This window comes from Coffea eugenioides, chromosome 9, assembly GCF_003713205.1.
Source record: "Coffea eugenioides isolate CCC68of chromosome 9, Ceug_1.0, whole genome shotgun sequence".
Classification (NCBI taxonomy): domain Eukaryota; kingdom Viridiplantae; phylum Streptophyta; class Magnoliopsida; order Gentianales; family Rubiaceae; genus Coffea; species Coffea eugenioides.
This window is the reverse complement of record NC_040043.1, coordinates 35,683,354-35,749,883: the sequence shown is the minus strand read 5'-3', so window position 1 is coordinate 35,749,883 and position 66,530 is coordinate 35,683,354. Positions and strand designations below refer to the sequence as shown.

At 36.5% G+C, this 66,530-nt stretch overlaps 3 protein-coding genes across 5 annotated transcripts; 2 read left to right on the top strand and 1 right to left on the bottom strand.

Moving 5' to 3' along the window:
• Positions 1–11,777: 11,777 nt before the first annotated feature.
• On the top strand, positions 11,778–29,190 carry LOC113782838 (probable starch synthase 4, chloroplastic/amyloplastic). 3 transcript variants are annotated; one of them, XM_027328767.1, is made up of 16 exons: positions 11,778–12,022; positions 13,144–13,768; positions 14,126–14,225; positions 14,319–15,366; positions 15,479–15,530; positions 20,187–20,309; positions 20,428–20,503; positions 20,591–20,775; positions 20,866–21,060; positions 21,218–21,289; positions 23,045–23,254; positions 24,532–24,657; positions 26,856–27,005; positions 27,089–27,150; positions 27,247–27,322; positions 28,604–29,190. In XM_027328767.1, exons 1-16 carry the CDS (start codon positions 11,865–11,867, stop codon positions 28,778–28,780), a joined length of 3,435 nt encoding a protein of 1,144 aa, XP_027184568.1. In that variant the 5' UTR covers positions 11,778–11,864; the 3' UTR covers positions 28,781–29,190. The 3 variants fall into 3 exon arrangements, with proteins under 3 accessions (XP_027184568.1, XP_027184569.1, XP_027184571.1); XM_027328768.1 differs by having other exon boundaries at positions 11,828–12,022; positions 13,197–13,768; XM_027328770.1 differs by having other exon boundaries at positions 11,953–12,022; positions 13,126–13,768.
• A 458-nt stretch (positions 29,191–29,648) lies between these two features.
• Positions 29,649–30,612, bottom strand: LOC113782839 (chlorophyll a-b binding protein of LHCII type 1). The gene has a single exon (XM_027328771.1). It carries the CDS (start codon positions 30,530–30,532, stop codon positions 29,738–29,740), a length of 795 nt encoding a protein of 264 aa, XP_027184572.1. The 5' UTR covers positions 30,533–30,612; the 3' UTR covers positions 29,649–29,737.
• A 2,790-nt stretch (positions 30,613–33,402) lies between these two features.
• On the top strand, positions 33,403–41,726 carry LOC113748436 (chlorophyll a-b binding protein of LHCII type 1-like). Its single transcript, XM_027291990.1, has 3 exons — positions 33,403–34,280; positions 37,256–37,262; positions 41,164–41,726. Exons 1-3 carry the CDS (start codon positions 33,490–33,492, stop codon positions 41,563–41,565), a joined length of 1,200 nt encoding a protein of 399 aa, XP_027147791.1. The 5' UTR covers positions 33,403–33,489; the 3' UTR covers positions 41,566–41,726.
• The last annotated feature ends 24,804 nt before the right edge of the window (positions 41,727–66,530 follow it).

The following is a 66,530-nucleotide window of genomic DNA, read 5'->3' as shown; positions in this document are numbered from 1 at the left end:
CTTCTTCACTGTCTAGTGGATCTGAAAATAGCATCTCTTCCTTTGATGGAGAAGTCTCCAAAAAAATAAATAATAAATATAGAATTGAGTTCAAGAAAAGAAAAGTTGAACTTGGAGGAAAGAATGCTAAATCTGAACTTGACAAATATTTGAGTGAGGATTGTGAGGATGAGGATCCCCAGTTCAATATCTTGAATTGGTAGAAAGGTAATAGTCTTCGGTTGCCAATACTTTCGCAAATGGCTCGTGATGTGTTGGCTGTCCCGGTCTCTACCAGTTGCTTCCGAATCTGACTTTAGTACCGGAGGACGTGTTCTTGACCCATTCAGAAGCTCTTTAACTCCAAGAATTGTGCAAGCCTTGATTTCTGCTCAAGACTGGTTGCAGGCATCGGACAAGGAGTTGAATGTAGAAGAAAAATTGGAGGAACTTGAGGAATTTGAATCTGGTAAATTATCTTCTTTCTTATTTACAAACTTGAAATATTTTTTCTATTCATAAATGCAATTGAGTTACTTCATTCTTTTTTCCTTTCTTGAATAATAGGTTTGATCAAAGGAGGTGCAGGCGCCATAATTGTTGATGTTTGAATTCTCTAATGGTGATTTGGAGTACATAAATTGAAGTCTGAGTAGTCAAGCCTATCCCTCAACCCCTCGGAAGTTGCAAATTGAAATGTTGTTTTACATTTATGATTTATTTGAAATACTTGTTGTCTTATTTGTGTGAAATTTGGACTGAAATTGTTGCTTACATTTGTATTATTTGATAATAGTTGTTTTGTATTATTTACTGGAATTGTTTTGTATTTGAAATTTGGACTGGAATGGTTGTATAAGTATTCACTGGAATGATGTTTTGTATTCTCGTATGAAGTGGTAGAGTTCTTGTAAGAAGTCATTAAATTCAAACAGGTTGTTGAACAAGGAAACCAAAAAAAAGGGAACAGGTTTTGAATTCAATTCGGAATCAAATTCGAAATCGGAATAGGCCATTTCGAATTCGAAATCGGTCGGAAAAATTCATGTCAAAATTTCAAAAAATTCTGATTTCAAACTTCCGATTTATCGATTTCGATTTCGATGCACAACCCTAGAGATAGCTTTTGGTCAGCATCAGGGAAAAAGAATTTTCCTCCTCAGAGTTCCTTTGCAAGTATCTGATGATGACAAAAATGGCTTGCCATTTATAAGGACACAATTCCTGTTCGTGTTTGTTTTGCCTTAACCATCAACAAATATCAAGGCCAGACTTTAGATTATGTTGGAATCTACCTTCGTGAACCGGTTTTTTCTCATGGTCAGCTATATATTGCTCTATCTAGAGTTAAAAACATCTGTAGTGCTTAAAATTCTTATTGTGCCTGGAACTTTTGATGAAATGAAAGTAGATTGCAAGACTAGAAATATTGTCTTTCAAGAAATATTTCAGTTGACTGAACACGAAAACTGAACATTAAAGCTATTTCACCATTAGATTTGTTTACCATGATTATTATTCTTTTTTGTGATAACAATAATAGCACTGTTTATTATGCTAATGCTTCTTACATATTTCTTTTTTTCTGTTCTGTTTAGAATGGATAACCTTTTATCCATTAAAGAAATTGTACCTGATATGCGCAACTGGGCATGCAACATTATTGTTCAAGAAAAACAGCAAGTTACCCAGTCATTGTTCACGCCAACAAAGAAACAAAAGTTTATTTTTGTTGATGCAGAGGCGCACAAGCATAATTTTCCCTTATAAAAATTCTCTTTCATGTTGTATTCGTATTTACATATAACTAACAACCTGATACTTTCTTTTATATAATAAGGATCAAAGGTTGAAGGTATTATTTTCAACTATAACATTCTTAGAATGGGACCAATCTTACAAGTGTACAAGAAATACAAGACATCAAATGTTGTGGTTAGACAGATCGACCCCAAATATCAAACAAGTGAACTAACAATGCAGTAGATGATCACTAGCAAAACTATCATTAAAGAGGTTGCTGATGCTGAAGATATAATGCCTATCAAATTCAATTGCGCTAAATTCATAGACTTGACACAATACATGGATCGCAAGGATAAGTCTGTGGGTATGTACACTATATATTAAACATATGTTATATATCAATACCTTATAATATCTTGTATAAGAACATCTTATTTTGCAGACGTACTCGACATAGTTATTGAAGCATTGGACAAAAGAATTATTACTAAGGATTTTAAAGAATCCGTTGTTCAAAAATTTGTTCTCGTCAATGAGTGAGAATTTTGTTTCTTCTCCCATTTCCAGTTTTCCCTCTCTATTTCTACCTTCTAAATATATCTCATACTTTTTAACTCATAATTGATGTTCTGCTGTTAGATCACAAGCTGTACTACTTTCGATGTGGGATGATTTCATCAAGAATGAACCCCAGCAAATATTGACAAACATGCATACCTATCCTATCGTTATATGCTGTAGGATGAAAGTTACCAATTATAATGGTAACTCTGCATTCTCTTTTTTTGTATTTTGAAATGTCTTTACATGCAAATCTGATACACTAAATTTGTTGATATAATATAGTTGTCTATATACTAGGAGTTGCATTATCCACATGGTTTGATTCTGCAATCCAGGTTGATCCTCCTGTACAGGAAGCAAGAGACTTGAAGAACTGGTGCTGGTTAATTAGATGTATTATACTCAGCAATAGTTAAACTGCAGCCAATTGTTACTTTTACTTTTTCCTTTCACTCTGTTATAAGGCAATGAGAAATGCCAAGCTGCTTGCAACAATTGTCAATGAAAAGAGTTATAGTAAGTATAACCCTGAAATATCGTTCAAAACAGATCAGAAGATTACCTTAATTTCAAATGTCAGTCCATCACAAAAGGTTAAAAAAAAATTTTCCTTCTCTGTCATTAGTCCCTCCATATGAATATTAATGTATAGATTCAATCACTACCATTTATTGTTGTTCTTTAGAGTGCATGGGTGAAGGCAAAGTTCTCTTTTCAATACATATTTCAAAAATATTGGTATATGAGCTACAAAAAATGCTGTCGCGGCATAGCAGTAGCTTACGGAGTTATTTTTATGTCTAATACATGCAAAGAAAAGCATCCTGGTCAGTCTAGGTAGTTGTTTTAAAATTCATTACAATATAAACCTTCTTTCATAATCATTTAAGAATTCCTTTTTTGAAATTATTGACTAAAAATTATGTACATTTATAGGTGTCGGTTTGATCTGGATTTATCTGATGATTCTAGAATTATCACAGCCTCTATCTTTGGAGAACAAGCAGAAAAACTTCTGACATTCACTGCTCTTGAGATAATGGAACATTTTAAGCAGGCTTGTTATCATTAACATAAAAAAAGTGTTAAAATATTATTATTTCATTTTAGTTCTTACCACAAGTCATGCCTAGATTGCAAATACAACATCCGCGTCTTTACTGATTTTTCTATTCCTTTTATTTTTTCATAGAACATTGAACTTCCTCTTGAAACTGTCCACAAGGATCTAGAGTCAAAGTGGTCTCTGGTGCATATAAAACCAGTGCAGACTCAGTTAGATGATGCAAAACAGCGTTATACAGTTATTTACTATTTTGAAATTGTAGATACTACTGATGCTATTCAGCCAACGAGAGAGTCAAAAACTGATTCTTTATTAATCGACCTCCAAGCTGATAGTGGCCAAATGATCACTGCAGGTGTTTCTACTTAATCAGAATTTAACTTCCATTCTTGACACAAATGGCTGACACCTCCTAAAATTCAAACAAACTTTTGCCTCTCTAATTAATTCTTTTACATAGTTAAATAGATATTAATTCAACACAATACAATACAATGTCTATGTAGATAAATTAATGTTCTGCTTTTGTAAACTAAGTTGCTGATGGTACAGGAATTAAAACTGTTGAAGAAAACAAAGCACCTTCAAAGACTCGCATTTGCCTTGCTGGAAAATTTGACTTCGCAGATGAAACAGACAGATGTGTCTCTCAGACTGCAGGCGAAAGTTCCAGGAAGAAGCCAAAAATTAATTAGACTGTTGCCATACCCTTTTGTATTAAAAAAGCTGAGATGCCTAAGTCACCAGTGTGCTGCTACTAATTATTTTTGTAGAGCAGCTTATTCTACTACAAAAACTATGCTGACAATAGCTAATTCAGCAGCTTATTTTTTGGAAAACACTGTGCAATGAACACTGCTTTTGTTCATTTTGTAACTTTTCTGGCTAAACATTTTACAGCCATTTAACCTTGTTCAATTATTTCTTCATTACGTGTCAATCAGATTGAGCTCATTTTGCCATTAAACCAACTGTTCTCACTAACATTTCAATTCCAATCAAGTTTATCATCTTTTATACAATCTTATAATTAAGTCATTTCCTGGATCTCCTTCTACTGATGAATCATATTTACTCTCAACTAATGCACTTCTAAAATAAATATTCACTCAATAGAAAAACCAATCTTATCAATTGCAGCGAATACTCTTGTATACCTGGGGTTACTAATATATATAAACTACTCTTCATTCACTGTACAAGTTATATTAGCTATAAAATTATTAACTATTATTCATTAATGGTATTGATAAGATACCTTTCCTATTGCATTCATTCTTTATATATAGATATCTTTGTTTCTTTGACCCAGCACATGATATGGTAAGCTCGTCCATAACATCACAAAAAGATCTTCTCTATCCGCTGCTTTCATTATATATTGATAACTTTTCAAAGCCAGCTTCACCACCTATTGACATTCATATATTCATCATTTTCCTTTTCCAAGCTATTACTTCGACATTACCTTATCAACAATTTCTCATCACCTAAAGTTAAAACTTTAATGGCAACAGAAAGTGTTATCCCTACAGCTTACTCTCATATGACAAACAATGGTCCCCAAACATATTGCTTTCTTATCAGTTGCAAAGACAGAGGACAGGTAGTATTATTTTTTCTCCAAACACACTACTCCACTATTTTTATTATACAGGTAACATTTACGCATGAGCTTCCTTTTTATACAATGCACAGATTCTACCTATGGAATTTGAAATATTGCTAACACAACACCATCGCAATGCCATCACCTTCAGGCATGGGATCCACTAATGGACTATCACAGTTGCTAATCGCTGTTTTGGAGAAAGTTGGCAACAATATTGAGTTCCAAACGTTACTAAACAGCATGATATGCTGTTACTTCGACACTCTAGAGATCTAATTTTTTATGTTATTCATTTCTGTGAGCTCAAAAAACAAGTCTATCTTCAATGGATAGTTCCTCTGCCAAATCTTTTGCATGAACACAGCATTATAACTTCTCAAGGTATACCTAACCCTCTAATTCTATATTCTTATCCGTATTACTTATTATATGTTATCACATGATTCTTTTTCATCACCAGAAGCTACATTCTCATCAGTTCAATCGCAAACAATTTCCTCATCACTGAAACTAGATTTCTCTCAAGATTTGTGTAATTCAACCTGCTTTTATCAAATCTTTGACTCAGCATATCCACGCAGTTTGGTAATGAATTTATTCCACCTGTTTCTCAAAAAGGTTCATGAACAAAGTTATTTCATACCAGTTAATAACCTAACCATTATTATTTTATTGTTAGAAAATTCCTCGCTTTGTTGATTACTTTTTGAACGGTGACAAAACTCCAGTTATAGTTCTCAAAACTGGACACAACGGTGTTGAAGTTGGCATGAAACACAACCACCTCCAAAGAAACTGGAGAAACTTTGTTTTGCAACATCATCTCCAACATAACGATATCCTTGTGTTCATTCCAGAATCAGAGACAACCTTTACCATATTAATTTTTGATAGTAATGGAGTTGAGAAAATTTTTCCTTGGTACTATACATTTCCATTGTATTTTTGTGCTTAAGTAATCTCAATTAGATATGTAACATTATTTACAAGTTAACGCAGCAGACTTGTTACTTTCATCCATTGTATAATGAGCATTTGTTACCCACAATAGAGATTTGTTTACTCATAAATTTAATTTGCTAATGATTCTCAATATATATCCGTATCTTCCTTATAATCTACTTGACCCTTTCATCCAGTTAAGTATCAAATGTTTTATCATGCTACTGAAAAGCTAAACTACTTTCACCCATTTCTATGAGAAACCACATACGACATCTGTGACAGCTATATAGACTACTTTAAATTTTTGGTCAGGAATATATTCCACTCTTGCAAAAGCCAACAAGATTCTTGACACTGAATTATCTCATCTCAATCAAATCTTCCAGCTGACTCAATACTAATCAAACAAAATTTTCTTTCCCCTACAGATTATTCCTATTCATTCTACTTCATTCTCGCTAATCCACCAGAGCTACATAAAAAATGCAGCTTTAAGCCTTTCTAATCACTATTTTTCCGCAATTATAGATTTTACCTTGTATTCCTTAACTTTTTATCCTCAAACAAAGAATATCCATAACATTCACGGACAACTCAATCATAACACAGCTATCTTGTCCTTCCACTTTAGCTGTAATCGAATCTGTCTCTCTCTAACCATTATTTCTTTTACGATCTAAGTTTACTGTTTCCCTATATAATACACTGGTGCTCTTACCATCTATCTCAGATTTCTCACAGCTTTTTTTTAATATTAACTGCATTATACTTCTTTCTTCAGCATCAAAAATCTGAAGACCTTTTTGAGCTCTCAAATAGGTAAGCATTCTTTGATAGTTAAATTGTTTCCAGGCTCTTTTTTCACACCAATTTAGTTCACCTCTATACAAAAATAAGCAATCGCATTCACAACACATCTGCAAAAAAAAATGGCAAGAAATTAAAAACTATAATTTGCAGCCATGCAAGCGAAAAAACTATTGTTGCCAATATGGATACAACTATCCAGAAATACCTATTTATGAATACCAAAAAGCCTCTCTAGTTTATGAATACCAAAAAACCTCTCCAGTTTATAAACATCTTTCCACCATCTTCTTCTTTACTTCTAAAATTTTTCTAATTACTTCTTATACCACTCTTCAAGTTATTGAAGCAACTCATGTAAATAGCTCAAATCTTCAACAATGTTATCGAACCTTTCTGCTAGCCGACACGCAGGTACTATGTATCTCGTTCTTCATTTTTCCTTCTCATCATCAAACACAAATCTGATGTAGCCTAATAATAATTAATGACAGGGTACTAAAGTCAAAATGCATGTTACAGAAGACATGTTTGATCTGACACCTGGATTGCTTGTACCATTTAAAAAATATTACATTTCCAAAGCATCTGTTTGTCATCAAAATGCACATGCTTCCATCGCCGAATATCCATTTTACTGGATTGCTGCTGAAGATACCTTTATTCAGGAGATTCAAGAACATAATCCACCTTTTCTTCCTTTTCACTTTCAACTGTACCCATTCACTATGTTGGATGTAATTGCTGACACTAATCAGCTTATAAGTACGTTTATACTTATCCTATACAACATTTTTTAAACTTCCCGCAAATAGCTTGAATGTTGATATTCTTTCTTAATTTGGACAATCTTAGATGTCATGGGCTATATTACATGCTTTACCTGCCAAGACTATCACTCTTCATGGAAAAACGTCTATTGCTCGAGACTATGTGATTGTCAATCAAGAGTAACCATCTTAATTATTAACCTCATTCACTTTAGCATTCTTTACACACACAACTAAACTTCTAATAGAAGCATTTATTCTTCCTTTGTTCTTAGCATGAAACCATTGATCTTAACTTTATGGAATGAGTTTGAAGACAATGACGGTCCTGCCATTGCGACTGCTTAACAATACTTTCCAATCATCATTGCCACAAGAGTACAAGTCACGACACAAAATTGTAGCCAAACACTATTACTTATTATCTAGAACACATAAACATATTTATTAGAAGACAGACTCTTTCATTCTTTTCATACATAACATTATCTTTTTTTTTCTCCTTAAAACTAGATCTTAGTCTTTCAACTCAAGATTCATCTGTTATTTTGACAAGTTCAATTGTGCAACAGGCAATAGACCTACATCATTGGTAAGAATTTTTTTTATTACTCTATGTAACATCATCCTTCTTCCTCCTATTCATGACTTCTCTATTTTTTTTTAGGTATCATAACAATGCAATTCAACTAGCACAAATGGTCCATGAACACAGTTATAGTAATCCACGAATCCTTCTTCCTCCTGTTCATGACAATCGATCCTTGATATAGCCACTCTACTTCATTCAGTAAAACTCTAACTCTACAACTTAACTACACAAATAAACCTCTTTATATTTACTAAATACTCTTTTCTAACTTGTTCTTTTATTGCTTTTATTTTATAGAAACCAAAAACTGCATGGATTAGAGATGTTATAGAACTCCCTGTAAACCTCAAAAACTCACCTATATAGCTTGTCCAAATTGTAATCATCCAAACAATTCTATAGAAGAATGAAAAATTATCTGCACCTACCGTCAATCCAATGTCAATCTCCAACCTAGGTACTTATAAATAACATATTGTGTTTACTAATTCCATATATATTTCCTTACTAATTCAGGAGCTTGCATTTCAATTTTGATAATGGATTCAACCGGAACCTTGTGTGCAACTGCTATGTCATCTGAAGTTGAGAGACTAACTCAGTTTTCAACCGCTGAGCTCTACTATTTATATACAGAGGTAATAATCATTTCTTTTTATGTAACAACTGTTTCCTTTAGTTTTTCAACAACTTATGTTACTTTCTTTCTCTGTCTCTGCTAGAATATATATTTAACTCAGCATCTCATAACTGCTCTGCATGGAAGGATGATTACATGTTACATCAAGCCTTTTCCTTCCACATTTAGGCTTATCAGATATGCAACTCACGAAATAATCACTTCCTATACTATGGATGAAGCTCTCAACATTCACAACCTCAACATCAACAATCTCAACATTAATGACTAGCACTATATTTATTATTTTTTTAAACTTGCACTTTGCTACAACTGTTATGTCCTTTAATAGAAGTTATGTCTTTTATTATAATAGATTATAACGTCCTTTCTTATAATTTTTAGTTTCATTTTTTCCCATTTTCTCCATTTTTGTTAGGTTAATCACCAAAATTGGGCATACCAGCCTTTGTATTCTACACTGCGCATATGCATAGTTAACCCCTCCTAGTGATAATAAAAAAGGATAAAAGAAGCATGAAGCACTTGAATTCTAAAAGTAGGTAATTTGCGATTTGTCTTTTCTATTTTGTTGCCTTTGGTTTTTTGCAATTGGGGTATGAGAGTGGTTAAGCTAATTTTAATTTTTTTTTTGTTGACAAGGAGACCTACAATCGTTATCTAAGAGTGCGTATTAGGTAAATTCCACCCCGTGTAATAGCACGGCAACCACACGGAGGGGTAAGACGCACTAGACAAGCCCTGTGCGACGGGCAGATGTCCCCAGAGAGGTTCGAACCCTGTCAACCACACGGAGGGATAAGACGTATTAGGCAAACCCTGTGCGATGGGCAGATGTCCCAGGAGAGGTTCGAATCCGGATTGGTAGGAAGGTATGACACCAATTTTACCATCTCGACCAATTTAAGGGACACTAATTTTTAAAGTTGTGGCTCAAATTGTAGATATTTTAATTTTAAATTAAGTTGTGGCTCACAATTTTAATTTTAAAGGTGTGGCTCAATTATTTAATTTTAAATTATGACTCAAGTTGTAGATATTTACGAAGTCAACTTATAGAATATACCAAGTTGAATTTCCCATATCGTTGGTTATTCTTCATAAAAAAAGGTAATTTTTGGTAACTTTTTTTTTGGTAACTTTTGTTTCCGTTTCCGTTTCCATTTCCCTGAGGAAAAACCCATGATCTAAACCAAAAAAAATAAAATACTTTCTTTGGATTTCTTTTTCATTTCCCTAGCACTTTCCACTGACAACCAAACAAGAGAATGAATTAAGGTTTTCAAGGAATTCATTTTCGATTTCCTTTCTTTCTTTCCGTAGTGCTTTCCTGGAACCAAGCATGGCCTAAATGATTTGCAAAGTATTTCCTACCAATAGAAAACTAAAATGATAATCAATTGCTGCAATTTAATTAAGGTGATCTAAATTTTAGGCATAAGTTACGGTGACATTAGGATATTTATTCCAACATAAGAATTAATGATTACTCAAATGAGTCCATTCTATTATTATTAATTTACAAATATGCCAAAATATAAAGATTGACATTTTTTATGACCATGTGCACATGAATATTGAGTAAACAAATTAGGTGGGTACTAATTTTTTTCTGTTTTTTTTGATGCAAAATATTTCCTACCAATAGAAAATTAAAATGATAATCAATTGCTGCAATTTAATTAAGGTGATCTAAATTTTAGGCATAAGTTACGGTGACATTAGGATATTTATTCCAACATAAGAATTAATGATTACTCAAATGAGTCCATTCTATTATTATTAGTTTACAAATATGCCAAAACATAAAGATTGACATTTTTTTATGACCATGTGCACATAAATATTGAGTAAACAAATTGGGTGGTGTACTACTATTTTTCTTTTTTTTTTGAACCATATAATGAACTATCAAAGGTGTTACAATTCGATATGAGTGCATATATGAAGAAAAAAAAGTTTGGGAAACATAATAAGACCAATCAATTGCTAGAATTGCATTAATTTATACTCGTGATTGCATAATTTACATCACAATATGAAACATAATAGTTTGGGAAAGGAGATTGGTCCGGTGGTTTATTAAATCACTTAAACGGATTCCTTATCCTTCGTGCCATGATTCTGACAAGTTGGCTAGCACGGGCATACTATGACTGTGCTTGGTGATGTGATTTTTCACTGTTTACCGACCCCAATTAATAGACTTCCCCTTTTATTTTATTTTTTTTAAGAGGCAAAAAGATAGATCCGCTTATAATTAAACAAATAATTCAATTTATTTTTATTTTTATCTCTAAAAATGCATGATTTGATCCAAACTATATTCATTTTTTTCCTAAAAATGTAAATTTGATTTAATCTATGTCTATTTTTGCATCTAAAAAAAGTGGGATCTAATCGTTTTATACACAAATATGATCACATGTGAATTTCGTAATGATTTCAAGTTAAAAAATAGTCACAAATTTAAGTTGAGATCAAATTTTACTAATTGAAATTTGCAATGGGAGTAAAGTTAATACTAATTTTAGTTTATAATGGACATAAAGTTAATATTTAATAATAAAAGATGAAAAAATTTATTTAACAAAATATGAGAAATATTTTAAGCAATTTTCTCTTAAGTACTAGATTCCTTCCTTGAAGTAATCAACATACATATGATAGATTTGGTAGGACTTGCTTGCAGTAAATAAATAGTTCAAGAAAGGCACATTTTGAGATTCGAGCAGCAATGATAAAAAAAAAATCCCAATTTCCAACTTCACGCATCAATATAATCACTATTCTTCCTTCATCCTCAACCATTCACCTCTCAACCCTCAAATCATCCCATCACTCTCAACTCAAGATAAACATGCTTAATCATCTGCCACGTGTCAATTCAGTACAAAATCAATTTTCCTTTCAGTACACCATCACGTAGCCAATTTTTCCTCTCCCCTAAAATCTCCCGGAAGAAAGAAGAAGATATAATATACTTTTACCATTAAGCACTAGTCGTTGGTCCTAAGTAACCGTTTGTTCTCTCCCTCTCAACTTTCACGCGCACACACACACACACACACTTCCACAACACCATTTTCACACCATGACTGTGTGAAGAAGTTTTGCACCAAATTTGAAGGAAGAAGTAATCAATGGAAGCCAAGTTGGCATCAAGCTTTCTAGGGCAAAGATGGTGGTGCTATGGAGGAGGAGGGCTCGACTACTGTAAGCAGGGGAATGTACGGTTCTGCCCTTCAGTTTCTCATCGTTTCCTCCCAGCTTCTTGCAAAATGCGCCAGCGGAATCACAGGTACTTGGACTTTATTGTTTTTTCACTTTTTTGGAACCTTCTTCAGTGCTCAGTATTCATTTCTTATTTCTACTTGAATAATCCCACATGGGTTGCCAATTTTTTGCATCGATAACTTGAATTTGTTGAAACAAGATTGAAACTTAGATTCTGGATAATCTGGGGCATTTTTTTTATGTCCTGTTTTTATGGGATTTTATTGATTTTCTTTGGTTACGTTATTGTATTGCCTTGAGAGGTGTAAAGCAGCCAATTGGTGATGAAACTAGAGAAAATTTGAGAACGAATAAGAGGTTTTTTTTATGATTAAATTGTAGGTCTGTTGCCTATGTAGACTAGACAGTGTTGTTGGGAGTGTGAATTTTGGAATTTAATTTGGTTAAGTAATATGATACAATTGGACTCTGTAATGTTATTTATTTTTGTGATTGAAGAAATAGGATAGGATAGGAGCACACAAGTTTCTTGAGAAGTCGGCATATGGCTTTCTATGGTATCACTCGAGCTCATTGATATTGATTTTGGGGCCTTTTTTGATGTGATGTTAAATTGCTTATCCCCCATCTTTATACTGGTTTCAATAAAGTAGTAAACATAACTCAAATACTTGTCCTATTTTAGGATTAGGATGTTACACCATTGTCCCTCACATCTATGTGACGTCCTAGCCGGATAATATAACCTGTCCTGTCTCTCAGACCTGGAAATGTGTTTGTTTCCTCCATTTTTTTTTTACCTTGGGTAAAATGTCACTACTAATACTTGCAATGATCTGTAGATCGTGACAAGGGGACTCTGGTGCCATATGCAATATAATTTTAGGCTCAGTTTGCAGCCTATTTATTGTGAAAGACTGATTAACTGTCAGAACTGAAATGTTCAAGCTATTGTTTGATTCTAAAGCCTAGGAGGGTAGACCAACATGCCTTGGTACTCTTACATAAATGTTGAGGTTTTCAAATCATTCCTGAAAGTTCTCTATTCTTTCTATGACATCAATTATCTGAGTTTTCATCCGTATGCACTTCTGCTATTTGCAAAGCTAACATTGCCTTCTCTTTTCTATTCCGTTTTCATGTATTTCTGATTTCATTAAGTAGTAGGCCTTGAAATATGTACAGTTCCCAAAATAAAAGACAGCAAGCGAAGAAGTTATATCCTGATCGTCCCACAGGTGTGAATTTCCCTGTAACCAGTGACGAAGATTCTGATATGGAAAACTTCTCCAATGATGGCATCACAAGCTTAAAAGATACAGCAGATGACCTTGATGCTGCTGTAAAAGCTGAGCAAACTGATCATCCCACCAGTGATGATTTGCTGGCAACCAGTGGTGAAGATTCTGACACAGAGAAGTTCTCCAAAAATGGCATCACAATCTTGAAAGATACAGCAGATGACCTTGATGCTGAGCAAACTGAAATACTTCCCAACAACATCACACGTTTGAAAGATACAGCAGATGACCTTGATGCTGCTGTAAAAGCTGAGCAAACCGATCATCCCACCAGTGATGATTTGCTGGCAACCAGTGGTGAAGATTCTGACACAGAGAAGTTCTCCAAAAATGGCATCACAATCTTGAAAGATACAGCAGATGACCTTGATGCTGAGCAAACTGAAATACTTCCCAACAACAACATCACACGTTTGAAAGGTGATGCCAATGGTATGGATTTTGCATCAGAAGCTGAGCTGTCAAATGAGAATATGAGCTTGACTCTGCTCAATGAGATTAGACCTGTGGTATGTATTCTTTTGCTGACATTAGTATGTTATCATCAATTTATTGTTAATATAGCTGATGTGGTAGCGCCTTACTTATGATGCTCAGTTTTCAAACCAAAAAATTCACATTTTTTTAAAATCAATTCTTGGGGTGCTGAACCTTTGATATGATACATCTGATGACTTGTTCTTGACCTCTATTAAGAAAATTCTTATTGTGCACAGATAGTAATTTTGTTCTATTAAATCAGTTGATTCTCGATTAAGATTATATTTGTCTATAATGTTATTGACTTGCTTTTGTATTTATTCTTCCATACGAGAGGATGGATAATTTATTAAGAATATAATGAACTCATGTTCTATCGAAAACAGTCAATTGCTGCTAATGGTGAGGATGAGGCTAATGGTGAGGATGAGCTTTCAAATGTTCATCTTTCAGGTTTAATTGGGATGATTAGAAATGCTGAAAAAAGTAAGCACTTTTCTTTCCTTAAAGCAATACTTGCACAGTTTTTGGCTTACGTAATGTCTGGAAAAGTTTAATTTCAGTTTCCTTTTGAGATAGATATCCATCTACTCAACCATGCTCGGATTACCGCTCTTGAAGATCTTGAAAAAATTCTTAGTGAGAAAGAGGCTTTACAGGGGAAGATGAATGTTTTGGAGATGAAACTTGCAGAAACTGATGAGAAGCTCAGAGTTGCTGCACAACAAAAGATGCATGTGGAACTCCTTGAAGATCAGTTGGAACAATTACGAAATGAGTTGCTTGCTAGGGGTGATAATGAAGGCAGTATGCATGACAAGCATGTCTCCCTGCCTTTTTCTCTTAGTGAGGAGCTTGATGTACTGAGAACTGAGAACTTGTCCCTAAAGAATGATCTTCAAGCACTAAAAGCAGATCTTGGAGATATTAAGGGAACAGATGAACGTGTTCAGATGTTAGAGAGAGAAAAATCGTTTTTGGAGTCTTCATTGAAAGGGTTGGATAATAAACTTGCTGCATCTCAGGTAGAAGTTTCAAAATTATCTATGTTGAAGTTTGAATGCAAAAATTTGTATGAAAAGGTAGAGCACTTGCAAACATTACTTGATAAGGCAGCCAAACAGGCAGACCAAGCTATTTTTGTCCTGCAAGAAAACCAAGAACTACGAAAGAAGGTTGACAAGCTTGAAGAATCTCTTGAAGAGGCTAATGTCTACAAGCTATCATCAGAGAGATTACAACATTATAATGATCTAATGCAGCAAAAACTAAGAATTCTTGATGAACGGCTTCAAAAGTCTGACGAAGAGATTCATGGTTATGTTCAGTTGTATCAAGATTCTGTAAAAGAATTTCAGGATACACTCAGTAATCTAAAAGAAGAAAGCAAAAGAAGAGCAGAGGATGAACCTGTGAATGATATGCCTTGGGAATTCTGGAGTCAGTTATTGCTTATGATTGATGCTTGGTTGCTTGAAAAGAAGATATCAACCGACGATGCCGGGCTCTTGAGAGAAATGGTATGGAAGAGAGATGGACATATTTGCAATGCATACATGTCATGCAAGGAAAAGAAACAACATGAAATAATCTCTACGTTTCTACGGCTAATTTCATCCCCTAAAAGGTATAATCCTTTTGCATCTTTTATTCTAGTTTGTGTATTTTGCTCGTGTTCTTGTCATGCTACAGTGTTCATGCTTGCTTGTCTCTAACATTCACTGGTTGTCAATGTTTAGTTCAGAGTTGCATGTCATTCACATTGCAGCTGAGATAGCACCTGTTGCAAAGGTATAACTTTTTATTTCCTTTTCAGAATTATAAACAGTCTAACTTTTGATTCTGTGGATAGAAAATTTCCTTCTTAAATGTGAGAATCATTCTCCTGGTCATAAATAGGGTTGAAAACAAGTCTCAACGAGTCGGACAGAGGTATGTTCAGGATTGGTTTGAAAATTAAAAGGAACGTTTGAACTTGACTTGCGTTTGAAAATTTTTTGAAAGAAACTGATCGAGCTTGGCTTGAAATTTCAAACGTATGTTCACAGAAAACTTGGCTTGGCTTGGCTTGTTAAAGTATTGAGTTCAAGTACATACAATCAAAGCTTGGCTTGATTTGAAATTTCATGTTTTATTATATGGAGATTTTCACTCTAATATTGCTTTTTTCTCTTAATTTTTGCTTTCTGATTTTCAAGAAATCTGTTACGATGAATTAGGGATGTGATTAAAATCAATTATGTCTATTCAAGAGACGAGTATTATGTGCTTCTATTTAGAAGATAAGCAATATACACAAAGGAAAAAAGCGGAGTTAAGAAAGGAAACTATAGGTATATTTTTATGAAATTTACTTGTTTCATATGTTCCTGAATACATTGACTCAGACAACATGAAGATCATGATTGGTTCATTAATATTTTCGAGTTTGAAATCATGTTCGGGCTTGGATTGATACCTAAACAAACAAGTTTGAACGAGCCTGGTTTGAGTCAAATTCAAGCTGAGTACCGCGTTGTTTGGTTTGATTTACAACCCCAGTCATAAAGCACCATCAAACTAATGTTTTCCCTCTTACTTTCTAGCCAGCCTTTCTTGTGTGGTTGAGTGTTTTTTTTTTTTTTGGGTTGTGACGTTATCTCAATCAGAGCTATCAAAGGGTAAGTTGGGTCAATTCTCAACGGGTTGATATAGGAGCACTCAGGAGGATCCTTTGATGCTGAGACTTTTTAGTTAGTCTACATGGTTCTCTGTTGACATCTACTCAACATCTTTCTTTTAAATAAATGAATGGTATTTAGGATACTTCTAGGTTGCTGAAAAGAAATTATGCCTACATGGAGAATTTTCTATGAGCTTTTAGGTCTTGCTTAAGGAAAACATCTCATGCCGGAATAATATGGCAGGTGTTAGGAGTTTTTTGGATGCTCTAGAGTGTGGTAGTTATTCAGTTGAATTTTTTTTCCCCAAATATGACTTGTTTGAAGTGGTTCTTACGCCTCCTTGTTTCGATTGTTATGCTCACATTGAACCCCTCGTTTCATACGCAGGAATGCTCAGAATGGAAAGGTTTTTTCACCTAGAACACATTTACACCCAGAATTGCAAGGGAAAAATTTTATCATTAGACAAGTCAAAATGGAAAGTTTACTCAGTTTTCGATATTTGGTATAATCAATATTTAGATGTTAGAATGAAATATAGTAAATGCAAAATTGACTTAATTGCCCTGGATTAGTTTATAGGACGTAACATGCCTTATTACTTCTTTTATTTGTTCCATAATAGTATTTGTCTATTTATGTGAAATTTTGATATTTTTACTTAAAAAATAAATGAGGATTGATATCAAAACTCTTCAATTGTAATTCTTGATTTATTTTAATATATAGATTTTTAAGTTATAATTTTGTAGCAATATAATTAGCAACATAAAATACAAATTAAATGAAGCCAAACAATTATAATTTATTTTAATCTATTTCAATTTTGATAAGATTCACAAAAAATTCTTGCACAGTTGTTCAAAAGTCAAAGAATAAAGTATTTTAAAACATTTGTTTCCTAGTATAAAAGAAAAAAAAATTATTTTAAATACAAGAAAAATTAATTATTATGAAAAATTACATTCAAAAATGAATTGACCTTACAAGTTACAAAGAGGCTAAGATATCATGGTCTAGTGTAAAAATTTATAAGGATAAATTTGACGTCCTACCATTTAGGCATTCTAGGATGAAGGTGGAAAGGGCTTTTCCCAAATTTTTTTAAGGAATGGGATTCTAGGAAAATGTTGGAATGAACATTTCAGTGGGAAAGCCATACTAAACGCTGAAATGGAATGGACAAGTTGGAAAGGCCTTTTCTTTCCAGGCCATTCCTACGTATCAAACAAGGGGTGAATTTCTTTAGATGATGATGGTTGATGAAAGGCATCTATTTCTACTCGTTAGTGTTTTATTTTCTTCTGTTCTCATCGGTTTATGTTGAAGAAGGATCTTAGGCTGTTCCTTTTCTGCTTTTGTCAGAAACCTTTGACCACAGCTTCATTGGTTTTCAAGTAGATTGTTGTCTTGCATTACATTTCTCTGACATTGTAATTAAAGTGTTTAAATAATGTCATTCTGTTATGTGTTACTGGTTTCCCTGGTCTGATTTTTGGATGATGCTTAAATTCATGTTTGGTCATATCTTTATTTGTGGTTATTGGTTTGTCAAGTCTGTTGGCTTCTTTAAAGCTGCACAATAGAAAGTTTATGTGATAAATGTGTAGATAGGGGCTTTCAAGATTACCAAATATCAATGGATTGCTTGACTTTCTAGCTGTTTATAGGGTAAGTTTTGATGCCCTTTAGGTTATCCTAGTGTTATAGTGTTATTATTGGGTTTGCGAGGTTTGAATGGTATTTTTGTCATTTCAAAAATGCTTGACTGTTACTGCTCTAAGTACGCGCTTTCTAAATTTAAGTTGTCAAGTCCAACTAGAATTGCCGAATCCTAGGCCTAACAGCTGCAGACACGTAGCAATTTTTACGAGTTCAAGTTGAACTTGGTTTCCTAGATCAGTTGCATTCAGCATATGTAATTGTTGAGTTCCAGTAGGTGTAAAGTATAATGAGTAACTAAGAATGCTTGGGCTCCATGTGCTGTTTTCTACAGAAGGAATTGATCTAATGTAACGGAAAAATTGATGTATGCTTAGTTGAATTAATGAAAATTTGTCACATTTGGGGCACACAAACAGTGTAAGCTGCGCCATTGCACGCGTCTTGTGGGGTAATCCATGTTCTCAGAGGCAGCCGAGCAAATTGGGACATGCCCATCCATTAACAAAAATAACAATAATAAAAACTAAATAAAAAAATAAATAAAAGTTTTATCACCTTTCTTGAAGAATTGAAGCAGACAAACTGTTTTGTTTGGTCAATCTATAAAAAAATGTGGTTGGGATTCCTAAAATTTCTACTGTTCTTTCCACTCTTCTTATTCTTTCACCCCTTCTTATAAATTCCATATCTTTCCCTTTCTTTCCTCAGATTCATAAATTTTCTTAGGCTGAGAATGCTAATATCAATATTATCCGCTTGTTGCATTTTTTTGCACTGTATCACAATGCAGGACAAATTCTGTTAGCATAGTTTAAAGTTCAAATAGGTTACAATTCTTGTAACCCTACATATGTCCAAATCCTGACGTTTGGCTTTTTGTTCTATTTTGATTATATATGAAATTCAAACTTCATAATTTCCTTCCTTTAGAACTGCAGTGTATGATAGATCAGCTTGCTGTTCAGGGGAAAACCCTAAATTTTAGTAATGAACAAAGGTGTTTTGATGGAGTAGCTCCGTATTTAGGGTTATCTCTGGTATTTTCTTTAAACTGATATCGTCAAGCATTAATTGTGTGTTGTACGCTTTCTTTGCACTTCAGTCTGCCTGTTCAAGAAAAGACTATTCACTTAAAATCCACTGAATGTGTCAGCTTGGTGGGGTAAAATAAACAAGTATGCCTCTATGATTGCCTTTGTTTCAACTTTGAATGAGCTATTAAGATGCCAAGGACACCTAAGAAGCCAGAAAGAATGTCTTACTTGGAGGCTAGACCCCCCCCTCTCTCTCTCCCTCAACCCATCTTGTATAGAGAAATAATAAATTGCTAAAATTTTCCCATCAAAGGCACAGAGCAGGGGTCTTCCAAAAGTTGATTGATCTTTGTTGAATCTGATAATGTTGTTGGCTGATAGTGTTGGCCTTTTGAAACCTACGCTGACGTTACATATTATTAGAAAGTACTTCCTTTTTAATGTGAATAACAATGAGCCCAATATTTCTTCTCCTCCTAGATTGGCAAATTTTATGTTTCTCACTGCTATAATAAAGTAAAAAGTCTTCTTATGTTTCATATATATTATTCATTTTGCTTCTGTGCACCATCTTCTTTTCTGCTTGTAATATGATATATGAGAGCTAATATCTATGAGTTTTTTATTGATGAAATGCTCCACTAGGTAGAAATAACTCTTCAGACTATTAGAATATCTCTGGCCATCTGACACTTGACAATCATTGTATTTTATTAATTAATATTAATATTATTATTATTATTATTATGATGATGATGATGATGATGATGATGATGTTGGTGGGGGAAAGTAACAATTTTGCATATTCCTCCTTCAAGAACATCTAGTTTTCTGATTGACAATCTCTGCCCGTGGTTTTGATAAGAACATGTAGTTTGTAAGGACTCTTATTGTATTGAGAACTTAACATTTAGTATATGAACTTTCTGCATAGGGATCTTATACAAAATTTCATGCATTTTTGCATTTATCCTTGAGGAATTGATATTGCTGGGGGAGTTTTTATCAATACTGCTGCACCATCTTCTGAATTACTTTCATTTTGATGAAATTTACGTGATATAACTATACCTGTCTATATGAAGGTTGGTGGTCTTGGTGATGTGGTGACTGGGCTCGGTAAAGCTTTACAAAGGAGAGGGCATCTTGTGGAGATTATTCTTCCTAAATATGATTGCATGCAGTATGAGCTTATTCATGATTTAAGAGTAAGTTCACTGCTTGGACTTGATTCTTGTTTTGTGGTCTTGCTTATGGAGGATTCTGCAGGAAGATAATTCTTAATATGGTGAATTTCATTACAAATATATGGCTTATGCTTTACAGGCTTTAGATGCAGTGGTTGAGTCATACTTTGATGGTCAGCTACACAAAAACAAGATCTGGACTGGCACCGTTGAAGGTTAAGAATGTTTACTTACTCCTTAAGGAAATGTTTTAGTGCTTTATTGTGTTAATACAGCAGTTCACTTTGATTGCAAAATCTCAGGTCTTCCTGTCTATTTTATTGAGCCTCATCATCCAGGAAATTTCTTCTGGAGAGGACAATTTTATGGTGAACATGATGATTTTAAGCGGTTCTCATTCTTCAGTAGGGCAGCACTTGAGTTACTTATTCAGGCTGGCAAGAAACCAGATATAATCCATTGCCATGATTGGCAGACAGCTTTTGTGGTATGGGAGATTTTAGTTTGATAATACAAATGTTAATTCTTTTTGTCTTGATATTATATTTCAGCTAAAAGTTTTTCATGCTATTCAAAGGCTCCGCTATATTGGGATATTTATGCACCAAAAGGTTTGAATTCAGCTCGGCTATGTTTTACATGCCACAATTTTGAGTATCAAGGGACTGCGCCAGCTTCAGAACTAGCGTCATGTGGTCTTGATGTTCACCATTTAAATAGACCAGATAGAATACAAGACAATTCCGCACATGACAGGGTCAATCCCATTAAGGTAATGTGGCTCTAGCTGGTTTTGTTTTCTTCTATTATTGACAGCTGTGTCTATTACTTGTTTGTGCTAGTTCCTTTCAGTTTAAGTCTCATGTACATCTAGTGACTTTACGTACATGTATTTTTATCACATTAAAAGCTCAGGTGTTGTTTCTCAGGGAGGAATTGTGTTCTCTAACATTGTAACAACTGTTTCACCGACCTATGCCCAAGAGGTGCGGACTGCTGAGGTATGGGTACTGCTGATATTGTAAGAGATCTAATCTGTACATTTTTGTAAACTCAACATGCGTTTTGCTTCTGTGCAACATCTTACCATGTCTGCTTTTAAGCACTTGTTAGTGATTATTTTATTGGCAGCCCTATGATACAGGTTGTTGTCTTCACTGTGCTTTCTTTTTGGTATTTTGTTCTTATTTCTTTCCCAAAATCTTTTGTGCATCGAGTATTGAGGTGTACTTTCCACGAATATTTGGTCTTCATACTATTGAAGATGGTTGAGCATTGAGAAAGACCGAGTGCTAGACTTGAGGTACCCGCTTGCTGAATGCACTAGCTTGGATGCTGGATCAACAAATATTGATTTTATATACTATTAACAACTAGTAAATCTGTTTATGTGTAAACAAGGGAAATGTACAACCAGCATATGACATCCTTAAGGGACAAGCAGAATTTGTTCAACTTGGCATTCATGGTTGTTGACATTTGTGACCCGGTGAAGTAGTGCAACACATCAAAAGAACATGGTCCCAATAAAGTGGAAGTACCCTAAGTCATTGGGTTTTGGACTGCTTTACATAAATAAACATATTTGGAAGGATATATTCCATTGAAGATTTTGAGATGAAGTTTGAGCTCCATTGCTTTAGTTTATAAATATCATGATTAGTGCTGGTTATCTTTTTTAATGATTTCCATGTTTACCGAGGTTTTAGTACAGATCATCTGAGAATTGATGAATTGACTTTAGAGCTTTTGGTCCAAAACGATAGTGCTTTCCAATGCAATGGTGAGAAAATGAAGTTTTACTTCCAACCCTTGGATCAGCTGCTTATTATCTGAAGCTTTATTAGTAGAAAATTCTTTGTGTACTGCAAAGATTTTATTGCATGTAGTTTAGTAATTTTGTAACTTAAAGCAGCTGCAGAGATGGAAACTTGAGCAAGATTAGAATTTGCTTGTGGGGAGAATTTTGTATATGTAAGTGCATGTCTGTTAGATATCAGGCAAAAATAGCTATGACTTATCATTCTGAGGGTCTTGGAGAGCATGAGATGACGAGAAAAGAATAGAAGGGACAAATTTTGTAAAAAAAGGGGTTATGGAGCCAGAATGACTGCGAAGAACCTCTAGTGCAGTTAGATGCATTTGCTTTAATCTTTACTGTGGAAGCTTCAGAATCAACTTAAAGCTGTTTATATATAGTATCTTTTATCCACTTTTTGGTTCCATGTGGCTATAATTAGAGTGATTCTTGTTTAAAAGCTCTTGTTGTTTTGTTAGCATAGTGGCTTCTGTAGTGGAACTTACCTCTACAACAGTTTGTACACTACGGGTCCAATTGAAACTCTCTTTCAAAATAAAGTTCAGTGATGGGTTTTGGCTAGGGATAAAATGAAAGCTTAGGAAAAGGCATTTGAGTTGCTTGTCTGGCACTCCTGTCGTACTAACTAAGAAGCTTTTGTCATGTTGTCCTCATGGGAATCACCAATAGTTTCCTAGGTCTGGCGTTTTTTCGGATAAAGAGACTAATAACATTTATGTATTCAAGAAAGGAACTTTTCTTCAACTGGATGGCTTTCTGTTGGGACTCAGGTTTTTTATTTTACACCAATCTTATTCATACAGTTCAAGTTCATATGGATTTTGAGTCCATCTTAATTAAATCAGCTATATAAAGTTAATAACCATGCACAACAGGATATATGGTGTTTCCTATTATTTCTCATTTTGTTAGTGATATTTTTGGGTGTTTCATTCAGGGAGGACGAGGCCTTCATGCTACACTGAACTCTCATGCTAAAAAATTTGTGGGAATTCTCAATGGAATAGATACTGATGCATGGAATCCCACTCGTGACACTTTTCTCAAAGTACAGTACAGTGCCTTTGATACTCAAGGGAAAGCTGAAAATAAAGAAGCTTTAAGAAGAAAGCTAGGTCTTTCTTCTGCCAATATTGGACAGCCTTTGGTAATTATTATAAGCTTTTTCTCCTTTCAGTAAAAATAGCACATGTTGATGAACATGATATTTTACATAAATCATGCATCATCGATTATGAGAGTATAACTTTTGATGGGGGTGTGATATTGTTAGCATGGCATAAATTAAGAGTATACGTATGTATGAGCTTATACCAGAAATACATTTCAGCATTGAGATGTATTATGTACCATCTATTGTTTTTTCAATTTTTATTTTATTTTATTATTTATTTTTTTTGTGTCAAAGTCGAGAGTTTGTTTTGTGTACTTATTGATTTCTTACTAAATTAATCATCATCTGTGGCAAAAGATAGTTTTGCATTAAATTGTGCGTACATATTTGCATAAGTAGCAAATTATGAACATAGCCTAAGGGAATTTTGTCAATGAGCATGAATGGGCCATGAATATGATCATCAAATTGGTCATAGCATGATAGAAAACGTAATAATTTGTCGGGTGGTGGACGGGATAGGGTTGTTTTTGAACAACTCTACACTTGCACAGCATACCTATTGCCAGCCCCTAGATTTTATGACGAACACTGTGTTGTCTAATATCTATTGGGTTATTTCATGTCCAGTCCGTTTGATATTGTCCAACCATCTTAACATATTAATTGTTATTTTAATGATCAGCATCAAACTAGGTAAAAAGTCTTTTAAACAATTGAGTAATGGTACAATGTGCTCTTGGGCAAATGTAGCATGGTTTTTTCCTTTGCCTTGAACATTCATAAGGAATTATTTTTGAGTATATTTGATTGTTATCCTCTGTAAGGGATTCTTTGATGTAAGTTGTGCCACTGAATCTCAATTGGTGTTGACTTCTGAAATTTGTTTTCTGTTCTTTCTACCCCTAGTTGCCAAACAAACAAATACACACATGCACCCAAAAAAAAAAGAAAAAAGAAAAATGAATGGACAGAAGATGAACAACATGAGGACAGTAAAATACTACACACAACATTTTCGGGAAAGTAATCTTGTACTTTATGATGAAAAATTTTTGGTTGCAAGGAAGATTACCTGTTTGAATCTCTTATGAAGATGGCAGTTCCAATATTATTGGATTACCATAGCAGTGCAACATTTTACTCTCAGTGCTGGTAATCGGTTGTTTGCTGCATGGCATTGATGTTATGACTTTGTCGTGTTCAATGGAATAAAGGTTTTTCCATGAGCATAATGCATCTTATGTGGGTCCATGCTCCTAAATGAAGCTAATTTGCTTACTAGACCTTCCTTGTCTGTTGTTGAGCAGGTTGGATGCATCACAAGGTTGGTTCCTCAAAAAGGTGTGCATCTTATTAGGCATGCACTGTATCGAACGCTGGAACTAGGAGGCCAATTTATCCTTCTTGGATCAAGCCCTGTGTCACATATTCAGGTAATAGATTATGACTCCTGTTTCATTTATGAGCCTTTATTAACCTTGAATAGATTTAAGCAAACGTTAATTGTGACCAAGCCACATCAGTTGACAAATCAAGGTTTTATATTTTCCTTTTAACTAAACATTTAGTTTTAATTTTAGCGGTTAATTATTGCTCCTAGAATCTTTCATTGAAAATTTTATATGAGGGGTAAAATAGAAAATTACTTTATATTTTTTTTACTTTTCAAATCACAAATGATATAGGCTGAGTAGAAAATAGTTACTCTGACACATAACATGGAATGGAGGGATTACTTTATCTCCAGATTAGGATTTTTCTGTCTTTTAGTTTTACTAACACAAAAGATAAATTAGATGTTATAAATAATTCATATCTATTCTTATTGTATTAAAATCCACCTTGAACCATTAAGATATTTGTCATGGATACTACTGGTTTGTTAAAATGCTTCAAATGGAATGATATCCTACAGATAAGATGAATGCAGGAGGGACTTAAAGTTGATCTCCAGCTAAAATAACAGATTGAAAATCTACAAAGACTATATGCAGTTATTTCCTAAACCTTTTATGTTGACTGCTTTCCTAACAAAAATTGGCAACTCATTTGCTTGTTCATAGATCTGATCTAGTTTTTTCTGAAAGCTTGCATTGGTAGAATGTCAGCTAGTAGATTCTCTTCCAGCTTACAATTTATTGGAAATCATTAGGCTATCCTTGTAAATTGTGTACGTAGTTACTCTTATCAAAAATTGATGCACAACCTACCAATGATGAATCTTGAATCTCTTAAAAATATGTTGACTTGGTATCATGCATCCATATTAGATGATTTTCTTCTTGGAGGTAAGGATATCATTTGATCTACCATGCAAGTACACTTTAGAGTCTAATTCTTTGTATAAAATTTTCCGAGATTTGTGAATCTGTTAACTATGATTTAACAGTGTACATAGCGTTCTCTTCACTGAACTATTCATTCAATCTTCTTCATTGAAGCATTTCCACAATTTTTGCAATGTAATCACTGAATCAACATCCCTAAGGAAAATGAACTAGCTTCTGACCCTCTGATAACTTTAATCAATGAAGAAGAGCAGCTTTATTTCATACCTTATTCTTCTTTCTTATCTTCCAAATAGACCACAGTAAATAGCAGTGGCTTACAGTGCTGAAGATCTATGCATTGTATTCTAGATCTTAACTTTTTTGTAAGTCAGGTTTTTTCTTGGTTATTTTTTAAGTTTCATTTCAAGTAACAATTTTGGATGTAGGCCTGGGGTATTTGAACTCCCATGTTTATACTCTTCTCTTGTTGATTAACAATTAAGGGCTTCTAGTGTTATTATGCATGTCTTGAAATCTTGGACGTAATTCTAATTCCATGTATGGTATCTATTTCATCCTAGAAGTGGTTACTAGAACAACCTCCTCTTTTTTCCTAATTGCAGCTCACATCAAATCGCTTTCTCCTTGATTTTCTAAGCACAAAACCGCCAAAGAGTCCCGAAAACCTTGAAATTACTTTTAACGTTCGTCGAACATCTCCTTGTTCCTCTCCATCTGGGGCTCGAATATTCCATCCAGGCCAAACTTACTCCACAAATTGTTGGCCCAAATGATATTAGAGCTTGGCCGCATCTACCACCTTTTTTCCTTCATATTTTCCTTGTACTGGTTTTAGTTCTACTCTTCAAGTGGCTAGCACAATTTGGAAGTCTTAATTGCTTGGCTCATAATTGCTCACCTAACAACGTAAGTATTGTTTATCTTAGAGTTGAAGTGTTCAATTTTATTTTTGGTAGTACTTCAACAAAATACGTAGTACAAGACCTTAGGGATCTTTGGATTCATAAGATGCCTAGTTAATCTTTTCAATTGGAAGGTGGTGTCATTTGGAACTCTCACACATTCTTGGCTGTGTGTGTATATTCATAACTGTCAAACACCAGAATTAGTGCACAAGGTTATGTCCTAATTTATTCAATCAATTCCTAGGTTACCTCATTATAGATATTTAATGGATCTTCAGGTTTTTTTACATTTTGGAATATCCTCATGTTTATCTTATTTTCTGAAGTAAATTACAAGCAACGGAGTTTAGGTTATCTTTCTTCAGTAGCTCTGTTGAAGGTTTATGTTTTCATATGCTTTGCTTTCGAACTATTGTCTCTAACGTTTTTATACAGAGGGAATTTGAAGACATAGCCAACCAGTTTCAGAGTCATGAAAATGCAAGATTGTTATTGAAGTATGATGAGTCTCTAGCTCGTTTTATATATGCTGCATCTGACATGGTTGTCATCCCCTCCATCTTTGAACCTTGTGGCCTTACACAGGTAAATTGATGTCTCAATAACACTGACAAAGATAGCTGCATTAGAAACACTCTTCTCTTCTCATACTGGGTTAGAATGTGCAGATGATTGCAATGAGATATGGATCCATCCCAATTGTGAGGAAAACTGGAGGTCTAAATGACAGGTGGGGAGTAATCACTACATGATATTTTAACTGTGAATATTTGACTGGTCAAATAACACTTGGAGAATTGCCTTGTGTTTTTTATTGCTCTTACAGTGTTTTTGATGTTGATGATGACACAATACCTGAAGAGTTCAGAAATGGATTCACATTTTTGACGGCTGATGAGCAGGTCATTCCTAATTCATGGATGTATAAACTGTCTATTCATTTCCCTCTTTAAGCACTAAATCAAAAGCTTCGAGTGTTTCTCTGCTTCGCATGTTGGATAACAAGGTTTATCCACAATTACATGGATTAAGTTAGCTCCACTTCTTTTGTTATGGAATTTTTATTTTCAAAGCTAGCTCCACTTGATAAAGGGTTCAGTCTCTGCAGATAAAAGTCACTTGAGGCAAAAGCTAAACCTAAAATGCTTCTGGTTTAGTTACTGATGAAGCCTTGGAAGTCTCTCTCTCTCGCTCTCTCACATAAATATACACACACACACGACAAAGACTGACAAGTACCCAAACATGTTACACACATTTTGCTCAATCTTTCTTCTGTAAAATTGCGGATTCCCTCCAACTTGCGGACACACTCTCTCTCTCTCTCAAGATGCACACATCATACATTAAAAAAATCCTTTTCAAATCCTTTTCACATTCTCTCTCTCTCTCTCTCTCTCTCTCTCTCTCTCAAGATGCACACATCTATCAGTTACCAAGATAAGAAAGAAGAAATGCTGTGAGAATCAAGTTCAATCAAAATACATGACAACTACCGAAGTGAAATGATGTCAAAGAAAGTCTGATTTGGATATTTACTGGTAGAAAATTAGTTCTAATTTTGTTTTTAAACCATGATATTTATGAAAAGACACTTGATTTATTGCACTAATTTCCCTTGATTTAGTAGCACCACCTGCCTTTTTGAGTTACATACTTGAAATTTAGGTTCAATATTCTGATGATCAACATTTTTTAAATTCATGACGGTGTGATTATTCTCTTCTGGCTCCTTCTTTGATGATTTTTTCGAAGACAATAAAACTCCTTTTCCTCACATTTAAGTTTTATGGTATGCTTGTCTTAACAATCTATTATTGGTAAAGTTTCTCTTAGATATTATAGACTTAAGATCAGAATTATTATGCTACTTGCCATTGCTGTGTAACGCCAAGGTGTTTTCTGCTTCCTTTGCGTGGTTGTTGCTTTATGTAATGCTACTTCTTGATACTTTATGCACCGAAGGACGTAGTACCTCACATTTCAACACTTATATTTATTTACATTAAAAAAGCTTCAACAGATTAATACTATACTAGATGTTTGTCACCTTTTCCTCATTATACTAGATTTTTCTAGCACTTTCTTTGTTGGCGTTGCTATTCTAAGTATGAATTCTGTTTCTGAATAGAGATGCGTTTTCTTTGTATTCTCAACTTGTGCTGAATTCGGGTCATCTGCAGGCGTTTAACAATGCCTTGGAACGTGCCTTTTTCCACTATAAGAACAATAGTGAATTTTGGCAAAAACTTGTTCAAAAGGTTATGAGGATTGACTTTAGCTGGGACTCGTCAGCTTCTCTATATGAGGAGCTTTATGAAAAGTCTGTGGCAAGAGCTAGGGCTGCAAATCGTGCCTGAACTTTAATACTGGCATGAACCCTTTTCTTTTCATCTGCTGCCACTGATATCCAGACTAGCTGTGCACTGGTAATTTTTTGCTTGACCAGCATACGTATTACTCAGAAGGCATACCTGACATGCCTACCTACAATGGGAGCTGATAGAACTACATTGGCATCCTGCCTCTGGATCACATCAGCAGTATGAGTGGGACCAGATCGAATCTCCATTTTCTAAAATTCTTTTGTTGACACAATCTTTGCTCTGTAGATGAATTACATCATGTTAGTATATACTTGGATTACTTTTTTAGTTTGTAAAACCTATATAATGCTAGGTTTAAAGTTTGAGAATGTACAGATAACTGATTTACAGAGGCACATCAAGTGAAATCCGAAGATCAAATACTTGTAAAGAGCTTTTATCTACTCCCACAATTGAAAGGTTTCTTGTGCATGTTTCTTTTCTGAATCATGTCTCATTGCTGTCGTCTCATGCATCTGGAAGTGTAAGCCGGCTAGGCAAGGAATGAAGTAATTTCTTGTTATTTCTGAGAAGAATTTGGGAGCCATAAAGATTTGGTGACGTGGAGAAGTGGAAATCTTTGTTTTCTGGATCACCTAAATCAGTGTATCTATTCAAAGTTCACTCAATTCCTCTTTACTTATTTCGAGTTCTTGTTTCACCATGAAACAAAAGTACCGACATATTTTAGTCCAAATTGTAAGGTGCCTTTTATTCCAGAGTAAAATTTCTCCGGCAGATTTCATGATGACAATCTGCAACAGCGAGGCTTTTCTCTAAAACTACATCTGATAATATTGCGCGAAAAACAAAAGCAAAAAAATGCATGCTACAAAAGAGAGAATCAGAAAACGAGACTCAATTGAAGCACACCAAAATTCACTTTACATTCTCCATTAATTCACAAGAATGTTACAGATCCATCGATCAGATTGGTCCTAGTAAGAAATTTCATTTTCCGGGAACAAAGTTGGTGGCATATGCCCAAGCATTGTTGTTAACAGGGTCTGCAAGGTGGTCAGCAAGATTTTCCAAAGGGCCCTTGCCTGTGACGATAGCCTGGACAAAGAATCCGAACATGGAGAACATGGCCAATCTACCATTCTTGATCTCCTTTACCTTGAGCTCAGCAAAGGCTTCAGGGTCGTCAGCAAGTCCTAATGGGTCAAAGCTGCCACCGGGGTAGATTGGGTCGGTCACGTCACCAAGTGGTCCGCCGGCGATACGGTAACCCTCGACGGCTCCCATCAAGACAACTTGGCAAGCCCAGATAGCCAAGATGCTTTGGGCGTGGATCAAGCTTGGGTTACCCAAGTAGTTGAGTCCACCCTCTTGGAAGATTTGGGATCCAGCCTTGAACCACACAGCTTCCCCGAACTTGACTCCGTTGCGAGACAAGAGCTCGGGGAAGACGCATCCAAGGGCTCCAAGCATGGCCCATCTGCAGTGGATCACCTCAAGCTCACGGTTCTTGGCAAAAGTCTCGGGATCAGCTGACAGCCCAGCAGTGTCCCAACCGTAGTCACCAGGGAATTCGCCGGTGAGGTAGCTTGGGGGATCACCGGAGAATGGGCCCAAGTACTTAACACGGTCTGGGCCGTACCATGGGCTCCCAGATGGGGCAGGCCTGGAAGTTCTCTTCATTGAGATCCTTCCATTTCCCATCAGCTCAGGGGCGGAGGGGTTGAGTTTCACCGCCGTTCCGGCAAAGGACGGGGAGGAGAGAGCCATAGTTGAGGCAGCCATGATTCTGAGCAATGGAGGATCGCTTGATTCTTTTCAAAGTCAGTGAAGTTTTTTTGTTCTTGGTGATGGTGGACAAGTTGGCTTATTGGTAGTTATTTATAGGAACTAAGGCAACGGTCCTCCTTATCTTAGCATATCAGTATCTTGATTTTCATTGGCCTCCAAGATTCTTGGTTTTGTATCTCCATGACTTCACTTGTCCACGTAGCACTCAAGCATCCATCTACTCGTATATTTTTCTGGTAGACGTCAACCACTAGATTTGTTACACGTCTGCCGCTGAGGATTGCATCAAGCTATTGCATGGAGACCTACAGATTTCAGATATTTTTTCACCTTCATCATGCAATGTAGGAGATTGCTTTTCTGATGGCAGTAGGGGTTGAACTAATTTAACTTATATGTGGTATGCCTTCATCATTTTGGCTTTGATAATTGATTATCAGATTCCGAACCTTACACTTGGAGGTAAAAATACTGAAAACTTGGATATTATGTGGCTATGTGTGCATCCACAAATGTGTTGCATGGCTCAAGTACAGACTGAGATTTTTTGCAATCACATAGCAGAAAAGTTAAGCTAAAGCATTTTAGTTTGGTCATAACAAAAGTTCTGATTTGAAGAGATTTTCCAAGTTCTGTGCTGATGGAATAAGTAAATTACATAAGCCGGGGGAAAACAAAACGCTTATTGCCCTTTCTTTTTATGATTGGTATACAGATAGTGTGTCTTTTAGGAAAAAAAGGAATTTTGAGGGGAAAAATAGCAAGAGAACCATAAATTTTTTTTTGTCAATGTGCAAAATGCTGAATTGATGTGGTATGCGACACTCCATTGTAGGAATGGGCGCGGGTCGGGTATTTGCCCTGTCCACCATTTGGCTGATCCGATCTGCACCTTACACGTCAGCTATTTTCTGACTCTTACCCCCCTCACATATCAACAGGTATCCGGCCCACTTATTATTTAATTTTTTAAAAAATAATTTATACTAATTTAATTTTATATTTTACACATTCATCTAAAATTTAATAAAATTTTTTTCTCAAAAAAAAGTCTCCTATCAAGAAACAAGCATGTAAAGAGAATATAAAATAAAGAAAAAAATTAAAAGAATTCAAAATCAATAAAATGTTGAAATAAGTAGCACATTTTTTTAAATATATGTTCCACATTAATTAAACTATTTTCTATAAAACATAAGATCACGACCTCTATAAATGAATCTTGTAAATAAACTATAGTCTCTGATATTTGAATTGCAATTTGTTCATTGAAATTATTTATTTAGCTCTAAATTATTATTTTATGGTATGTATATAAAAATAAAAAATATATATATGCGGAGCGGATTGGGTACCCACGGATTGGGTACCCACGGATTTTTAATTATGTGATCCTAACTCGCAACGCATCAGTACCCAACCCTCTTTTGACCTGATCAAATAATATAAATCGAATATCCTAATTTTCGGATAAAATCGGATTGAATATAGCGGATTTTCGGATAGGATCGGATTGAATATAGCGGATTTTAGGGTTAGCGAATAATTTTGCTCACCCCTACTCCACAGGTTGTCAAGTTCAGTTCAAGGTTTTTGAAGGAAAACCTCCCTGATCCAGTTCTCTTATATCATCTCATGCTGTACATTTGGGGCAAAAACCAACAACTTTGCTATTACTTCAACAATTGGCTAGCATATGAGACTTCAGATATAGTGCAATATTTGAATTCACTTCAAAGATTGACAAGAGCTGAATTTGAGATACTTTGGCTATATTACCTTCTACAAAGTGCAAACAAAAATGTATATCTATACAACCAAATGATCTTGTCTTTTTCCTTTTTTTTTTTCTTTTAATGGAGTTTTGGGCATTTTATGGTTCTATCACAATGTGGCGTGAAATTCTCGTCCTTGTCAAATTTCATATTAGTTGATACTTTGTATTCTAAGACAAAATCGCAATGCCATGATACAGTAGTCGTAAGGTACTTTTGACATTGCATGGATGAAATAATGTCAAATAAATTTCTGAAAATTACAGGCATTAAAACTTTAGGTTTTTCTTTTGCAAAAAGAAAACATTGATGTATGAAATGTCCAGACTAAATTTTGACATCATTATTAGAGGCAAAAATGTGAAATGAAGGTATGCGTGTTAACTCAAATTTCCTTGTATAGCATTAAAAAGGTTTTGTAGCTTTTAGTGAATTACCAGGAATAAATTAATGTGCAATTAATTTCTATAAATCTGTCTTTTTTTATTGATTAATTTCCATGTGAATCAATCTCTCCGAAAGGCATGATAATAAACATGGAATCCACTTAAAGGTTCTCCTTAGCCATTAGACACATAATTCAAGTGATGATGATCAATTCCTGAGATTTTCATAGAATTTTAGTGGTCATAAACTTACATTCTCAGCCAACCACACAACACAAGTGGTCCAAATGAAAACATGACCTGTCAAACTGAAGAATTTGTCCCTTATTATTTTCTTTTTTTTTTCCTGTTTGTGTGTGTTAGAAGACAAAGAGCCAAGTCATTCTTTTTCACAAGATTTTTTCTTGCAGCTCTTCATAATTGGATAATCCACTATCCCCGGGTACAACTGGCAGTCCTTGATTGGTTAGAAGGTTAAACATCTGCAGTGGGTGAGATTTTTGGGACATGACACAGAAAAACTCAATGAGAAAGAAAATGGAAAATGAAGATCCAAATGTAGTGGTCGTGGTTTAAGCCATTGCCAAATGGGCATTCAATATCAAGCCCTCAAAATGTCAGCAACCAATGAAAATGCAGATAATGATATTCAAAGATAAGGACCTGGGCCGACCCTTCTCATATTTATACGTTCTATTGTGCAATGGCCATCAAACTCAAGCCACAAGCAACATTGTATAATTCCTACTGCCTTCAATAGTTCCATTCAGGTGCTAATCTCAATCATACAATGGCTGCCTCAACTATGGCTCTCTCCTCCCCCTCCTTTGCCGGAAAGGCGGTGAAACTCAACCCCTCCGCCCCTGAGCTGATGGGAAATGGAAGGATCTCAATGAAGAGAACTTCCAGGCCTGCCCCATCTGGCAGCCCGTGGTACGGCCGAGACCGTGTTAAGTACTTGGGCCCATTTTCCGGTGAGCCCCCAAGCTACCTCACCGGCGAATTCCCTGGTGACTACGGTTGGGACACTGCTGGGCTGTCAGCTGATCCCGAGACCTTTGCCAAGAATCGTGAGCTCGAGGTGATCCACTGCAGATGGGCCATGCTTGGAGCCCTTGGATGCGTCTTCCCCGAGCTCTTGTCTCGGAATGGAGTCCAGTTCGGTGAGGCTGTGTGGTTCAAGGCTGGATCCCAAATCTTCCAGGAGGGTGGACTCAACTACCTGGGCAACCCAAACTTGATCCACGCCCAAAGCATCTTGGCTATCTGGGCTTGCCAAGTTGTCTTGATGGGAGCTGTTGAGGGTTACCGTATTGCCGGCGGACCACTCGGTGACGTGACCGACCCAATCTACCCCGGTGGCAGCTTTGACCCATTAGGCCTTGCTGACGACCCTGAAGCCTTTGCTGAGCTCAAGGTAAAGGAGATCAAGAATGGTAGATTGGCCATGTTCTCCATGTTCGGATTCTTTGTCCAGGCTATCGTCACAGGCAAGGGCCCTTTGGAAAATCTGGCTGACCACCTTGCAGACCCTGTTAACAACAATGCTTGGGCATATGCCACCAACTTTGTTCCCGGAAAATGAAATTTCTTACTAGGACCAGTCTGATCGATGGATCTGTAACATTCTTGTGAATTAATGAAGAATATAAAGTGAATTTTTGTGTGCTTCAATTGAGTCTCGTTTTCTGATTCTCTCTTTTGTAGCATGCATTTTTTTGCTTTTGTTTTTGGCACAATATTATCAGATGGAGTTTTAGAGAAAAGCCTCGCTGTTGCAAATTGTCATCATGAAATCTGCCGGAGAAGTTTTACCCTGGAATAAGAGGCACCTTACAATTTGGATTATAATATGTCGGTACTTTTGTTTCATGGTGAAACAAGAACTCGAAATAAGTAAGAGGAATTGAGTGAACTTTGAATAAAAACACTGATTTAGGTGATCCAGAAAACAAAGACTTCCACTTCTCCCCGTCACCAAATCTTTATGGCTCCTAAATTCTTCTCAGAAATAGCAAGAAATTACTTCATTTCTTGCCTAGCCGGCTTACACTTCCAGATGTATGAGACGACAGCAATGAGACATGATTCAGAAAAGAGACATGCACAAGAAACCCTTCAATTGTGGGAGTAGATAAAAGCTCTTTACAAGTATTTGATCTTCAGATTTCACTTGATGTGCCTCTGTATCTGTACATTCTCAAACTTTAAACCTAGCAAAGGCAAGTAGCATAATAATTCTGATCTGAAGTCTATAATATCTAAGAGAAACTTTACCAAAAATAGATTGTTAAGACAAGCATACCATAAAACTTAAATGTGAGAAAAAGGAGTTTTATTGTCTTCGAAAAAATCATCAAAGAAGGAGCCAGAAGAGAATAATCACACCGTCATGAAATTAAAAAAAGTTGATCATCGGAATATTGAACCTAAATTTCAAGTATGGAACTCAAAAAGGCAGGTGGTGCTACTAAATCAATGGAAATTAGTGCAATAAATCAAGTATCTTTTCATAAGTATCATGGTTTAAAAACAAAATTAGAACTAATTTTCTACCAGTAAATATCCAAATCAGACTCTTTCTTTGACATCATTTCACTTTGGTAGTTGTCATGTATTTTGTTTGAACTTGATTCTCACAGTGTATCTTCTTCTTATCTTGGTAACTGATAGATGCTTCAATACAATTTGAAAAGGATTTTTTTTTTAATGTATGATGTGTGCATTTTGAGAGAGAGAGAGAGAGAGAGACAGATGGACAGACAGACAGAGAGAATGTGTACATGAGTTGGAGGGAATCCGTAATTTTAGAGATCGAGCAAAATGTGTGTAACATGTTTGGGTACTTGCAGTCTTTGTTAATGTTTGCGTGTGTGTGTGTATATATTTATGAGAGAGAGAGAGACATTTCCAAGGCTGCATCAGTAACTAAACCAGAAGCATTTCAGGTTTAGCTTTTGCCTCAAGTGACTTTTATCTGCAGAGACTGAACCCTTTATCAAGTGGAGCTAGCTTTGAAAATAAAAATTCCATAACAAAAGAAGTGGAGCTAACTTAACGCATGTAATTGTGGGTAAATCTTGTTATCCAACATGCGAAGCAGAGAAACACTCGAAGCTTTTGATTTAGTGCTTAAAGAGGGAAATGAATAGACAGTTTATACATCTATGAATTAGGAATGACCTGCTCATCAGCCGTCAAAAATGTGAATCCATTTCTGAACTCTTCAGGAATTGTATCATCGTCAACATCAAAAACACTGTAAGAGCAATAAAAAACATAACGCAATTCTCCAAGTGTTATTTGACCAGTCAAATATTCACAGTTAAAATATCATGTAGTGATTACTCCACCTGTCATTTAGACCTCCATATATAAAACGAGCTAGAGACTCATCATACTTCAATAACAATCTTGCATTTCATGACTCTGAAACTGGTTGGCTCTGTCTTCAAATTCCCTCTGTATAAAAACGTTAGAGACAATAGTTTGAAAGCAAAGCACATGAAAACATAAACCTTCAACAGGGCTGTTGGTTTTTTGGGGCATAAACTAAGAAACAACACCTTAGTGTTGCAAAAAAAAACTTATAAGAAACTTGTATTGAAGATAGAAAATGAGCTCATGTTATTCATTCATTAACTCACTATTTATAGTGATTACATGAAAGAAACTAGCAAAATATTCAACTAACAATTGTCCTAAAAATCTCAACAAAATATAATCTTCTTCTACTAGCAAATCCTAGCTAAAATATTTGTTAACAAATCAACATGATCTTTGGTTAACAAATATCTTTATTCTTCTAATAACTAAATTATTTTGATATCAAACATAATCTAACAAAATTTGTAGGAAAAGTTGGCATATCTCAACACTCCTCTTTGCCACTTTTGCTGCAGATTTTGAATTGTTTTCTCAAATCTTTGAATCTTGTTTTGGACAAGACTTTTGTAAGAAGTTCTGCAACTGATGATTAACCTTGCAATGAACTTCTTCTTTTAGATTTTTATGCAAGCTAAATATTAATCTTGCAACAAACCACTTCTTTTGTCTTCTCATGTCATACTCCAAATAGAAGATGATCATTTTTTATGTTTCCAAATAACCTTCTCATAGGTTCAAAGTAAAACACCTTTCAACAATATTTGAAATTGCATAGAAATATGAAATTCTGCATGGTTCTTCATTTTGTTATCACCATCAAAATCTGTAGACTCAAAAACAGCAATATTATAATCTTGATAAACATTAGGAATCAATTTGTTATCTCCTGACTTATCAATGATCTCCTTCTGAATTTTTTCAGGATCTGAATTCTTGATTTCATCATCATGTTCCACTTTAGAATTGTCAAAATCTGACTAATTCATAATGAAACTTTTTCTTTTTATTTTAATTGAGAATAATTTATTCTGAATCAAATCATTAGCCATTATCCTTGTGAAAACAGCATCAAAAACTGATATGTGAATGCTAGCCTTGAATCTCTATCTAACTGCAACTCTGTGGTCTCTAATTTGTATATCCATCAGCTCTTCAAATGCTGGCGAAACCAAATTTGTCTCCACCATATCCCGTAGATCATTGACTACCAAATAAGTCCAAAATATTATGGCCCAAATTTTGTAAGTTTCACAACTAAAAGTTGAAATAATTGACAAAAAGTTCATTCCTGTCATGACTTTGAACTTATGAAGGATCTTCACCAATGCACTCACTCTAAAAAAAAAAAAAAAGACTTAGACCCTTAAGATATAGGCTCTTGATACCACTTTGTTGGTTTTTTGGGGCATAAACTAAGAAACAACACCTTAGTATTGCAAAAAAAACTTATAAGAAACTTGTATTGAAGGTGAAAATGAGTTTATGTTATTCATTCATTAACTCACTATTTATAGTGATTACATGAAAGAAACTAGCAAAATATCCAACTAACAATTATCCTAAAAATCTCAACAAAATATAATCTTCTTCTACTAGCAAATCTTAGCTAAAATATTTGTTAACAAACCAACTTAATATTTGGTTAACATATATCCTTATTCTTCTAATAACTAAATTATTTTGATATCAAACATAATCTAACAAAATTTATAGGAAAAGTTGGCATATCTCAACAAGAGCTACTGAAGAAAGATAACCTAAACTCCGTTGCTTGTAATTTACTTCAGAAAATAAGTTAAACATGAGGATATTCCAAAATGTAAAAAAACCTGAAGATCCATTAAATATCTATAATGAGGTAACCTAGGAATTGATTGAATAAATTAGGGCATGACCTTGTGCACTAATTCTGGTGTTTGACAGTTATGAATAAACACACACAGCCAAGAATGTGTGAGAGTTCCAAATGACACCACCTTCCAATTAAATAGATTAACTAGGCATCTTATGAATCCAAAGATCCCTGAGGTCCTGTACTACATATTGTGTTGAAGTACTACCAAAAATAAAATTGAACACTTCAACTCTAAGATAAACAATACTTACGTTGTTAGGTGAGCAATTATGAGCCAAGCAATTAAGACTTCCAAATTGTGCTAGCCACTAGAAGAGTAGAACTAAAACCAGTACAAGGAAAATATGAAGGAAAAAAGGTGGTAGATGCGGCCAAGCTCTAATATCATTTGGGCCAACAATTTGTGGAGTAAGTTTGGCCTGGATGGAATATTCGAGCCCCCAGATGGAGAGGAACAAGGAGATGTTCGACGAACGTTAAAAGTAATTTCAAGGTTTTCGGGACTCTTTGGCGGTTTTGTGCTTAGAAAATCAAGGAGAAAGCGATTTGATGTGAGCTGCAATTAGGAAAAAAGAGGAGGTTGTTCTAGTAACCACTTCTAGGATGAAATAGACACCATACATGGAATTAGAATTACGTCCAATTTCATGCATAATAACACTAGAAGCCCTTAGTTAATCAACAAGCCAAATACAGGCCTACATCAAAATTGTTACTTGAAATGAAACATAAAAAATAACCAAGAAAAAACCTGACTTACAAAAAAGTTAAGATCTAGAATACAATGCATTGATCTTCTGCACTGTAAGCCACTGCTATTTACTGTGGTCTATTTGGAAGATAAGAAAGAAGAATAAGGTATTAAACAAAGCTCTTCTTCATTGATTAAATTTATCAGAGGGTCAGAAGCTAGTTCATTTTCCTTGGGGATGTCGATTCAGTGATTACTTTGCAAAAATTGTGGAAATGCTTCAATGGAGAAGATTGAATGAATAGATCGGTGAAGAGAATGCTACCGTACACCATGGTTCACCGTCGCGGGTTGCGGTCGTGTCGCGGTTTCAGTTGTTTCACATTCGTTGCGACATATCGGTTGAATATCGGGTGATACGCACATTATAGCACATAGAAATTTCAAAAAAATCTGAAAAAATTACTAAAATTAGAAAATACCAAAAAAGACACAATTTAAAAAAATATCTGAGTCGACTCTAAGTTGACTCGAATATATCGGCTGATACCATGCATCACGAATTCGAATCGACTAATATCGGTCGAGTATCATATTCGCGATTTGGGGATCGGCATTGTACCGGTCCCTTTGTTCCGGTTACGACTCAGCCGATTCGTATCGGAATCGATCGATATTGCTAATCATGCCGTACACTGTTAAGATACGAATCGGCCAATATTGCTAACCATGCCGTACACTGTTAAATCATAGTTAACAGATTCATAAATCTCAGAAAGTTTTATACAAAGAATTAGACTCTAAAGTGTACTTGCATGGTAGATCAAATGATATCCTTACCTCCGAGAAGAAAATCATCTACTATGGATGCATGATACCAAGTCAACATATTTTTAAGAGATTCAAGATACATCATTGGTAGGTTGTGCATCAATTTTTTGATAGAGTAACTACATACGCAAATTTCAAGGATAGCCTAATAATTTCCAACAAATTGTAAGCTGGAAGAGAATCTACCAGCTGACATTCTACCAATGCAAGCTTTCAGAATAAACTAGATCAGATCTATGAACAAGCAAATGAGTTACCAATTTTTGTTAGGAAAGCTGTCAACATAAAAAGGTTTAGGAAATAACCGCATACAGTCTTTGTAGATTTTCAATGTGTTATTTTAGTTGGAGATCAACTTTAAGTCCCTCCTGCATTCATCTTATCTGTAGGATATCATTCCATTTGAAGCACTTTAACAAACCAGTAGTGTCCATGACAAAAATCTTAATGGTTCAAGGTGGATTTTAATACAATAAGAAAAGAGACGAATTATTTATGACATCTAATTTATCTTTTGTGTTAGTGAAACTACAAGGCAGAAAAATTCTAATCTGCAGATAAAGTAATCCCTCCATTCCGGACTCGGGGCACGGACGGTTGCACCTGCAACCGTCCCTGCCAATTTTGGTCATTATCAACACCATGTAACTTTCTTTGTACATCGTGTAACTTTTTTTTCACAGGATGTATTTTCACAACAGATAGTGGTGGGTCCCAGCCTATTTTCTAATCAGCCCATATCATTTGTGATTTGAAAAGTTAAAAAATGTAAAGTAATTTTCTATTTTACCCCTCATATAAAATTTACAATGAAAGTTTCTAGAAGCAATAATTAACCGCTAAAATTAAGACTAAATGTTTAGTTAAAAGGAAAATATAAAACCTTGATTTGTCAACTGATGTGACTTGATTTGTAAATTAATGTTTGCTTAAATCTTAGAAGATGTTCCACTATCCCCTGGTACAAATGGCAGTCCTTGGTTGGTTAGAAGATTAAACATCTGCATTGGGTGAGATTTTTGGGACATGACACAGAAAAACTCAATGAGAAAGAAAATGGAAAATGAAGATCCAAATGTTGTGGTTGTGGTTTAGCCATTGCCAATGGGCATTCAATATCAAGCCCTCAAAATGTCAGCAACCAATGAAAATACAGATAATGATATTCAAAGATAAGGACCTGGGCCGACCCTTCTCATATTTATACGTTCCATTGTGCATGGGCCATCAAACTCAAGCCACAAGCAACATTGTATAATTCCTACTGCCTTCAATAGTTCCATTCAGGTGCTAATCTCAATCATACAATGGCTGCCTCAACTATGGCTCTCTCCTCCCCGTCCTTCGCCGGCAAGGCAGTGAAACTCAACCCCTCCGCCCCTGAGCTGATGGGAAATGGAAGGATCTCAATGAAGAGAACTTCCAGGCCTGCCCCATCTGGCAGCCCGTGGTACGGCCGAGACCGTGTTAAGTACTTGGGCCCATTCTCCGGTGAGCCCCCAAGCTACCTCACCGGCGAATTCCCCGGTGACTACGGTTGGGACACTGCTGGGCTGTCAGCTGATCCCGAGACCTTTGCCAAGAACCGTGAACTTGAGGTGATCCACTGCAGATGGGCCATGCTTGGAGCTCTTGGATGTGTCTTCCCCGAGCTCTTGTCCCGCAACGGAGTCAAGTTTGGTGAGGCTGTGTGGTTCAAGGCTGGATCTCAAATCTTCCAAGAGGGTGGACTCAACTATTTGGGCAACCCAAGCTTGATCCACGCCCAAAGCATCTTGGCTATCTGGGCTTGCCAAGTTGTCTTGATGGGAGCTGTTGAGGGTTACCGTATTGCCGGTGGACCACTCGGTGAGGTGACTGACCCAATCTACCCAGGTGGCAGTTTTGACCCATTAGGCCTTGCTGACGATCCAGAGGCATTTGCTGAGCTAAAGGTGAAGGAGATCAAGAATGGTAGGTTGGCCATGTTCTCAATGTTCGGCTTCTTTGTCCAGGCCATAGTCACTGGAAAGGGTCCATTGGAGAATCTTGCTGACCACCTTGCGGATCCAGTTAACAACAACGCTTGGGCTTATGCAACAAACTTTGTCCCTGGAAAATGAGTTTGAGCGGTGATTGTAATTTGTGAATCCAAAAGTGTGTATACTGAGCCCCGGAAGTGATTCTGTTTGTGAGCATCGAGCTCGACTCGCGGCTGAATATTAGCATGTTATATTGGTGGAAATTGGTCCAAGCTAATGCCAAACGAGTTTTTTTTTTTTTTTTTTTTTTGTGCAGTATTTTGTTGATTTCCTTTGCAATCTTTTCCACCCCCTAAAAGTCGCTGGAAAAAAAGATAAAAGCATAGAATTCAAAGTGGTGGAACGTAAAGGCAAAAAAAACAATTAAAGTTAAAAAATATAAAAGCTTGAGCTTGTCAAGTCAAATTGTTTATAGAAACTTATTTCAATTACAGTTTACTCTATCAAGAATCTACCATAAATTTTGTTTCGTACAGTCCATACTTAATTGCGAAATTTTATTACTTTTTATTTACTGCATGTGCTTAGAACGAGTGTAGGGTTGACTTGAGCATCGATGCCTGTTTTAGCAATTATATACTAATTTTTTTTTTTATCAAACTTTCTACTTCTTCAATCCCATTTTGATAGGCTTGTTTTCTTTTTTCATCCATCCCAAATTATAGTTCACTTTCCAATAAAAAAATATAATTAACTTTTTCTACTTTCTAAAATATCTTTATTTAATGTATTTTGTTATCGTTGAATATAACCTACTTTATTTAATACAGTTAATTTTTTTGATCAATAATTGCTTTGATTCATAACTTGAATGGTATACTTTTTTAGTATTGTTGTTGTAATTAATGTAAATGTATGATGATTAGTTATACTCCTAACATTAATTGTAATTTTTGAAAACAGTACGCTAGATTTAATCTCTTAACAAAGTTGACTAATACTTCTTAAACTATGTGAGAAGTAGGGGTGGCAATTTTCGACACGACCTGAAAACACGACACGAACCTAACACGAAATTAATGGGTTTGGGAATTCGGGTCAGAATCGGGTTGAACCCGATGAACCCGAAAAGAAAACAGGTCGATTTCGGGTCAACCCGTGGTGATCTGATATGACTCGATATGACCCGTTTACGAATTAAAAATAATTTAATAAACATAAAAATAATTTTATCTAACTAAACTAAGTTATTCTTTTTTTTCAAAGGCATTAATTACTTAATCCTAAATGAATTTATTTAATTTGTGTGAAGTTGAAATTATTATATTTGGACAAATAATATATTATATTATTTTTTACTTTTATACTGTTTTAATTTATTTTATATTTTGTTTGGGATAAAACACTTTTATGGTGTTTAATTTATTTTAGATTTGGTTTGGAATTATTTATTTAAATTTTTATTACTTGATTATGTAATTAGTTTTGTGAGAAATTGATTTTATTAGAAATTACAGTGATAAATTAATAAATTAAAATTAAGTTTTGGGTCATTTTGGGTCGACCCGCCAACCCGCCAACCTGAAATTTTCGGGTTCGGGTCAGCATACCTGACCCGTCACGGGTTGACGGGTCGGGTTCGGGTCAACAGATTTTCTGACCCGACCCGCCAACCTGATTTGGACCCGAATTGCCACCCCTAGTGAGAAGGAACAAAATCAAAACTATCAAAGTGGGATAGCGAGCAGTATTATTTAGAAAACTCATTAGTTTACAATGATAAAATTGACATCCTGACAAAATAAAATAAAATAAAATAATTGAAAGGGTTATTATTATTTTATCCCCTTAACGTTCGGTGTCACTATCAATTTCTCCCTTAACATTATCTTTTAGTCACTTTATCTCCAAAACTAGCGGTCAAATTTAACAGAGTTTGTTAATTAAAGTGAAAAAACATGTTTATCTCTTAAAAATTATTATTACTGTACCCCCAAAAAATAGAAAGATACGGAGCTGTGTTGTTAAACTCGGACCGGACTGGCCGGTTCGACTGGTCGAACCGCAAACCGGCCATTCTTCCGGTCCGAGTTCTTCTAAAAACCCCTCTGTTTAATACTCGGTCAAACCCGGCCAAAAATCGGGTTGAACCGTAAACCGTCAAAATCGGCAAGAACCGGGTTTTTTTAAAAAAATTTGGCTTTTGTTGACTTTTCAGGCTTGCACTAGTTATCCCAAGCCAAATTCTTAATTTGACACCCCGGACTTCACTTCACTCCAGTCCTAAATTTCTAAAATCTCTGTCGCTTTGTTTCCACCTTCTTGTCGCCGCCGATCTTTGTCACCATTGCCGACCGCACATATGAAATCCCCAAGTAATTTCCTACTAGAGAGTACAAGCTCTATACACCAATTTCCAGTCTCCTCTCCTACGCTTTGTCCAAAGAGTCCAAACCTGACTCCCTATATATTCTGAATCAATTCCTGCTGTCTTCTCCGGTTCTCCATCCGATCCCCGGCAGAGTTGCAGAAGTTGGGAAGGTTGGTTGAAAAAAAGGGTTGGGGTGATCTTTGTTTAATCAAGTAAGTTAATGTTCTACAACTGGCTAATTTGGTGCAAACTAAAATGTTTACTTTTTGAAGATAAATTTGCTTGCGCTACATAAATGCATCCTTTAAAAGTCAGAATTGCATTATTGGGGTAAATGCTATCTAATTTTGATGTACAGATTCATTGAAGTATAAGAAGAAAGGGAAAAGTGTAAATGGCCAGCAATGTGGAAGCACTTACTAATTTAATTTCACATGATCTATTTGTTAAATTTCAGGCAAAACACGTGCAAGAGCTTTATTGGGGATTTTTTCTTTAATTCTTTTATTTGAATTAATGGATTTCCTTTGTTGCTTTCTATGTGTTTGAGGAAATGTCAAAGTTACTGAAAATTTTGGGATGCACCTCTTTTTGTAACTCCATTGTTGCTTCCTGAGATATGCAGAAATCAGTATGGCTACTTTTAGTCTATACTTTTAGTTGGAATTGCAGAAACTAGATAACTACTTTTTAAAAAAAAAATTTTGGCACAAGTAATAGACACTAATTAGATTTTAGACATTGAAGTTAAAAGCTACCTCTTATGTTTCTTGAAAGTTGAAATCAGTGTTCTAGATTGATATTTAGCATTCACTTATCACTTTCTTTTTTTTTTTTTTTTTTTGCATTCTTGTTTTTCTTTTTCTCTTTTGGCTTAACTGAGGTAGGACGGAAGGCGACTGCTAAGCCAGCTCAAAGGTTGATTAACCATGTAGAAGACTCTATTGATTGACCATGCAACTGAAGATGTCATCAAATTATATATATGTAGCGAGAATGTATTAAACTGACTTTTACTTGTTTGTTTTCTCTTATCTTTATGTATTGCAGCTGAATACATATCAATCTAAGTAGCTTAGTATGTACTACAAAGTCTTCCACAAAATTGCTTAACAATCTTTGGAAGCAAATTAAGGATGTTCAAATTAAACATGTGCAATTTGGTGAATTGGATATGGATTTGGATCACTGGTTCTTGGTTATATTTTGTAAATTTGATTTGCAGGAAAAAGATATATATATATACACACACATATATATATATGACATATTTATGACGTCATCTGGTTCGACCTCTGAATGACCCCAGTTGAACCCATTGACCCCTGACCCCTGAACTCGGCCGAGTCGATATCCGGTCCGAGTCTGAAAACATAGATACGGAGGAGGAGGGGGAGGGGGGGAGAGAGAGAGCTCAATTCTTTTTTTTTTTTTAATACAAATAAGAAAGAGTTAAATACTTTGTCCGTTTGAATTAGCCATTTTTAGGGGTATTTTTGAAAAATTTTACTGTAGCAGAGTTTTTTTAGTATATTTTGGGATATTTTTAGAAAATATTTTGGAATATTTAAGAGTAGAAGAGTTTTTAGAATATATTTTGGGATATTTTTTAAAAAATTTAGACTACTTTTACATTTTAAAGTACTTTTTAAAAATTTTAATATAATATTTAAAAAACTAATTTTTGAAAACTCTTGAATCCAAACAAAGCTTTATTTTAAAATTATTTCACTTTTCTATTTACCATCAAATTCCAATCCTAATCCTGACAGTCTTAAAGTAATACGTTAATGTTAGACTCTTCTTTATTTTCTTTCTTACAAAATCTAATTTCCGTTTCCTTCTTTCCTATCTCCTTTTCTTTTCCTAGTATTAATAAGTGTGAAAAAAGAAATTTGAAAAAATCCATTTATTTTTATGTTTTTGGATCTCTTAAAGTGAAAAAAGGAAGAATAGCCATTCCAACTTTTTATTTTTAATTATATATAAAAAGGGTAAATATATTTAAATTTTTTTTTACCATACTAGTTAAATTAACGATGAGATAAAATGCATAGAAAATAATGTTAGGAATTAAAGCGATTGTATGACCATAATTTTAAGGAATAAAGTGATAATAGCAATGCGATAATGCTATAGAATAAAGGGGTATTTTTGTCCAAAATTTCTTAACATGTTGAGTTGAATTACTTATGGAGTTGAAGTGATTAAATATAACGTTAGGAGATAAACTAATAATAGTGATATAGTTTAAGGGGTCAAGTGATAATAACCCTAATTGAAATGGAAACTAACAATACAAAATACTCCTTGGGTAACAATACAAAAGACTTCTTCGATTTTGAATATTCTCAATTGTCTTTGCCAATGAAACTACTATAATTGATTGATTTTTCATTTCTTTTGGTCAAAATAATGATTGTAATTTCCTAATATATGTGATACATATTTTTTGCTAGCATACCAATTATACCTTGTTTGATAACCCAATTCAATATTTAAATTTATGGATTCAGATCTTAACATATTCAGACTATTTGATAACAAAAAATTGAACATCTGAATTAATTAAGTGGCACTGAATTTTCTAGACAAAACTTGCCCTCAAAATTAAGGGATAAGCTATTCACTTATCACTGAATGTGATATGTGTTGGGTTTGGGTTTTATCCCACCAACTGTTTGGTGGGATAAAACCCAAACCCAACAATATGCATTCAAATATATTAAATTTAACACTTAACAATTCAATAATCTAATGGATTTAGACTTTGTAAGGATCGAAAACAACCTAAGAGGGGGGTGAATTAGGTTTTCAAAAAAACCAGCTAAGATATAGGTCACTTTTCTTCAAAGCCTACCTTTCTTTTCTCAAAGACCACCCAATGGATCAGATTACACGAAAGCACAGGTATTCGTAAGATGAAGAGGAGAACAGTTTATATAGAAAAGCTGTAAACGAAAATAGTGAAACAAACCAGGCTTCAAACTCTACTGGAGTTTGAACAGCACTTTTATATACCAGGTTACTTCAAGTTGAACAATCTTGCAACCAATATCCTGTGTGCAAGGGAAGGATCACTTCCTTCTTGCCCCAAACCACACTTGGTCAAGCAAGGAAGTTTTACAAACAATCGAAAAACCCTCACAATGCTACACTATTGAAGAAGCTGTGTCACACTTGAAAAACTACAAGAGAATTGCACAAGCTAAGAATACAAATGTTCCTTTGGAGTATTCTAACACTTGAATCACTCACAATCTGATGTAGACTTGATGTGCAAAGTTTTTTGAGATGGTTGACTTTGTTCTTTTTATAGGAGACCAGAAAATTCTTCAATTAATGCTGTCAACGGGTAGAAGGCAACTGAAGAGTCAACTAGCCGTTGGTGCTGTCGGACGTCCGATGTTCAGTTTTTATGCGTCCGAACGAGATCAATGAGTTCTGGAAGTTTTCTTGAATCTCTTAGGACGTCCGATCCCTTATCATCATGCGTCCGAGGGTAAGATGCACACTTGGAATTTCCTCTTCAATTCCTTCGGACGGCCGATGTGTCCAGAGTGTTGCGTCCGAAGTGCAGCAACGCTTGTCGGACGTCCGATACTCAGGTGTTGAGCGTCCGATCGTGATCAGTAATTGTAGAAGCCCTGGCTTGTCTTCTTCGGACGTCCGAGTCTGAGTTCTTCACACGTCCGAAGGTACTCAAAGAATGTCGGACGTCCGATACTCTCCTTTTGTGCGTCCGACAACTTCCTCAGCACTTTTCATCCTTTTTGATCTTCTTTTATTTGCTTTAAGTCCACAGACCTGTTTAGTGTTATTTCTGAAAAGGATCTCTACAAAGAGTATTAGTAACATCCATTTGTTTTGTAATCATCAAAAGATGTGAATTGAGATAAACAATCTCCCCCTTTTTGATGATGACAAAACATTTGGATCGAGCAAAAATATACGAGCTGGGATATAACAACTCCCCCTAACGAAGTGCATGAGTATTCAGGAAGAAACGCAACGCAACTCCCCCTGAAACTGACTCCCCCTAACTAGTTACTCTATACCATCAGTGCTAATCCAATTCTCCCCCTTTTTGTCATCACAAAAGTGAGTATCAGTTTTGATACCAGCAGTATCAGATAACATCAGTATGATCCATCAGAAACATTATCAATAACACGCAATATCAGATAGTATCAGCAAAATCCATTCATGTTCAGCATAATTTGGAATCAACAGAGACATTCATAACGAACACATTCATTCAGCAGATTCCATAACAAACAAAATATTCATAACAAACACTTAGTTATAACATCCATAAATAGTAGAAAATATCCAGTTGTACAGACCAGGTGTACATCACTTAGCCAAAAGTTTTGCAATGCAAAAGATGAACTATAGTCCTAGATTAAGGTGCAGTGACCTAGTAGTGCCTAGATGGTGATTTTAGATGATCCAGGCCTTGTGACGCCCCACATCTCCCTAAGGCGGACCAAAGGGTATCCGCGGACGCCTGCCCAACTCTCGCCAGGACTCAAGCAATTCCATTCAATTTAAAACCGAATTAAGCACTTTGATGAGAGCAACATGAATACAATAATGCGGAAGCGTTCAAGCCTAATAAGTCACTTAATGTATAACCAGTACATCGGGTAATCATGAAACGACTTCAATTCAAAGTACACATCAGGGCCCAAACATTTCAAGTTTACAATTTCCAAAAGTACAACCCAAACCAGGGCCTAGTCAAAATATATAACAGGAGTCTTAACAAAATTACAACGGATGGTTTCTCCATATTTCTCCAAGAGTCGGTCCTGTTAAGGAAAACAAAACTATAGGGTGAGCTAAACGCTCGTGAGGCCAAGAACACACATGCAAGCACGTAATCAAATAACAATCCCAACTTTAATAAATAAAGCCATGTCTTTTCAATAATCAATCTCTCAAACAGGAAAAGTAATCAGAAACAATTCAAGGATATAGTAGCTCTCAGGAGCTAAGTTCCACTCGATCTGTCGATGTCATTCGTATACTTTCCCGCATTGACCCTCCTGTCAACCGGGTCGGTATTTCCATTTCCGTAGATCACCACTTGCTTTCCTCCGTCCACCGTACACCCCAAGGGCCCACAAGTCTATTTTTAGGGCGATACTCGACGAGTATGCCAAGCAAGACCTCTTATTAGGTCGAGCTTATAATCTCATGGCTCGCCCAAGTTCCCGACCAAGCCCATTGCCGGCTCGAGTCTAAGGACGGCCTATGAGTTTGGGCGTCCCCCATTCATTTGGTAGTCGAGGAGATTCACTCCAACGACACAAGCATTCATGACATGACATTGCATTCATTCATTCATTCAATACATTTCATTCATTCATTCATTCATTTGAAATTAGAACGAGTGCGATAAAGTACGCACCCGCCCTTATTTTTAAAACTCCCAACAAGTATCACAATAAGCAAGTATCAAATTCATACACTTGACACTCACCGAGCAATTCAATAAGAATTATTTTCCGGAAGTTCAAGTGTCCGCGGTGAGATCCTCTTGAAGGTCTCCTTGCGCGCCTGACAATTTAATGGCGAATAATCATACAATTAACCCACTTATCAGGAAGATTGTACACTAGTACAATCTAAGAATTATTTTGCAAAAAGGAACCTCAATTACACGTAAATCGAGGTTCAACTTGCCTTTTATTAGGTACAATATTATTTGAGTTTTTATCATGAAAATCGTAAGCAAAACGTTTTAAGAATATCGAAAGAATAAAGAGTTCTCGAAAAACTCTATTTCTTTGAAATTGGAAAATTTTCCAGTTTTATGATGAATCTTTGAAAAATCGTAACTCGCTCGATATAAGTCGAGAATTGGAAAACTTTATACCGTTGGAAACCTCTTAGAGAGTACTATAAGTTTCTAGAAGACACTTTTCCATGAATCGAAGTGGAAAGTGGTCAAAAATGAGCTTGAAGATGCAGGGTTGGTTCACAAGGCAGAATGAAGTTGGTTTTTGGCCAACTTTGAAAATTCGGCACGATTCGCACGTTGCAAACCGGCCTCTGAAAGTTTCAGCTCAATTAGTGTTGCAAGTGAAGTGTATGACAAAGCAAGCGGATCAAGAATCGGAGTCTCGAGCACCGAGATACGGTAGCCCGAAGTTGAGCAAATTCAAGACTGGATGAGAATTTTCCAGATTTGAACCTCTAACTTTAGTAATTCGATTGGTATCGAAACGAACTTGAATCGGCACCAAAATTGGCAGTATTTCGATACTATATGGAAAGTATCTCTCTATCGATTTTCGGGGAAAAATACCTTCGGCAAGGTAGTTAATGAGCCAACCGAAGTTCAAGAAAAATCCTAAGGCAATCTGCCTTGGACTTTCATTTTCCAAATTTCCAATCGTTTAACCAAGAAAGTTATCCAACCATGGTTCATTTGTGAAATAAGGGTCTAAGATACACCCATAATATCTTTGGTAAGTGTTTAATATCAAAAACATCAACTAACAAGTTCACTCCAAGATTTGGTTCCAAACCAGTCCAAACATCATGGTTTTCCAAAACAGAGCAGTCCACTTGTTTCAGTCACAAATCAGTCAATATAGCTCGAAATCGAGCATGGCTTACGCCGTTGGAAAATACATTCATAGAGTTAAAATATCATAGAAGAAATCGTTTCCAAATTCGGCACCCATCTGGTTCAAATTCGGGCATCAAGTTGCAGCCTGAACACTTCATTCCAGATGAACAGAGTGACAGGACAGCGAACTTAAAACATTTGGTTCGGCCTGCTCACAAAGACTCAGAACGTGCATTATATACCAAATTAAAGCTAGGAATGTCTAGTTTCAAACGCCACCAACGGCACATGATTTCGACATCCGAGGACAGAGTTATAGCCAAAATACTACTGCTGGTCAGAGCATACGCGAATCAGTTTTCCAGATTTGCTGGTTTCTAAAAAAAAATTCATTTGCCCATTCAAACCTCATTATTTTTCAATGAAATTTTTCACACATCTAATACATCCTACAAACATCCAATTCAAGCAATTAAACCATTAAAAATTGGCCTGGAAATGGCCGAACATGGCAGGGGCAAAATCGGAAAGTTTAGCTTCTTACACCCAATGAAGTTTCCACTAATTACCCATCACTAATGCATCATTAAAATCACTAAACCAACAATATAATCACCATTAATCATCACATCAGCAACAACAACCCAAGTGTGGGAATTCCAAGAGCCCACAATCACATTTTTACACCATAAACAAGTAACTAAGTGCATGCATGAACTTAATCTTGTCATATAATCTCCAAAAGATAAGAATCCAAGGGTTGATCATTACCTACTCCTTTGGTTTGCAAGGTCAGAATTTTCGGCCCTCTTGAAGCTCCAAAGAAACCGTGAAAGCTCCCTTCCTCCTTAGCTAGATGTAGTCTCCAAGTGGTTTGCTAAGAGATCTCCAAGTTTGGTGTGATTTGGGTGGATTTTAGTGCATGGATTGAAGATGAAAAATGAAGACAATGGAGAGCTCTTCTCCTTCTTGTTGTTCGGCCAAGTGAGGTGAAGAGAGAGAGAGTGCTGATGCAATTGGCTTCCAAAGGAAGATTCTTTGTGTGGTGCAAAATGCACCTCAAAGTCAACTTGAAATAGTGCAATTTAGGGTGCGTTTGGACTCGATTTTTCTCGCGCGTTTGGTTCACTAGTGCACTAAACCTCCAAGGCATATATATTCTTGTAATTATTATTCACTCTTAATTGTCCCGAAATAAGGGTCTAAAGTCCTTCAATTGAAGTCGCGCGTGTGAAAACGCGTACCGTCACATTTTACCGCTATAACGCGGAACTTTCGAAAAATTCTTATAACGATTGCACTACTAACTATCACTTGAATATTTATTCATAAAATTACCTATTTTAGGACCCTAGTACAAGTCTCCAATATTCCAAGCTTATTGTGCTACTACGCGGATAAAATCTCCAAGTACTATTCACTATTTTTACGAAACGCGCTCTAGGAAATTAATTTTTGAAACGAATCATTTTAAAAATATAACGAAGTTATATTACCATGTATTTAGGTCTAATAAGACTAGAAAATATTCCTTGGAAATAAAATCCAATTAAATAATTTATTAAGCCATAAATTAGGCATAAAATAATAGTTTTTACGAGTCTTCACATCCTCTCCCCCTTAAGAAAATTTCGTCCTCGAAATTTACCTTGGTTGATGAACAAGTTTGGATACTTCTCTCTGATTGTCTCTTCAACTTCCCATGTTGCTTCCTCTACTCCATGGTTCTTCCATAGAACTTTCACTAGGGGTATCTGCTTGTTCCTCAATTCCTTCACCTTTCGATCCAGAAGTTTTACCGGTCTCTCCTCATAGGTTAGGGTTTCATCGATCTCAATATTCTCCGGTTGTAAAACATGAGAGGGGTCTGGATGATATTTCTTAAGCATGGACACATGAAACACGTTATGAATACGAGATAAGCTCGGTGGTAATTCCAGCTTATAGGCTACATTCCCAACTCGCTGAATAATCTTATATGGCCCTACAAACCTTGGTTGTAGTTTCTTCCCTTTTCCGGACATCAGGCTTGCTTTTAAAGGCGTAATCTTGAGAAATACCATATCTCCAACAGTGAACTCCAAATCTTTTCTCCGATTGTCGGCATAACTCTTTTGTCTACTCTGAGCGGTTTGAATTCTTTGCCGTACCAATTTCACCTTTTCATTGGCCTCCTCAATCCAAGATACAGTAGTCGTGTCTAAGATTTTCCGTTCACCTACTTCATCCCAACAAATGGGGGATCTACACTTCCGACCATAAAGTGCCTCATACGGAGCCATTTGAATAGAAGAGTGGAAACTATTGTTATAGGCAAATTCCACTAAAGTCAAGAACTTACTCCAATTCTCTCCAAAGTCCAGTACACAAGTCCTCAACATGTCCTCAAGAGTTTGAATCGTTCTTTCAGATTGTCCATCAGTCTGGGGATGATAGGTGGTACTAAAGTTCAACTTAGTCCCCAACACTTCTTGCATCTTTTGCCAAAACCTCGAAACAAATCTTGGATCCCTATCCGACACAATACTCACAGGTATACCATGTAGTCTGATGATCTCATCCAAGTATAATCTGGCCAACTTCTCCAATGGATATTTCATATTAATCGGCAGAAAATGAGCCGATTTAGTCAATCTATCCACTATCACCCAAATGGCATCATGGCCTCTCTGTGTCCTTGGTAAACCTGATACAAAGTCCATGGTAACATTTTCCCATTTCCACTCAGGTATTTCTAGAGGTTGCAAAAGCCCAGATGGTTTCTGATGTTCGGCTTTAACCTGTTGACAAACCAAGCATGTCTGAACAAATTGGGCAATTTCCTTCTTCATATTTTTCCACCAATAAAGACCTTTCAAGTCTTGGTACATTTTATTCCCTCCTGGATGTACTGTAAACTTTGATCGGTGGGCTTCTTCCAAAATTTCTTTTCTAAGCCCTTCGTCCTTTGGCATAACCACCCGATTTCGAAATCTTAATATTCCATTTGATCCCGAAGTGAAATCGGTCTGGTCTCCCATCTTGACTTTCTCCACCAACTTTCGCATTTCAGGGTCCTTTTCCTGAGATTCCTTAATACGTTCCAATAAAGTGGAGGTTATCACAATGTTCCCCAAAATCACTTTCCTTGGTTCTAATCGGGGATTCCAATAGCTAACTTCTTCCAACAATCGAAATTCCTTAACCATCAATCCAGCCATTTGTACCTGACGGCTCAAAGCATCGGCCACTACATTGGCCTTTCCAGGATGGTACTTAATCGTACAATCATAATCTTCCAGAAATTCCATCCATCTGCGTTGCCTTAAATTCAGCTCTTTCTGAGAAAATAAGTACTTAAGGCTTTTGTGATCGGTAAAAACCTCAAATGTTACTCCGTGCAAATAATGTCTCCATTTCTTCAAAGCAAAGACCACAGCCGCTAACTCCAAATCATGGGTCGGATAATTTCCTTCATGCGGTTTCAATTTTCTAGAGGCATAAGCTATCACTTTATCATTTTGCATCAAAACACATCCCAAACCTTCCTTAGATGCATCGGTGTAAACCACAAAACTATCATGTCCATTTGGTAGAGCTAGAACAGGCGCTCTAGTCAACCGTCTTTTCAACTCCTGAAAACTTCCTTCACACTTAGGACTCCAAATAAATTTTCCATTTTTCTTGGTCAACTCAGTCATAGGCCCAGCAATTTTCGAAAAATCCTGGATGAATCTCCGGTAATATCCTGCCAGTCCTATAAAACTCCGAACTTCCGTTGGATTTTCCGGTCGTTTCCATTTCGAAACAGCTTCCACTTTAGCTGGATCCACTTTAATCCCATCCTTTGAAATTATGTGCCCTAGGAAGGTCACTTCCTTTAGCCAAAATTCACACTTGCTAAACTTAGCATATAACTGATGTTCCCTCAGGATTTGTAAAACAATTCTCAAATGTTTCTCGTGATCTTTCACATTCTTAGAATACACTAAAATGTCATCAATGAAAATCACCACAAATTGATCCAAGTAAGGCTTAAAAACCCTATGCATTAAATCCATGAAAGCGGCAGGTGCATTGGTTAACCCAAAAGGCATCACTGCAAACTCGAAGTGCCCATACCTTGAGTTAAAAGCAGTCTTAGGTATATCCTTCTCCAAAATCCTCAATTGATAGTAACCTTGCCTTAGATCCAACTTTGAAAACACTACCGCCCCTTGCAATTGATCAAACAGTTCATCGATGTGGGGTAGTGGGTATTTATTCTTAACCGTAACATCATTTAAACCTCGATAATCTATACATAACCTCAAACTCCCATCTTTCTTCTTTACAAACAAAACTGGGGCTCCCCACGGAGAATCACTCTCTCGTATAAAACCCCGTTCCAACAAATCCTGTAATTGTAACTTCAACTCCTTCAACTCAGCTGGAGCCATCCGGTATGGTGTCCTTGATATAGGTGCTGTTCCCGGAGCTAAATCAATTTTAAAAGCTATTTCCCGTTCCGGAGGTAGAGACTCCAATTCTTCAGGAAAAACATCAGAAAATTCTTTTACTACCGGGGTGTCTTTCAGATTCACCTTATCGTTAGGGGTATTAATAAGAAAAGCCAAATACCCTTGAGCTCCTTTACTTAACAACTTTCTAGCCCGAATTCCCGAAATAAGTGCAGACGAGGCTAACTTACCCCTCACATCCAGTTTCAGGGTTGCCTCCCCTGGAATACACAATTCTACAATTTTCGTCCTACAATTTAACTGAGCATTATAACGGGCTAACCAATCCATCCCTAGGATCACATCATATCCTTTAATCGCTAAGCCTATCAAATCGGCCAGCAATTTTCTTTCCCTCACGCAAACTTCACTATTCTTATACACCATGTTAGCAATTAGACTTTTGTCCCCAGTGGGTGTTTTAACCTCCAAGTCATATGGTAACTTAATTGGTTTCAAGTCTATCCCACTCATGAAATCAGGGTTTACAAAAGAGTGCGTTGCACCCGGATCAATTAAAACCCTAGCTAGGCGGTGAAAGATTGGAATTGTACCTTCGACCACTTCGGTCGCCTCTGGAGCTTGTGGATAGTCCAATGCGTAGACCCTAGCCGGTACTTTCGGTCGACTCCCTCCGGCACTGGTCTGTTTAGAGGTTGATTTTTCAGGTCTCTGCAGGTTTCCCCCTGTCTTTGACGATTTCGGACAATTTGCAATCTGATGCTCAGTGCTCCCACACAGTAAGCATTTTCCCAGCTTTCTCCAGCAGTCATCCTCAGAGTGGTTGGGTTTACCACAATACCCACAAGTAACTTGAGGGGTCACAGTCGATCCAACAGATGGTGCTCCCCTAGCTTGAGTCGTCCCGCTACGACCTCCCCTAGATAGAGCTCCCCTAGAAGCTCCAGCAGTTCTCGTTCCTCCTTCACCTCTTCCCTTTTTTGAAGGGTGTACAAACTTACTGGTCTGCCCAGTAGTGCGACTAGGGAAATTCCTTTTTCTATTGTGGAAATCCCTCACTTGAGATCTTGCATTCTCAACCCTTTGCGCTTTCTCTAAAGCCTCAGTAAAAGTAGAGATTTGGGCTGCAGCCAGGCCCTCCTGAAGTTCCACATTAAGTCCCTGTATGAACCTTCTAATCCTTCTCCGTTCATCGGCTACTAACTCAGGAGCGTATTTGGAAAGTTTAGTGAACTTCCCTTCATACTCTGCTACAGTAAGGGTTCCTTGTTTCAACTTAATAAATTCGTCCTCTCTTTTCTCTTGAATCAAGGGCGGAAGAAACTTTTCATTAAACTCCCTTGTGAAATTCTCCCAAGTCCAAGGGGTTCGAGCTCTTTCCCATTTTCCTTTTATCAAATCCCACCAAGCACGGGCTACTCCCTCAAATTGAAAAGCAGCAAAGTTCACTCGTCTATCCTCAGTATAGTCTAGAGCGGCGAATATGTTGGTCATCCTTTCTAACCAGTTCTCCGCTACTTCGGGGTCAGGTTCACCCATAAACTTAGGCGGGTTAAACTTTAGGAATCTTTCCAGGGCTCTATCCTCTCCCCTATCCTGGCCCCCAGGTTGGTTAAATGGTCCAGGACCCTGTCTCTCCGCTAGACGTTCTAGGATATCAGTCATCCTATTGATGGCAGTAGCCACTTGGTTACCCTCAACGTTTTCCTGTCCCTGGGTCGGTCCAGTTGCCGATCCCTGGTCATCCCCCTGAGGTTGGGCCTGTCTAGACGCTCGCCCACGGCCTCGACCACTTCTTAATCCTTCCATTAGTCTAGACGTGCCTAGTGCAAGAAATAAATTAATTTAAGCAGAAAACAAGAATTATATCAAATTTAGAACTAACCAAGAAAGCATTGAAATTAACAATAATTTACATTCATAAGCATGTCAAGTTCGTACAATTAGCAAGTTAGGGACAATTCACAAAATATAGCACACAGGTGCTCAGAAGTATACTTCTAGTCACAGAAGACTAAAGTAAGAACAAGTGCCCAAAAGTAGGCCACACAAGCATGCAAAATACAATGGCCTCGGCACTCGCGTCACCCTAACTAGTCCTAACTGTACCAGTCAAAAGTCAAAAGGGGTCAACGACCAAGATCCTAGTCCATAGCAGGGCTATCAGGAGGAACCTCCTCCTCGGGATCCTCCTCCGGATCCTCCTCCTCATCCTCAGGAATCACTGCAGTAGCGTCCTCAACCAAACTAGTCGCATCAGCCAGAATCTCGAAAGCCCGAGTACGGACATCCCGTCCTAGCCTAGTAAGTCGAGCCCTAGTATCCCGAAGCTCCTGGTTAACCACTGCAGATGTGGCTACCTCACCCTCCAGCACCTCCTCGAGCTCGGCAATCCGCTCACCCTGAGCGCCCACCATCTGCCTAAGCTCATCTACCTCAGCCTGTAGATCAAGGTTGGCATCCACCAACTGACGACGCTCGTCGTCCAAAGCAAGCACTAAGTGGTTCGGGTAGGCGAAAGTCAACCTACACGAACATCGAGGGTATCTATCGTAAGGTGAGTAGCGAACTCGATCTCCTCCCGCTAGAGCTCGGTAGAAGATAGTCCTAAGAGGCTCGTAATGACCATTCGCATGGCCATTCCCGTTAGCTGCCGGGGCTCCGTTTCCATCAGCCATCCCTGCAAAATAATAACAATAATAATAATATTTTTCAGGTTAGAAACTTAAATCACTACTCAGTTCCAATATCCTGCAATGCATGCCTATCTTAATCGTTGGTTCATCCCATTCGTCACCTGAGGTAGGACTAACTTAGTTGCTAGCTCGCCTCAAGTATCACTTAGGGTAGGATTAAGTCATCCCATATCGAGTCTTAAAGGTAGAGTATCTAATATGTCTCCCATATAGACCTCTAACCTAGTGCTCTGATACCAACTGTGACGCCCCACATCTCCCTAAGGCGGACCAAAGGGTATCCGCGGACGCCTGCCCAGCTCTCGCCAGGACTCAAGCAATTCCATTCAATTTAAAACCGAATTAAGCACTTTGATGAGAGCAACATGAATACAATAATGCGGAAGCGTTCAAGCCTAATAAGTCACTTAATGTATAACCAGTACATCGGGTAATCATGAAACGACTTCAATTCAAAGTACACATCAGGGCCCAAACATTTCAAGTTTACAATTTCCAAAAGTACAACCCAAACCAGGGCCTAGTCAAAATATATAACAGGAGTCTTAACAAAATTACAACGGATGGTTTCTCCATATTTCTCCAAGAGTCGGTCCTGTTAAGGAAAACAAAACTATAGGGTGAGCTAAACGCTCGTGAGGCCAAGAACACACATGCAAGCACGTAATCAAATAACAATCCCAACTTTAATAAATAAAGCCATGTCTTTTCAATAATCAATCTCTCAAACAGGAAAAGTAATCAGAAACAATTCAAGGATATAGTAGCTCTCAGGAGCTAAGTTCCACTCGATCTGTCGATGTCATTCGTATACTTTCCCGCATTGACCCTCCTGTCAACCGGGTCGGTATTTCCATTTCCGTAGATCACCACTTGCTTTCCTCCGTCCACCGTACACCCCAAGGGCCCACAAGTCTATTTTTAGGGCGATACTCGACGAGTATGCCAAGCAAGACCTCTTATTAGGTCGAGCTTATAATCTCATGGCTCGCCCAAGTTCCCGACCAAGCCCATTGCCGGCTCGAGTCTAAGGACGGCCTATGAGTTTGGGCGTCCCCCATTCATTTGGTAGTCGAGGAGATTCACTCCAACGACACAAGCATTCATGACATGACATTGCATTTCATTCATTCATTCAATACATTTCATTCATTCATTCATTCATTTGAAATTAGAACGAGTGCGATAAAGTACGCACCCGCCCTTATTTTTAAAACTCCCAACAAGTATCACAATAAGCAAGTATCAAATTCATACACTTGACACTCACCGAGCAATTCAATAAGAATTATTTTCCGGAAGTTCAAGTGTCCGCGGTGAGATCCTCTTGAAGGTCTCCTTGCGCGCCTGACAATTTAATGGCGAATAATCATACAATTAACCCACTTATCAGGAAGATTGTACACTAGTACAATCTAAGAATTATTTTGCAAAAAGGAACCTCAATTACACGTAAATCGAGGTTCAACTTGCCTTTTATTAGGTACAATATTATTTGAGTTTTTATCATGAAAATCGTAAGCAAAACGTTTTAAGAATATCGAAAGAATAAAGAGTTCTCGAAAAACTCTATTTCTTTGAAATTGGAAAATTTTCCAGTTTTATGATGAATCTTTGAAAAATCGTAACTCGCTCGATATAAGTCGAGAATTGGAAAACTTTATACCGTTGGAAACCTCTTAGAGAGTACTATAAGTTTCTAGAAGACACTTTTCCATGAATCGAAGTGGAAAGTGGTCAAAAATGAGCTTGAAGATGCAGGGTTGGTTCACAAGGCAGAATGAAGTTGGTTTTTGGCCAACTTTGAAAATTCGGCACGATTCGCACGTTGCAAACCGGCCTCTGAAAGTTTCAGCTCAATTAGTGTTGCAAGTGAAGTGTATGACAAAGCAAGCGGATCAAGAATCGGAGTCTCGAGCACCGAGATACGGTAGCCCGAAGTTGAGCAAATTCAAGACTGGATGAGAATTTTCCAGATTTGAACCTCTAACTTTAGTAATTCGATTGGTATCGAAACGAACTTGAATCGGCACCAAAATTGGCAGTATTTCGATACTATATGGAAAGTATCTCTCTATCGATTTTCGGGGAAAAATACCTTCGGCAAGGTAGTTAATGAGCCAACCGAAGTTCAAGAAAAATCCTAAGGCAATCTGCCTTGGACTTTCATTTTCCAAATTTCCAATCGTTTAACCAAGAAAGTTATCCAACCATGGTTCATTTGTGAAATAAGGGTCTAAGATACACCCATAATATCTTTGGTAAGTGTTTAATATCAAAAACATCAACTAACAAGTTCACTCCAAGATTTGGTTCCAAACCAGTCCAAACATCATGGTTTTCCAAAACAGAGCAGTCCACTTGTTTCAGTCACAAATCAGTCAATATAGCTCGAAATCGAGCATGGCTTACGCCGTTGGAAAATACATTCATAGAGTTAAAATATCATAGAAGAAATCGTTTCCAAATTCGGCACCCATCTGGTTCAAATTCGGGCATCAAGTTGCAGCCTGAACACTTCATTCCAGATGAACAGAGTGACAGGACAGCGAACTTAAAACATTTGGTTCGGCCTGCTCACAAAGACTCAGAACGTGCATTATATACCAAATTAAAGCTAGGAATGTCTAGTTTCAAACGCCACCAACGGCACATGATTTCGACATCCGAGGACAGAGTTATAGCCAAAATACTACTGCTGGTCAGAGCATACGCGAATCAGTTTTCCAGATTTGCTGGTTTCTAAAAAAAATTCATTTGCCCATTCAAACCTCATTATTTTTCAATGAAATTTTTCACACATCTAATACATCCTACAAACATCCAATTCAAGCAATTAAACCATTAAAAATTGGCCTGGAAATGGCCGAACATGGCAGGGGCAAAATCGGAAAGTTTAGCTTCTTACACCCAATGAAGTTTCCACTAATTACCCATCACTAATGCATCATTAAAATCACTAAACCAAAAATATAATCACCATTAATCATCACATCAGCAACAACAACCCAAGTGTGGGAATTCCAAGAGCCCACAATCACATTTTACACCATAAACAAGTAACTAAGTGCATGCATGAACTTAATCTTGTCATATAATCTCCAAAAGATAAGAATCCAAGGGTTGATCATTACCTACTCCTTTGGTTTGCAAGGTCAGAATTTTCGGCCCTCTTGAAGCTCCAAAGAAACCGTGAAAGCTCCCTTCCTCCTTAGCTAGATGTAGTCTCCAAGTGGTTTGCTAAGAGATCTCCAAGTTTGGTGTGATTTGGGTGGATTTTAGTGCATGGATTGAAGATGAAAAATGAAGACAATGGAGAGCTCTTCTCCTTCTTGTTGTTCGGCCAAGTGAGGTGAAGAGAGAGAGAGTGCTGATGCAATTGGCTTCCAAAGGAAGATTCTTTGTGTGGTGCAAAATGCACCTCAAAGTCAACTTGAAATAGTGCAATTTAGGGTGCGTTTGGACTCGATTTTTCTCGCGCGTTTGGTTCACTAGTGCACTAAACCTCCAAGGCATATATATTCTTGTAATTATTATTCACTCTTAATTGTCCCGAAATAAGGGTCTAAAGTCCTTCAATTGAAGTCGCGCGTGTGAAAACGCGTACCGTCACATTTTACCGCTATAACGCGGAACTTTCGAAAAATTCTTATAACGATTGCACTACTAACTATCACTTGAATATTTATTCATAAAATTACCTATTTTAGGACCCTAGTACAAGTCTCCAATATTCCAAGCTTATTGTGCTACTACGCGGATAAAATCTCCAAGTACTATTCACTATTTTTACGAAACGCGCTCTAGGAAATTAATTTTTGAAACGAATCATTTTAAAAATATAACGAAGTTATATTACCATGTATTTAGGTCTAATAAGACTAGAAAATATTCCTTGGAAATAAAATCCAATTAAATAATTTATTAAGCCATAAATTAGGCATAAAATAATAGTTTTTACGAGTCTTCACAGGCCTCCTCCTGGCCAGACGAAACTGTTCAGGGTCCTCTTCTTCCTCAGTTTCTTCGTCATCATCTTCATATGCTTCCTCAGTTGCTGGAGCCTTGCCTTTATCCTTGGGCTGAGAACTGGAAGCTGGTGTGGTCTCAGTACCAGTAGTTGGCCCTGTGGGCTCAGGTCTTGGCTCTTTCCCATGAACATTTGCATTGTTTTCAGGTATTGGAGGGACAACAAGAATTCTTTTTTCAATGAAGGAGGATTGTTGGGCAGGGGTCATGGTCATCATGAGACCATCTTCAATAAGCATGACATGATGTTTGAGGTCTTCAAGCAGGGAGATGACTTCAGAATTGGATGCGAAGGACTTGCTGGCAGACTTTCTAGGATGAATGGTGAAGGGAGAGACATAGTCTGACTGATCACGAGGAGTCCTAGGAGTGACAGGGGTTTCATGAAGGTTTTTCCTTCTGGATTCAGCCACAGTCTCCTTATAGCACCAATGGCCATAAAAAAATCTTAAATTCTTTCTTTCAAAATAAGCTTTTGAGAAAACTGATGAAGCACTGTCTTTGGGAGATTTTCCAGAAAAAGGTATTTCAAAATGTGCAAAGATAGGAGTCAGAAATCTGCCATAAGAGAGCTTCTTACGACTGTCAGTGCTAATTTTGAGCAGAAACTTGCACATTATAAAACCAAAGTCAATGCGAATTTTTTCAACAAAGCAGTAGAAAAGATAAAGTTCCATTTTGTTTACATCTGTTCTGTGGCCATCAGTTGGCACCAACAGATTCGAAATGATGGTGAAGATGATCAGATTCTGAGGACTGAAATCATCTAATCTTGCCTCAGCAGGAGTATTGAAGTGAGTTTGAAAATAGGTCATGAGTTTGGCAATGTAAAAATGATGGTAGGCAGAAGGAAATTCCTCATATGAAAAGAAATTTGCAATTTTTCCTTTGAAACCAGATTCAATGCTAGTTTTCAAAATGGAATTCACAATGTCAGGAGTTAACGTGATGTCTATAGAGTTGACCTTAGAGATGAGTTCAGTGTGTGATTTACCCTTTCTAAGATTAGCAAAGAATTGATAAAGCATGTCAGGGTAAAAGACAATAGGAATGGTCAGAAGATGAGTCCATTTCTGGAATTCAAACAGTTTAATGACAGGTTCAAGATCAAGCTTACGAAATTCGTAGGGAAGGATGAGCCTTTGGGTGATGAACCCTTTTTGAGAGACTAACTCAAATCTGTCTTTGGCTTCATCATCAATGAATTTTGGGAGAGGAGTGGGTTCTGTTATGGGCTGTGTTACTGGATCTTTCCCAGAACGTTTCCCTTTCGAGGTTTGTGTGGCAGATGCCCCAACATTCTGAGCCTCAGACCTTGTCCTTGGAGATTTCCTGGTGGAGGGTTCAGGTGTTTGCTGATTCTCAGCAATGTTTCGTTCATTCTGCTAATCAACAGAAGGATCAGCAGATTGCTTTTTCTTGGATTGGGCAGTGCTCTTCCTCTTTGCAGTTCTCTTTTTTTTACCAGATGACCTTGTGACAGTTTCATCACCCTGGGTAGCCTGCTCTGGTTCCTTATTTCCACCAACAATGTTCCCTTCAGAGTTCTGCCCTTCCAACTCTCATCAGATGATTCAGCAGTTGGAGTAACCAATTTTCTTTGAGCAATTTGCTTCGCTTTACCACCACGGGTCACAATCTTCTTCTTAGGCGCCACAGGAGGTGGTTCCTCAATCTCAATGTCCTCATCTCTAAGCCTAAAGGACCGTCCGACACTAGTAGATTCACCTCTGATTCTAACCATGATGCAATGTGGATGTGTTTTTTATGCAGAACGTGTTGTACAGAGGAAGAATGCAGTATGAGCAAGAATGAGAATGCACTGAAATGCCGCAGGGAGAGAATTATAAAAGTTAGGATTTCGGATGTGAATTGGGAACAATGGGGTAGTTGGGGGTTAGGAGTGATTTTTATGAGTGGTTAATGAGCAATAGGGGTGTAATGGAGTTGGTTGAGTCAATTTCTTGGAACTTGGTTTGATGAGAGAGGAATTTGAATTTCGAATATGAGAGGAAACTGAAAGGTTGCGTCCGAGACTATGGAAGATAATGAACTAGGAAGAATAGGTAACTGCCTTATAGTGCTCAAATTTTTGAGTATCGGACGTCCGAACGTATTGAAGCGTCCAACACATCCGTCCGAACCAGGATTTTTCTGAAACTGGACGAAGAACAATGTCGGACGTCCGTTCCAATTCATCGGACGTCCAATAAGGATTGACCAAAAAACAAAACTTAGAATATTTTTTCTAAGACGTCCAGTTTTGTTCTCAGGAACACAAATTGATCCAGTGGAAGAGCTTTTGTGAGGATATCAGCGATTTGCTCTTTAAAACAAACAAACTGGACACGGATTACCCCCTTTGAGACAAGATCGCGAATGAAATGATGCTTTATATCAATGTGCTTAGTCCTAGAGTGCTGAATAGGATTTTTTGTCACATTAATTGCACTAGTGTTGTCACAGTACATAGGTACACATTCATACACTAAACCAAAATCATTCAATGTGTTTTTCATCCATAGCAATTGAGCACAACAAGTACCAGCAGCAACATATTCAGCTTCAGTAGTGGACAATGAGATAGCATTTTATTTTTTAATAAACCAAGATACCAAACAATTTCCAACAAAGTTGCATATACCAGTAGTACTTTTTCTATCTATTTTACAACCACCGAAATCAACATCAGAGAATCCATATAAAGGAAGTTCATGACATTTTGGATACCATAAACCAAAGTTTAAGGTTTCTTTAAGATATCTAAAAATTCTTTTTACTGCAATCAAGTGTGATTCCTTTGGACAGGATTGAAATCGAGCACATAAGCATACAGCAAACATGATGTCAGGCCTACTGGCAGTTAAATAAAGTAAACTTCCAATCATACCTCTGTACTTCTTTTCCTCAATTTTCGTACCTTCCTCATCCTTGTCAAGTTTGGTAAAGGTGCACATAGGTGTTCCAATAGGCTTTGAATCCTCCATTCCAAATCTTTTCAACAGCTCCTTGGTGTATTTTGCTTGATTTATAAATGTTCCATCTTGGGTTTGAACCACTTGGAGTCCAAGGAAGAAGTTCAGTTCTCCCATCATGCTCATTTCAAATTCTTTTTGCATGATGATGGAAAAGTCCTTGCACAAGCTCTCATTAGTAGCACCAAATATGATATCATCCACATATATTTGCACAATTAAAAGGTCTCGTGAGCTTTGTTTTGTGAAAAGTGTAGTATCTACAATGCCCCTTTTAAAACCATTTTCAATTAAAAATTCACTCAGACGTTCATACCATGCTCTAGGAGCTTGCTTTAATCCGTATAAAGCTTTTGAGAGTTTAAAAACATGATCTGGATAAGATACATTTTCAAAACCAGGAGGTTGGTCAACATAGACTTCTTGATCTATAAAACCATTCAAGAAAGCATTCTTAACATCCATCTGAAATAACTTAAAATTCTTGAAACATGCAAATGTTAGAAACATTCTTATGGACTCCAGCCTAGCTACAGGTGCAAAGGACTCATCAAAGTCTATCCCCTCTTCTTGAGTGTATCACTTAGCCACCAGCCTGGCCTTATTTCTAACAACCTCCCCTTTATCATTCATTTTGTTTCTAAAAACCCACTTTGTGCCAATGATAGGATGGTCTTGTGGTCTAGCAACCAGGGTCCAAACCTTGTTTCTTTCAAATTGGATTAACTCTTCTTCCATAGCTAAAATCCAGTGCTCATCATTCAATGCATCAACAACATTTTTAGGTTCAATATGTGATACTAAAGCAAGATTATCTACTAGGTGTCTAGAAGAACGAGTTCTGACCTTTTCAGATGGATCACCAATTATAAGCTCCCTGGGATGGTTATGAACAAATTTCCAGGTTCTTGGTAGATCATTAGGAGTAGCGGTATCTCTGTCATTCACTTCTCCAGCTGGACTGTCTTGAGTATCAGCATCTTTTAAATCAGTTTCTGGTGAAGCAGAGTCATGATCATTGATTGCTAACTTCTTTAGTTCTTCTTGAACACCTGTATCATCATCTTCACCACAATTCATAGAAATGTCACCATTAGATTCATCAAACGTAATGTGTCCTCTATGATCAGTGTTCTACGATTATAAACTCTGAAGAACGAGTTCTGACCTTTTCAGATGGATCACCAATTATAAGCTCCCTGGGATGGTTATGAACAAATTTCCAGGTTCTTGGTAGATCATTAGGAGTAGCGGTATCTCTGTCATTCACTTCTCCAGCTGGACTGTCTTGAGTATCAGCATCCTTTAAATCAGTTTCTGGTGAAGCAGAGTCATGATCATTGATTGCTAACTTCTTTAGTTCTTCTTGAACACCTGTATCATCATCTTCACCACAACTCATAGAAATGTCACCATTAGATTCATCAAACGTAATGTGTATCGCTTCCTCTATGATCAGTGTTCTACGATTATAAACTCTGAAGCCTCTTTTGTTTTCACAATATCCCAAGAAAATTCCCTCATCAGATTTTTTGTCAAACTTTCCAAGATGTTCCTTGATATTCAAAATGAAACATTTACAACCAAATACTTTAAAGTAACCAACAACAGGTTTTTTGTCAAACATAAGCTCATAGGAGGTTTTGTTCAAAATTGGTCTTAGGAGAACTCTGTTCATGGTATAACAGGCTGTGTTTATGGCTTCAGCCCAAAAATATTTTGATAAATTGCATTCACTAAGCATGGTTCTAGCAGCCTCTTGGAGAGTTCTATTTTTTCTTTCTACAACTCCATTTTGTTGGGGGACTCTAGCAATAGAGAATTCATGAGTAATGCCATTATGATCACAAAATTCTGGAAAACCACAGAACTTGAATTCTGACCCATTATCACTTCTAATCCTAACAATTTTCAAGCCAAGCAGATTTTGCACTTTAGCAAACAATGAAGTAAAATTCTTAAAGGCATCATCTTTATGAGTAAGAAATATCACCCAAGTATATCAAGAGTAAT

Bases quoted from the DNA above. Each gene is read 5' to 3' on its own strand.
- LOC113782838 (XM_027328767.1), top strand. From the start codon at position 11,865: ATGGAAGCCAAGTTGGCATCAAGCTTTCTAGGGCAAAGATGGTGGTGC. The intron at 12,023-13,143 runs GTACTTGGACTT...AAATATGTACAG, and splicing joins ATGCGCCAGCGGAATCACAG to TTCCCAAAATAAAAGACAGC. The intron at 15,531-20,186 runs GTATAACTTTTT...GTCTATATGAAG, and splicing joins AGATAGCACCTGTTGCAAAG to GTTGGTGGTCTTGGTGATGT.
- LOC113782839 (XM_027328771.1), bottom strand. From the start codon at position 30,532: ATGGCTGCCTCAACTATGGCTCTCTCCTCCCCGTCCTTTGCCGGAACG.
- LOC113748436 (XM_027291990.1), top strand. From the start codon at position 33,490: ATGGCTGCCTCAACTATGGCTCTCTCCTCCCCCTCCTTTGCCGGAAAG.